Source organism: Ostrea edulis, chromosome 7, assembly GCF_947568905.1.
Source record: "Ostrea edulis chromosome 7, xbOstEdul1.1, whole genome shotgun sequence".
NCBI lineage: Eukaryota > Metazoa > Mollusca > Bivalvia > Ostreida > Ostreidae > Ostrea > Ostrea edulis.
The window spans coordinates 9,924,416-9,996,504 of NC_079170.1; the positions used below are offsets into that span (position 1 = coordinate 9,924,416).

Genomic DNA, 72,089 nt, shown 5'->3' on the forward strand with positions numbered 1-72,089 from the left:
TTTTTGCAATTTTATGCCAACTTCAAGCTCTCGTCATATGACACAAATTATTTTTGCTGATCAAACTGAGTGAATTTTGGGTTTGCTTAACTATTCCTTAATTGAATGCCAGGATTTGAGCTCCAAGTGAAATCATCAATATTTTGGGCCAGATGACTGTAGAAACTGTACCTACTTCTTTGTTCAAATTGTGGTCCCTGGGGGTAGGATGAGGCCTTGATAGGGGATCAAAGTTTTAGATATGAATATTTATAGGAAATATCTTTAAAAATCTTACAACAAGACTATGATTACTCAAATTAATATGCAAGCATCCACAGGTTGTGCAAATTGAAGTGTGTTTGAGTCATGGCCCTTTTGGGGTAGGATGGGGTTACAATAGGGGGTCAAAGTTTTAAAAGGGGATCTATTTTGTATTGCTTATAGGAGTTATGAGATTGATCACTGTTCATTATCTTCACCTTTCATAGGATTTTTTTCTCAAGAACAACAGGGTCATGGTTAGAATGTTAATGTGCAATCATTCCCAGGTAGTGAAAGTCAAATTTGTTTAAGTTGTGATCCCCGAGAGGCCATAATCACTAATTTTATTAACATTAATACTAAGAACTGGGTCTTGAATTTAAAATTCTTTTTTTTTGGTGGAAGTACAAATATCGTATGCAATCAGCAATCGTATGCAATGAATGTTGACAACATAATGAATTGAACAATCATCGTCTGTAATCGTGCTTTGTTTTGAACTAATTTTGAGTGTTGTAAGTGATATCAGTTGTACATGACTGTTGTATTCTCAGAATTTTCGGAGAAATCAACAAATTTTTAACTTTTTTTTTGCCTAAATCTACTGGAGGAGAGGAAGATCCGATTTTAATTTTACTTATGTATCTCCACCAATCTACAATAGGTAAAGCATTTAAATATTAAGTCTTTAACTTGCGTGAAGGAAATTGGACACAGAAGACCGCTGGTTACCTACAGTGAAAGATACTAAGAATGCAGAATACGCAATTTCCAAGTTGCCCAATATTTGTATCCCTTTGTTGAACTCTTACGAACAGTGAGACGCAAAACATGTTTTCTTCCACACGCGGTGGGTACAAATGCTTATCGCTGCCTTCATATATTGCCTAAAGGATGACTTATATCAGACATCATGCAACCACCCAAACTGCTGGGACATGCAACTTTAGTAAGTTTAAGAGTATTTGATAATTTTAGTAAGTTTATGAGTATTTGATAATGAAATAGCTCAAACAAAAACCAATAATAACCATCTTTCTTTAATTAAAGTATTACTTGCACAGAAGAGGAAATAAGTAATAATTGCATATTTAATTTAATTCAAACAAATATTTTTGATATGGTCATTTTAATGTAAATCAATGGCTGTTAAAAACAAAATTTAGGCTGTCATAACTTTTATCCTTATTTACATAGCCAGTCTGTAATATATGTATACGTCTTGTACTCACCCAAGCGTTTAACAGCTTACCAAACGTACCTCCATTGCTGAAGAAGTAGACTCCCATAGCGAGGTACTTCTTGGCTCGTCCTGCAGATTTACCTCTTCACTACTACCCTCATATGCAACTGAATTTACTTTGACTGGCATTGTATTGTTTTGTTAAATGAAATCATTGCCATGCACATAAAATTCTTGATAATGTCAATGGAACGCACACATTGTTTGTAAAAGAATGCGAACATATTGTAGAATTAGACATCGACAGCAGGTCTGCAACTGAATACAGTTGGGAGAAGTGGATATCGAAAGCAGAGACTGCATGTCTTTCACTGAGTTTAAGATTTGTTAATAATGTTATGTATGATGTAGAAAGCAGACACTGCATGTCTTTCACTGAGTTTAAGATTTGTTAATAACGTTATGTATGATGTAGAAAGCAGACACTGCATGTCTTTCACTGAGTTTAAGATTTGTTAATAACGTTATGTATGATGTAGAAAGCAGACACTGCATGTCTTTCACTGAGTTTAAGATTTGTTAATAACGTTATGTATGATGTAGAAAGCAGACACTGCATGTCTTTCACTGAGTTTAAGATTTGTTAATAACGTTATGTATGATGTAGAAAGCAGACACTGCATGTCTTTCACTGAGTTTAAGATTTGTTAATAACGTTATGTATGATATATTCAATTTTTAGCCTAACAATAATGGTGAAATACTTGTGAAGTCTATGAAGATAAGAATATTAATCACACATGGATATATGGATGGGGATTAGGAGAGTAAGGTATTGTGCACAAACAGGGGTATAAAAGAGCAGGACATTGCCTTTGAGCATAGCGATGGCATCAATTTCATGAACACTACTAAACTCCATTCTGATCGTTTGGTATACTAGGTTGGTTGGATGTTTATTGTTTAATGTCCCACTCAAGAATTTTAATTTATATACATGTATGTGTATCATATGGAAACATCACCATTCTCGGTGAAGGACTGCAAATTTTAGGCCTATGCTCAGCGCTATGACCTTTGAGCAGGGAAGGATCACACCTGGCACATCTGCTGTGACACAGAGCCCCAGTTTTTGCATTCTCATACGAAGGACTGCCCCATTTAGCTGCCTCTTACAACAAGCAAGGGGTACTGAGGACATTTTCTAATCTGGATACCTGAGGACCTTTTCTAACCCAGATCTCCATGGGATTAGGTACTGAGGACCTATTCTAACCTGGGTCCCTGAGAACTTATTCTAACCTGGATCTCCATGGGATTAGGTACTGAGGACCTATTCTAACCTTGATCACTGAGGACCTATTCTAATCTGGATCCCCACAAGATTCAGCACTGAGTACCTATTCTAACCTGGATCCCTGAGGACCTATTCTAACCTGGATCCCTGAGGACCTATTCTAATCCGGATCCCCACAAGATTCAGCACTGAGTACCTATTCTAACCTGGATCCCTGAGGACCTATTCTAACCTCGATCACTGAGGACCTATTCTAATCCGGATCCCCACAAGATTCAGTACTGAGTACCTATTCTTACCTGGATCCCTGAGAACCTATTCTAACCTCGATCACTGAAGACCTATTCTAATCAGGATCCCCACAAGATTCAGCACTGAGTACCTATTCTAACCTGGATCCCTGAGGACCTATTCTAACCTCGATCACTGAGGACCTATTCTAATCCGGATCCCCACAAGATTCAGTACTGAGTACCTATTCTAACCTGGATCCCTGAGGACCTATTCTAACCTCGATCACTGAGGACCTATTCTAATCCGGATCCCCACAAGATTCAGTACTGAGTACCTATTCTTACCTGGATCCCTGAGGACCTATTTTAATCCGGATCCCCACAAGATTCGGTAGTGAGAACCTATTCTAACCCGGATCTCCACGGGATTAGGTAAATCATCTTTGTCCAATATCTTTTCTGTGTGTTGCTGTTATTCCTTTAATTTGACAATCCCTGCTGTCGCATTATATGTGCTCCCTGTAACTTTTGCTTCTTTTCTTACATCAATCCATTTTTTTTGTTCTTTGACAAATGTATCTTAATATATCATCCATAGAACAGTTTTTGTTTAATCGGTGCATGTTTGTTTGCTTTGAGATGTCAATTTCATTTGACAAGGAAAATAAATCTTGATGTTCTTGTATGGTGGAACCAAATAATGCAAGATCACTTAGTATATGCACCCTTTCAGAAATCTGGCTTTTCATTTTGTTTCTGGAAACATAAATGAAACGTATTGCAGGATAGAATTTAGATGTTTCCCAATCAGGTTCCCCATCTGTTTTGAATTTTGCCTCGGCATTCTCCAATGACACAATTCTCTCACAAATCTTTGTTTTTTAGACTAAGGCAATGAATTGTTAAAGACAGAACATGAAACAACTCGCAGATATCCTGACTAGACATTTCATCTGTATCATATATATTCTATTTCTTTCAAGAGAATCAACTTTATTTTGTGCAGATTTAATGATATTGATGTTTTCTGCATGTTCTACATTCCTTTCCATCACAGTCGGTGCAGTTTCGAAACCCAAACCATGTTTTTACACTTTCATCTCCTATAATATCTTTTTCCCCATCAACAGACAACTTCAGAGGTTTTTGATTATAATAAGGAACCATCGCTTTGACTACATCTTCATGTGTTTTTGTTTGATATCTTTGGATCCCTGTGTTTTCGTCCGTTACATGTTGCCTATATTTTAAAGTTTCACCTTAGTGTAAGAATACACAATGTTCAGATATAGACTATAAAGAACTTTCCTTTGTTCTGAAATAATTAACTCTTGTACATTCTGAATTATACACGTGGAATGGCATGCCTGAAAATAGTTGAAATGGAAATACTAGAAGTAAAAATGTATTCTGTATTACAGCAACGTATAAAATGAGTTATTTTTCATTATTGTAGTCTCTCACGATAAAAATATATCATTTATTAACTACAAACGGCAATTTCATGGTTCATGTATACCTGTGTTCTGGAAATCACCGGACAGAAGGGAACCTGCGTTTCAGTGTATCATAACCCGCGGTCCTTTGTGCCCAATTTCCTTCACCTGGCAGTTGTTAAAAAAATATCAACCGTACACATGAGTTATAAATCGCAAGTCAAAGGCTAATACTTAGTCAATGTTTAATCTGTTACAGAGAGGTGGAGACACGAAGTAAAAATAAAATCGGAGCTTGCTCTCCTTCAGAAGATTAGGGCGAATAAAGTTAAGAACTTGTTGATTTCTCAGAAAATTCTGATAATAAAATGGTTGTGTATATCTAATATCCACTTACAACACTCAAAATTATAGTTAAGATAATTGTTCAATTCATTTCTTAGTTTCTGAATACCGGTGTGATAACAGGGTATCAGAGTTTTACATGGGAATATATTGGAAAATCTTTTCAATAACTGCAGGGCCATGAACACTCGCATTGAAGAATCCCCAGGTAGTTCAGATTTATGTTTGTTCAAATCACGACCGGGGAGGGGGTGGTGTGAGATAGGATCACTGGATGGGGCCATAATTGATCAAAGTTTTAAATCGGAATAATTAAAATAAATCTTTAAAGATTGTCCTCTCCAAAAACAACAGGGCTATCAATGATTACTCATATAAATATGCAAGCATTCTAAGGTAGTACAGATTCAAACTGTGTTCTCCTGGGAGGGGGGGGGGGGGGGGGGGCACAATGAGGTCACATTAGGGGCTCATAGTTTTACATGGAAATATGTTGTAAAAATCTTCTTAATAACAACAGGGTGATGAATAGGTTAGTAGTAATAGTAGTGCAGATTGCAGTATGTTCAAATGACAACCATCGCTTGGGGATGGGGTTTTGGGGTAGGATGGGGCTACAATAGGGGATCAAAGTTTTATAATATAGGGAAACATCATTGAAAATTTCATACCATGATTATCTTGTGACCTATGGGGCTAGGTTGGGGCCACAAAATGGGGTCAAAATGTCTCATGGGAATAAAGATTGCAAAAATCTCGTTAACATATTACTTTAGCTGAACAACAGTAGGGCCAAGGTGATTCATGATGAACAATGTGGCAAACGGGCCTTTTGTTTTTCAAATTTTGAAATGTGTTTAGGTCAGCATTGTATTTCATACCTTCCAAAAAATCTGTTTCACCCCATCCACCCCAAATTTTGAGTCTATAATCACACTAAAAAGTATCAGATATAAATATTCTCAAGGTGTTTTTCTCTGATCCCAATTCCTCAATCTTGAATCAGCAGAAGATTTTGATTTTATATCCAATAATTAATTCATTGATACTGAGTACCTGGTATGCGATCCTCGGTTTTGTTACAACATAGTCACTATTTGACTTGGTTTTGTTACAATGTAGAAATTGTTTGATTTAAGAAATGAATCTTGCAATTCTTTTCTTGATGGCGGTATCATATGGAAAATTGATACAATCATCAAGAAAAGAATTATAAGATTCATTTCCTACCATTTGATTATTATTTAGATATCTTAAAACATTGAGTTTAAATGATAACACATGATATATTTTTTCAAATTCATACGACATATCAATACACAACATGAAGTCAAAATCAGGTTCTCTTTGATGCAGAAATCAAATGAATTTTTTAACCAATCAAAATCACCGTATTTCATCAAGACAATAAATATTAAATGATTTGGTTTTGTTACAGGACACTTTTATGGAAGGAGAAATATTCAGCATAGGTCCTGGCCGCGGGGGTGTGGGAACTACTGCAAGTTTGTCCTGTACAAAGAAAACATGGACACAATAGAAGCTGTCTACAGATTGACAAAGTTTTTTCAGTAAGTTCAATGTGAATTACAACTCAATGTTTATCTGCAGGTATTTACCGGGTTAATTCCTAGTTGAGACTTAATTAGAATTATTTATTACCACTTTTTATGTGCGAGCAGATATTATGCTTTTCATGAAGTGAGCTTAGTTCTATTGTATTTGGGCCTAAAGAATATCATTGTGTGTTGACTTCAACGAATCAGCTTGTGTTGATTGCTTCTGATTTACCCGTCTGGTCGATCTGTGTGTTAGTATAGTATTTTCTGATCTGGATAGATGAATGATAATTACATATGATTTTTGTAGCATTAATAAGAATATGTTCCAGTTTGCTGGGACCAAGGATAAAAGAGCCATTACCTCTCAAGAATTCACAGTGTACAGGTAAATAAAGAAATGTACAATTATATAAACTCGCATGTGTACAGGAAAAAAAATAATGATGTACAATTATATAAACTCACATGTGTACAGGTAAATAAAGTAATGATGTACAATTATATAAACTCACATGTGTACAGGTAAATAAAGAAATGATATACAATTATATAAACTCACATGTGTACAGATAAATAAAGAAATGATGTACAATTATATAAACTCAGTGTACAGGTAAAAAAAGAAATGATATACAATTATATAAACTCACATGTGTACAGATAAATAAAGAAATACTGTACAATTATATAAACTCACATGTGTACAGATAAATAAAGAAATACTGTACAATTATATAAACTCACATGTGTACAGGTAAATAAAGAAATAATGTACAATTATATAAACTCACATGTGTACAGGTAAATAAAGTAATGATGTACAATTATATAAATAAACTCACAGTGTACAGGTAAATAAAGAAATAATGTACAATTATATAAACTCACATGTGTACAGGTAAATACTGTGCACAGGTAGATAGAATTTGCTGTATACACCTGTGTACAGGTGTGGGAAATTTAGTGTGTAAAGGCAAGAACCAGTAAATAAAGTTCACTGTATACAGGTAGATAAAGTTCACTGTATACAGGTAGGTAAAGGTCACTGTATACAGGTAGATAAAGTTCACTGTATACAGGTAGGTAAAGGTCACTGTATACAGGTAGATAAAGTTCACTATATACAGGTAGGTAAAGGTCACTATACAGGTAGGTAAATGTAACTGTATACAGGTAGATAAAGTTCACTGTGTACAGATAAAGTTCACTGTGTACAGATAAAGTTCACTGTGTACAATTGCCTTCATTTAACAAAATTCATAAAGAAAGAACTCTGTCAACTTGCCTCTTTGCCAAATGGTCTCATACAAACTGACCCCCATAATTTACTAACAGACTTCAGCTGTTTTGTCATCTCTTCCCTTCAGAAGAATGATTTCGGCTTAAGTTAGTGACATAAACCAACTTTTTTCGAGATTAGCCAACTTGACACAAGAAAATCTGGTTCATGGACTAAATATACGATGGTTCTATTATAGTGATTAGATTTCATGAAATACAAATACTCGTACATTCATGAGTGTTTTGCACAAACTGCAATATCTACAAACGTTTGACACTAACGATTACACACATTACTGTATACTGGGAAATATTTGCCCCCGTTTTAATTTCGCTCCTTTCACCCTCGTTAGTGAGTGAATTTAAGACTTGGCGAAATCGTTCTCTCCATTATCTCTCTTTTAATGCAACTGTGTCTGGACAAATTTTAAAACGGTGTAGAACAAGTGTAGAAAGGCGAATATAACACGGGGCGATAATAGCCCTGTATACAGTATTTTGAATTACATTTAGAAACTTGTAAAATAAAAAATATCTTGCCATTTTGTTGCAATCTAGGTTGCACACCATTTATATAAATTTATTGAAAAAGAAAATAAAGATGGAGAAAAGAAAAAAGAACTCGATTCAATGATTCTCCAACAGAGACAGTTTGTAGGAATGTGTGATGTAACATCAGTCCAACCAAAACCCAGTAGTCTTAAAAGTCCTGCATAATCTCACTCATTTTAAATATCTGTAAATTGTCATAATAAACTGATTCCCCTCAGGTATCTGGAAAGTTTTGAAGACATACTAAGTGTATGTGATATTTGGAAGTTCATGTAGGTGATAGTGTAAAGGAATTCTATGCATAACATGTGTATGCATTTTATTGCAGGGTCAAGGCTGAAAGGCTAGTGAGTGTATACATTGTATTGCAGGGTCAAGGCTGAGAGGCTAGTGAGTGCAAATAGGTACTTCTATAAGATGGCACTCGGCAACTTCAGATATGTCGACCAACCTCTGAAACTAGGACAGCTAAGTGGCAACAGATTCACCATTATTTTGAGGCAAGATCCATTTATTGTACACATTAGTTCTCAGATCACAGGTTAACTACCCCCCCCCCCCCCCCCCCCACACACACACACACACACACACACACACACACACACACACACACACACACACACACACAATGTTGTTAGAGTGCGAGACATTAATTTGGATCAGTATTTGTCTGTGTGTCTTTAACACCTTGGTTTCTAGATGATAAATCAAATCCATTTGAGCTTATCAATGACACTTAACAGGAGGAGTGTGAATGACTTATTGGAAAGATCAAAGTCACATGTGTTTAGAAATAGGTTCCAGATGAAGGCCTCCATGGCTGAGTGGTTAGAGCATCGCGCTCAAAATCACACGACCTCTTACCTCTGTCGGCACGGGTTCGAATCCCGCTCGCACCGGTAAGTGAGAAAATTTCCCAGCTTACTTCCGGAAGGTCGGTGGTCTCTTCCCAGGTACATTGTATTTGGGTTCTCTCTTCCACCAATAAAACTGGGCGCCACCAGATAACTGAAAAATTGTTGAGTGTGGCGGAAAACATCAATCAATCAGCCAGATGATATCTTGAAAACTGTTGGAGTTTCAACAATAAAACTTCATATAAAGAATCTCTATGACTTAAGGATTTCTAATGTCCAAAGGTCAGGGTCATTTGGGAATAAATGGTGTTATGGTGATAAGTGTATTTGAAATGCTGTTTAAAAGATTCAGCAAATGAAAGTTTACATGAAAAGTCCTTGTGACTTCAGGACGTCTGTTTGTATGTCTTGAGTCTTAGATGTCGCCCCATTAATGACTAGCGTAAAAAATGTAAGAATAATATTAGTTATAAATAAGCATGGATGTTTTAATCCTGATGGATCGCTCTATTCACTAGGGACGTGACAGGAAGTGATGAACTTATAAACACATCCCTGGAATCCCTGAAGACCAAAGGATTCATTAATTACTTTGGGATGCAGCGATTTGGCTCCACTGCTATACCTACCTACCAGGTGGGAAAGTAAGTATAAAGTATTCGTGAGGCCCATATATTGATGCAGCCAATATTTTGTTAATGACTGGTTTTTCATTTAATGAAAATTTGGTACAGAAAGCCCATGTATTGGCAGATACTGTTTTTAGCTCTTCTGAGCCAAAGGCTCAAAGAGCTAATGCTATGGCCATTTGTGCGGTGTGCGTAAACTTTTTAGAAAAAGGGCTATAACTCAAGAACCCCTTGGCCAATTTTTATTCAAATTTGTTACAGGGTATCATTGGCCCAAGGGCTTTCATACATACTAAATAGAGGGATGTGACCCTTTAACAAGGGGAGATAATCAGGAAAATACAAACAAAAGTAGTGGTTGCTAAAAAATCTTCTTTAAAGAACCACAGGGCAGATTATCACCAAACTTACACATAAGGATGAGGATATGTTGTAGATTAAAAATTGTTCAAGGCATTACCCTGGGGCAAAGGGCGTGGTCTCAAGGTCACTTCAAAGTTGACCTAAATTTATAAATTTTTTAAATTCCTTAAATCTTAGATATTTTAGTCATTATAAGGACTAGGATCATCAAATTTTGACAGTTGATGCATCTGAGGACCTTGTGTCAAGTTGTCTCAAAAGTAGGTCACAGTGACCTACTTTTTGAATTTTGCAGGTATTTATTTTAAAATTAATTTTGATGCATATCTTGGACACTTTGAAGCCTATGATCATCAAAACTTGTCAGTTGGTGGATCATGGGACCTTGAAATGCGTCAACTGAAAAATAGGTCACCGTGACCTACTTTCTGAATTTTATGGCTTATCATTTATAGATATATTTTAAGTTGTTATTTCAAATACCGAGAGGTTTAGAATCATCAAATCTTGTAAGTTGATGCATCTTGAGGCCTTGAAACATATTCATAAAAAAGTAGGTCACAGTGACCTACTTTTTGAATTTTGCAGATATTCAAATTTCACATTTTCAATTTTAGATGCATATTTTGGGCACTGTAAAACCTAGGATCATCAAACTTTGTCAGTTGATGCGTCTTCAGTCTTTGGTTTGTGTCGACCAAAAAGTAGGTCACCGTGACCTACTTTTGGTATTTGACAGCAAAATTACTATATTTCAGACACTATTTGACCTACAATCATCAAACTTTGTCAGTTGATGCATCTTGAGTCTTCGGAGTGTATCGACCAAAAAGTAGGTCACTGTGACCTACTTTTGGCATTTGACAGTTATATTTCAGTCACTAATTGACCTACAATCATCAAACTTTGACAGTTGATGCATCTTGAGTCTACGGAGTGTGTCGACCAAAAAGTACTTTTGGAATTTGACGGCTATATTTATATATTTCAGATACTATTTGACCTACAGTCATCAAACTTTGTCAGTTGATGCGTCTTGCATGTTCAAAGGGTGTTGACCAAAAAGTAGGTCACCTTGACCTACTTTTAGAATTGGACGGCTATATTTATATAATTCAGATACTATTTGACCTACAGTCATCAAACTTTGTCAGTTGATGGGTCTTGCATGTTCGGAGTTCACTGACCAAAAAGTAGGTCACCATGACCTACGATTGGAATTTGACAGCTATATTTCAATATTCAGATACTAATTGGCTTAAAATCATCAAACTTTGTCAGTTGATATTTCTTGGGTTCTCAAAATGTGTAAACCAAAAAGTAGGTCACATTGACTTACTTTTTTGAATTCTTAGGATTTAACTAAAGATTTAGAATACTAAGAGGCTAAGAATAGAAATGGTGGGGTTGTACAATTTATCAGAAGAGCGATTCTAGGCCCTTGGGCCTCTTGTTTAATAAACAAACAGACAGTCTGAATTAGAATGTATTAAACAAACAGACAGTCTGAATTAGAATGTATTAAACAAACAGACAGTCTGAATTAGAATGTATTAGACAAACAGACAGTCTGAATTAGAATGTATTAAACAAACAGACAGTCTGAATTAGAATGTATTAAACAAACAGACAGTCTGAATTAGAATGTATTCTGTCAATTATTTGATTGAATTCTGACTTCAGGGAGTTACTGAAGAGCAATTACAAAGAGGCAGCAGAACTTATACTACAACCGAGGCCAGGAGGTTTGTCACCAATTCATTATATACAGAACTTATATTACAACCGAGGCCAGGAGGTTTGTGACCAATTCATTATACACTGTATACAGAACTTATACTACAACCGAGGCCAGGATGTTTGTCACCAATTCATTATATACAGAACTGATATTACAACCAAGGCCAGGAGGTTTGTCACCAATGCATTATATACAAAACTTATATTACAACCGAGGCCCGGAGGTTTGTCACCAAATCATTATATTCAGAACTTATATTACAACCAAGGCCTGGAGGTTTGTCGCCAAATCATTATATACAAAACTTATACCAATTCATTATATACAGAACTTATATTACAACCGAGGCCCGGAGGTTTGTCACCAATTCATTATATAGGGACAAGCTACTGACTGACAAGTTGATGGTACAGAGGTTTCAACAGTCTCGATTGAAATCAGCATTTCGCAAATTCTATGGTCGTTATAACGATTTAGTTCGTCAATACAATCTATCATTGGGTCAAATACTGTCTGATGTGTTTCATACCGATTGTTAGGCCGTTCTTGGCATACTGATTTTAACTATGGATTACCTCATTTACCTGATCAGGATATAGAGCTCATGACGGGTGTGACCGGTCAACAGGGGATGCTTACTCCTCCTAGGCACCTAATCCCACCTCTGGTGTGTCCAGGGGTCTGTGTTTGCCCAACTATCTATTTTGTATTGCTTGTAGGAGTTATGAGATTGATCACTGTTCATTATCTTCACCTTTCGTACAGAACTTATACCAATTCATTATAATACAGAACTTATAAACTGGGGGGATTCGGGTTAGAATAAACAGGATGTAAATTTGAGTTGTGTGTTTTTGTCAGAGAAGGAGTCTATAGCTGAATGTAGGAAGTAAATGTGAGTCATGTGTTTTTGTCTGATAAGGATGTTGACTGTAGGAAGTAAATGTGAGTCCTGTGTTTTGTCAGAGAAGGAGTCTATAGCTGAATGTAGGAAGAGCTGGTGGAAAGATAAAAACTGCATGCAGATGTTGACGGCATTACCAAGGAAGTACAACATAGAGAGGACACTTCTGGAGGGTCTGATTAAGTTCGGAGAAAGTAACTACGCCAATGCGTTTCAGATGGTAGGAAAAGTCTATTTACTCCCAGGTTAAGGGGAGGCATGGAACATTATCCTCCACCAGAATGTTTGAACTTGCTAGGAACTGTAGATCAGCTAAAAATTCTGATTATTATTGAATTGAAAGCGACTTTCTTCATTGTCTAAGATTTTGGATTTGAGAAGGAAATTTTTAGTCTGTATTTTATTACATTCTATTTTTAATCTGTATTTTATTACATTCTATTTTTAGTCTGTAATTTATTACATTCTATTTTTAGTCTATTTTATTACATTCTATTTTTAGCCTGTATTTTATTACATTCAAGGTTGGATCCATTACTATCTTCGTGAGATGTCAAGAGTAAATTTATATTATCCCTATTTCAGATTCACAGAAATACGCGGATGTTATATCTCCATGGTTACCAAAGTTATATTTGGAACAGTGTAGCATCTCGTCGTCTCAGGGAGTTTGGCATGGTGCCAATTGTAGGTGACCTTGTATATAAAGGTAACATGAAAGACGTGGCCTTCAAAGAGGAATCATCAGCAAATGGAACGGCTCCAGGTGATTTTTAATTTCCTTCAACAATCGTGAATCTGGGGTATTTTATCTTTTGAAAGTGAATGTATCAATGTAATATGGGTGCTTCTTTCATGTTTGTTTCTGAATTTATTTCAATATTTGAAGCAGGATGTATTTACCGTATATACTCGCCTATAAGTCGGTTTTTTGGGAGTCAATTTTTGGTCCAAAACTCTATGCCCGACTTATAGGCGCGTCCTAAGAAGATTGGTATTTTTCTGGGCGGCGTAATTTAGTGTTTTTAAACAACTCCGATGATTATCATGGACTACCACACAAATGATTATTGTTCACAAATATTTAGACATATTAATGTATTGTTTATGTATTTTAAAATCATGTATAAAGTACAAGTATTTATATATTTTTATCTAGTTTAAAATTATTTACATACCGGTAACTAATACTTTCAATTCAACTAATCTATCGTTTATCGGTAAAATTGAATTACGAACCCGATTTAATATTGAAATATTCATATGTATACCGGCTGAAATATATTTCATAAAAGATCGAATATTGTTAACAGATAATTTAGATCATCATTCTTGACTCTTAAAAAGTCTATTGCTGATACAAGGAATTATACCGGAATCCCACAATAACAGTTTTCGCGAGGCGCGTGCCACTAAGTAAACACGGTGTCAGGTACTGGTCATTAGGAGACCATAATTGCTTATATAAACAAGGGATCATGGTCCATAATAGATCAAGGGATGCTTTTAAACCCCAAACGGATATGGCTTGGATATTGAACACCTCATAATTATTAATTTCTCAAAATATTTTTTGAAACATAGGTAAAAACACTAGAGCATTGATTTGAAATTGTCAACCTATTCTGACAAAAATTTGTACCGACTTATAAGCGGGTCAATGACAAATTCCTACAAAATAACCTTAAAAAATACAACCGACTTATAGGCGAGTATATACGGTATTTTGCTTGTAGATATTATAATTTCCTTCACACTCTAACTATATTTAGATACTCTGATATTAACACACTCTGACTATATTCAGATACTAACACACTCTGACTATATTCAGATTAGCTTGATATTAACACATTCTCTGACTATATTCAGATACTCTTATACTAACACACACTCTGACTATATTCAGATTATCTTGATATTAACACACATTCTGACTATATTCAGATACTCTGATATTAACACATTCTTACTATATTCAGATATTCTGATATTAACACACTCTTACTATATTCAGATACTCTTGATATTATCGCAATTCACCTTTGAATTTAAACGCTTTGGCCGATATAGTATTGTGTGACGACACAATTGAATCTGTTTGTAATACAATTGCGAAATGCAACAGACACTCTCATTGGTCCATATGTTTAAGTCCGCCCAAATATTCCCTTATACGAGAGTAGTCAGCATTTGAAAACATGACGGCCAGATGCTAGATGGAAAAAAAACTTCAAAGGAAGAAAGAGAAAAAGTTGTATTGTGTTGTTGTTTCATAACTTTAATATCAAAAAAATACCTAGCATATTTTCCTACTATACTTGTGTCCAAACATACCTTCAAATATTTATTAATTGATGATTTCGTTCGTAGACGTAGCCATGTTAGGTAGCCAGTCAATTCGAATCCCGGTTCATTTCCATACTGGCACAATAGCGTCTAGATGTGTACTAATACCCCATAAATATTTTAGCTAAATAGTTTAGATAATATACCACCCCAGTCCCATTAAATGATAATTATTCAAATAGCTAAACTCATGGCAATGCAGCTTTCATTAGTCATGAGCGGCCGCGCCGGCCGGTCTCTATCTAATGGGCTTATGTAGCATTTTCGTTAATCAAGAGCTTATTTTACCTTTACAAAAACTGGTGCAAAAAATGTTTTAATTTCTATTAATTATTTGTGTTGATAATAAATGAAGAGCGAATACATAACTTACAACCGATTTTATGAATAGATACCAATAGCAAGAGTTCGAATTGACCGGCTACCTAACATGGCTACGTCAACAAACGAAATCATTTGAAGCTGCGAGTTTTCGGGCCGTGTGTGGCTTTAATGAAAATTTGAAGGTATGTTTGGACACAAGTATATAGTAGGAAAATATGTTAAGATTTTTTTAATATTGAGTTTATGAGACAGCAACACAAGAATACACCGATTTCAGGCCTCAATCGTCCGCAGCTTTTTGTGACCCGTAAATCGAAAGTTTTTATGAGGGGTGGATCTTTTCAGAGAGCTATGTACATTTCTCCAGCTACACTGACTCCGCTCGAGAAAGTGGGCGGGCTGTAATCGGCCAATGAAAACTCTTGTTGTATTACATCAAACATGTCATTCAAATTGTTCAATCGTCTCATTCAATTGTGTCGTCACACAACGCAATACTATATCGGGTAAAGCGTTCTAATTCAAAGGTGAATTGCGATAACACACACTCTGACTATATTCAGATACTCTGATATTAACACACTCTGACTATATTCAGATACTCTTGATATTAACACACTCTGACTATACTCTGATACTAACACACACTCTGACTATATTCTTGATATTAACATACTCTGACTATATTCAGATGGCCCCACAAGTTCCAGGATGACTCCCGCTGTTGTGACCACAGAGACCAAATCTCAGTACACAATACACGATGTCCTACTGCCCTTGCCAGGGTATGATGTCAAGTACCCCGACAATGAAGGTAGGAATGGCTTCTGGACTGTGGGAAATTAATATTCTCTGTTTTAGTATACTGAGTGGTAGTGATTGTATGTAGATATCGTGTGTGTGTATTTCAAGGAATCTTTGTCATTGTAATAGATAGAGGGGGAGGACTCTTCTCTTAAAGAGGTGCATGGACATGATTTGAGCTTAAAAAATTCAAGTTTTATTTTTCCATTTCTATTGTCTACAGTGCTTAACAATATAGTATTTCTAATGGTCAACCAAAATTTGAATATCAGTTGTTGAGTCACAAGTGAGATACAGCACTCGCCATTCTTTGTTATGTAACCAACGCTCGTGTCATGTTTTTGTTTACATATAGATTGCTTAATAGAAAATATCATGTTTAAAACAATGAGATGTGTCAAACACTAAAAACTGTTTGTGTTCAGAATGAACTTGTAAATTGAAATTGAAAAATCTGCTTTAACGAAACTTTTAATAGTATATTTAACCTATGTAAACAAAAACATGGTACAGACCTTGTTAACATGACAAAGAAATGTGAGCTCTTTATCTCCCATGTACCTCGACAACTAACATTTAAATTTTTGCTGACCATTAGAAATACTTTAGTTTGGCATTCTAAACATTAAAAATGGAAAAATAGAATTCGACTCTTAGGATGAACACATTTTCAGTTTCTTTGTTTTACAGTTGGTAAGTGGTACACAGATCTGTTAGCAGCTGATGGACTAACAATGGAGGGACTGAAGCACTCCAACAAGTAAGTAAACAGTCACTCCAAGCTGTGACAAACACCACAAAATTAATTCTAATGCTTTTACATGGAATCACAAATACAGTAAAACACACTTATAATGACCATGCTTATGACAAATTCACTCTTTATGAGAGGAAAATAAGGAACATTTTATTGGATATAACATTGGTTATAATCTACTGTTTTTTGCTGGTCCTGGGGGTTCGCTATAACCGTGTTTTGCTGTATAATGAAGTTTGGTTATAATGAACTGTTTTTTGCTGCCCTGGGAGGTTCGCTACAACCGTGTTTTACTGTAGAATGATAGTAATTCAAAGCAACATTAGGTGTTGTTTACCTACATTTACATTAAATTAAAATGTAATGAATTATGTATATTAGAAGGTGTTCAGTTTATCGTGTATACCATTTACCACAATATTTTATTTGTAAAGAGTGCAGCCACTTGCATGTAAATATGTTTGTTTCTCATCTGATAGTGAATATGTACATGACATTCAAGTTGTCTGGGTAACCATTTACTGAAAATGACTTTAATAATGAAACAGCCTTGATATTTTAAGCATGGTTCTATATTTCAGTAACAGAGGTCCCGTTTAAAAGATCAAAGATACATTTTGTCTTCAGTGAATGGCTTTCATTCCTGATGCAGAATAAGTTTAATGAAAATAATCCTACAGGGATTTCTCTTCTTCCAGGCAGTACGCATTACCAGGGGCGTATCGACGATTAATAATTTTGCCGACTGGTTTGGAGTGGAAGACGTACCAATACACAGATGTTACTAAGGAGCTAACCATAAGTGACCTCGATCTCATTCAGCAAAAACCAGAGCCAGTCTCAGAACCAGGTAAGTATCTCAATCTCATTCAGTAAAAACCAGGTAAGTATCTCAATCTCATTCAGTAAAAACCAGGTAAATATCTCAATCTCATTCAGTAAAAACCAGGTAAGTATCTCAATCTCATTCAGTAAAAACCAGGTAAGTATCTCAATCTCATTCAGTAAAAACCAGAGCCAGTCTCGTAATCAGGTAAATATCTCAATCTCATTCAGTAAAAACCAGAGCCAGTCTCGTAAGGGCTGTTCCAGAAATGATCAAATGGGGGGGTCGGGCGTCAAATGATATTTTTTTGTGTGGGTGGTCGTATTTTTTCATATTTTAATTGGTCCGTGGTGGGATTGTTAATAAAATATTTATTATGGGTAGTGGGTAGTTTCTATTGTTTTATTTTGTGCTACGTGGGTGTTTAGTTTTCAGAATATTTTTATTGTCGCTCTTGTCGTGTTGGTTACAAAACGTCGGAGGGAAAATTGAAAACGTGCTTTCGAAATGCTGCTTTCGAAATCGAAAGTAACATTGAACTATTCGAGTTGTCGCTCTTTGCAGTGCATAACTTTCCATTACGGCACTCTTCAAATTAGAGGCGCGTTTAATAGGGTCCCTTTGGACGTGATGGCGGCGAACCCTGCTCTGTAGATTATTACAGTTTACAGTGCATCGATTTTGGGAATATTTTGAAACCAATAGGTATTCCGTTTTCTAATAAAAATAGGCAAACCTTAGTTGATTTATACGAGGGTACCGATGCGTTATATTTATCAGTCGGTGTGATGGTGATATAGAGGCCTCCGGGCGCGTGCTCCATTAGAAGACGAACGATTCGTGGAAAAACATATCCATACCCATTTCATGATAATAGCATCGTTTGGACTCCCAATCTTTCCAACATTCCCGCCATAGATGCCTTTGATTGTTGATGTGACATCGTTTCTTCAGAACTACTGTGATACAATGTCGCACAGGCATTACCGCGTCATTGACTAGAATGTTTGTCCCGAAAACCTCACGAGATTTGTACCGTTTTCATTTTTAAAAATATTTTTGTGGTGGGTCTGGTTAGTTTTTTTTTTTTATTAGATGGGTCATTGTAAAATGAGTTTATTAATTTGATGGGTCATGGGGTAATTTTTTATTTTTTTTTAATGGGTGCTTGGTATATACAAAAGGTGCCTCCCGACCCCCCCATGTATTTATTTCTGGAATAGCCCTAACCAGGTAAGTATCTCAATCTCATTCAGTAAAAACCAGGTAAGTATCTTGATATCATTCAGCAAAAACCAGAGCCAGTCTGGGAATCAGGTAAACATACCCAGCAACACCTGTTGTCATGTGTGTTCTTTCAGTGATTTTGTCAGAATTTGAATAATTCTTTGAATTTAGATACAAATGCATGCACTTAGCATGTGATATTTAAAGTAATATTAAAAATGAAATACAACTTAATAAAACCCAGTCTTCAGCACATAGTTAAGACTGGGACAAATAAAATCAAATAGACATTTTGTTGTATACAAATATATCATGAAAATGCACCTGTAAATGCCACTTTGAAATTCAAGTTTCTGCATACATGTTTTCCTCAAATTGATTTGGTGCTTCTTGTTATAAAGTGTACCGATTTCAAAATTTTCATCAGACTTTTTTCATTTCACAGATGGCACAACAAAAGCATTGAAATTAGAAATGTGTCTGCAACAGTCCTGTTATGCTACCATGGCGCTTCGTGAAATTCTTAAAATAGACACTTCTGCGGCTTACCAGTCAACGCTTAACCACGGTGTTATGCCCGACCGAACACCAACTGCTATAGTTGTCAAGGAGATGCAGAGTAAACAACAGACAAATCAGACTGGCTGATTTTGATGATCTGTGAATGTGCAATAGCTGTGACTGTGTGATAAAGCAAGAAATCTTTAAATCTGATCATAAATTGTTGTGAATGTAGGACATAAATGAGAAAATAGGATATAATTGTGGAAGTAGGATATACACGTAAATGTGAAAGTAGGATATACATGTAAATGTGAAAGTAGGATATACATGTAAATGTGAAAGTAGGATATACATGTAAATGTGAAAGTAAGATGTAATTATGACAGCAGGTGAATCACTATTCATGTCTGTCTAGGTTTTCAAACTGCAGCAACAATCTTACTTTCTGGAGAACTTTTAGAAAGGTTTCACTTTCTGAAAATCCCATTTTCTGAAGAACTTTTACAAAATCCCACTTTTTGGAGAACGTTTTCAAAGATCCCTCTTCTTGGAGAATTCTTATAAAGATCCCACTTCCTGAAGAACGTTTACAAAGATCCCACTTTCAGGAGACCTTATTACCAAGATCTCACAATCGGTGGAGCTTATTGCACAGAAGCTACTGTAACTAATGAACTTTAACAATATCACTTTGTTGTTTAATAAAGTTCATGAAGAACGGCTACAATGTGTGATGTGTTGTTTTGTAGGGAGCTGGAGAGCATGGTTGATATAATGTGTTGTCCAATCATCAGCTAGATCAAAATCTTAAACACAAATTTTAAAAGGGTAATAATAGCTGTGAAAGTGATGGCAACCATTTTTGAGTCGACTGGTGTAGTGAGCTACTCCTTGGTATCAGGCCCATTCAGTGGATTTACCGCATCACTACCACCCTCATACGCAACTGAATATAGTTTCACTGGCAGTGTATGTTGGTTCATTTGTTAGATGAAATCGTTGCCGTACACATAAAATTCTGTGTAACGTCTATGGAACGCACACATTGTATGTGAAAGAATGTGAAAATATTTTAGAATCGGGTATCGATAGCAAGTTTGCAACTGAATACATTTGGGAAATGGTAAAACTCTGAAGATTTGTTAACATGGTTAATAAAATTATGTATGATATATTCAAATTTTAGCCAAACAATAATGATGAAAGACTTGCGAAGTCTATCGAAATGATGATATTTTAATCGTGCATGAATATAAGGAGGGGAGGGTTAGATGAATAAGGACTTCGTATTACTTGATATTTTGCATTTTTAAAACTTTCCGTGAAAATAAGTATGGCGATTCTTGAACTAATATTCTTACAGAATTCTGACAAAAATATATCTGAAATGAATTAACGCATTCCATATTTGCTTTGTGTAAATAAATAAACAATGAAAGAGTTATTAACATCATTTACATTTTTGCGGGAATACTTTATGTAAACAGAATGAAGAAAGAGGCGATCAAATAAACTCCCAAGTCCTGTTTCTCGAGTCCGAGCCTTGTATTTAAAATGATTTAATAGTGTACATAAGTATGAACCCTGAAATACATAATAAGTGATGGCTAAATTTCTTAATAAATCAATGACAGTCCTATAGACAATCAATAGTGTAAAATATGCAATTTATACACATATAGAAACGAATAATACCTCTGTAAGAGTTATCTCCCTTACATGAATGAACTGGTACATGTAGCATTATTTGATATCGTATGGAATTTACAGTATACATGTAATAAGTAACAGTATGATAAACATACGTGTCCAACAGCAAACCTACAGAATATAAAAGTTCCATCTTTTTGAGTTTTTCAAAATTTTATTTTGCTACCAAATTTCCTTTTTAGCTCACCTGAGCTAAAACACTGGACCAATTTCAACCAAAGTTGGCACAAAGCATCCTTAGGTAAAGGGAATTCTAAATTGTTAAAATAAAGGGCCAGGCCACCTTACAAAGGGAGATGATCAAGAAAAGGTAAAAATAGAGTAGGGTCATTAAAAAATCTAATCAAGAACCACTTGGCCAGAAAAGATGAAATTTATAGATAAGTTTTATTAGGTAGTGCAGATTCTAAATTGTTAAAATCATGGCCCCCGGGGGTTGGATGGGGCCACAATAGGGGATCAAAGTTTTACATACAAATATATAGGAAAAATCTTTTAAAATCTTCTCAAGAACCACTGAGCCAGAAAAGCTGAGATTTATATAAAAGCTTCCTGATATAGTACAGATTCTAAATTGTTAAAATGATGGCCCCCGGGGGTCGGATGGGGCCACAATAGTGGATCAAAGTTTTACATACAAATACATAGGAAAAATCTTCTCAAGAACCACTGAGCCAGAAAAGCTGAGATTTATATGAAAGCTTCCTGATATAGTGCAGATTCTAAATTGTTAAAATCCTGGCCCCCGGGGTCGGATGGGGCCACAAGGGGGGATGAAAGTTTTACATACAAATATATAGGAAAAATCTTTAAAAATCATCTTCTCAAGAACCACTGAGCCAGAAAAGCTGATATTTACACGACAGCTTTCTGACATAGTGTAGATACAAGTTTGTTAAAATCATGGTCCCCGGGGGTCGGATGGGGCCACAAGGGGGATCAAAGTTTTACATACAAATATATAGGAAAAATCTTCTCAAGAACCAAAGAAGTTCACATTTACATGAAAGCTTTCTGATATAGTGTAGATTCAAGTTTGCAAAAACCATGGCCTCCAGGGGTAGGTTGGGGCCATAATAGGGACTACGGTTTTACATGCAAATATATATGGAAAATCTGATGATATGGACCAAGGTGACTCAGGTGAGCGATGTGGCCCATGGGCCTCTTGTTATTATTTCAAGCAAATTTTCTCGTGTTCAATCTTACTACTGTTGTAAAAAGCACCTTTTCATCTCCCTTTCAATGCCACCAAAAACCCAGACAATGTCAACTTTCTGTCCCTTGTGATTTTTTTTTTTTTTTTTTTTATTACCAAATTCACTTTCGTCAATTTCTACTTTCCACACTCCTATTTGTTTTCTGAATTCTTCTCTAAAATAAGATACACACGTCTCTGGAATTGCAAATATTTGTCAGTTGTTTCCCCTATTTCAAACATACGTGGCGCAAGACTCGTTTACGTCCTTGTTGACTTCCGGTGTACATAAGATTTATAAGAGAGTGTAAGGTTTTTGTTGTGCAAACAGGGAGCGGGGGTAGAATTCCCGAGATATGAAGCTTTTAAAAAATTCAATTGGTTCATTGTCATCAAATGTGACAGCGACAACGATCGTTTTATGTTCCACTTTGCGTCGTGCGCTATAAACTTCGGTCTTCAGTTCAGTCCGACAGATATCAGATGACGACTTTGTTGCAGATACTATTTACGGGGGATTAAACATTTGCTCTGTAGATCGTAATATTCTGCATGAATGTTTTATGCTGAAATTTTATTTATCCTTAGTGATACAGTCATCAATGATCTTATAATTCTATGACCCCCCCCCCCCCCCCCCCCCTCTTTCTAGACTAGATCTATAATCGAACGGGAAATTTGAGTCCTCAATATATAAACCAAGTATGGTACAAAAATACATTTCAGATGTCATTTAAAAATTAATTTTAGAGTTAACCAAGGTCGTCAAAATATGAATGAACGCGATTGCTAATAGCACCCCCCCTCCGCCGTCACTCGGTACGACGACACGACTGTAATGGAGGGGTGGCTATAATCAGACTGTAACTGTAAGGCAGTGAATATTCTTAGGTCTTGTTTTCGTTTTTGATGACTGGATTGTAAATTAATCTCAACACTTTACTTTCATTGTTAATTTTGTTATAATTCAAAAAGTGTTGTAAAATATTGTTTGAATTTCAGGGAAAACGAGTCTGGATTCTTCAATAGTCAATACGTATGAAATTAATCAAAATATGAGATGAAATTGTCAAACTTTCATAACTTATCAAAGTTTGCATTATCATAGTTATGTTGTTATGTCATGTTTATCAACTGACCCACGGAAGTACAGTCCAATACGTCAAAGAAACGAATACCAGTCCTAGCCTATTTTAACTGTTGACGCAAACCAGAAGAAAAATGCATCTCAAGAGATTAAGATATTTCTGAAGTTTTTAGAAATAAAATTTGAATCATATCTACTTTTATCAAAATTACAAATTTCACTATCATATATACAATGTTGTGTTTATAATAAAAGCCACACATAGGCCTATTGTTCATTGTGGGTTTTATTTTTTAAAAATCATTGCATTACGTTTTTCAATATTCACTTGTAACTTCGATTTCAATCTGAAGTATGAACATTCAAATTGACCTTCAAATTGAAAAGTGTACTACATTTGTTAAGTGATGTATTTTAGTATTAAATCATTCATATCACTGTCATGGTACATATAAACATGATAAATCTTATACATGAAAGTAAACACGGGTCAAGTTATGTAGGCCTACATCAGTTTCCTGCAACACCATGGATAAACGTCATTTGGATACAACCATTCAGTGTATAACTAGTCGTGCTTTTCACGCAGAGTACAACCAACTCATAGTATATCAATCATAGTATATGGATGGAGACGTGAATTTAGAAGTTGAAAGAAAGCTTGAACTTTCGTCTTAAACTTGAAATCCAAATTGTAATATTCAATTAAAATGTAGAAACTCGAAATTTTGAATCATTATTGTACAGTTAGCATATGGGGTAGTAAAATTTATTTGACCTGCCAATTATGCTCTCGCTTGCCCTATGGACTAATAAAAAAGTTAATCGCAAACTGTTTACCTATCGTGACGTCATCACGTAAGTGATATAATTTAAGTTAAAACACACAAATAAACTGTTTAATGTGGTATGATATATCATGTACTCTGTATACATGTGCCTAATTCTCTATCGTGAATTTTATTTCATAAAGAGAAGTTATATATATATACATTCACTATTACTACACATTTTAACAGCTTAATAATAGAATTTCAGATATATATGGATATATATATTTATAATTGATATTCTTAATCCTCGAGAGAGAGAGAGAGAGAGAGGGGGGGGGGGGGGGGGCGCATCTTATTGTTTTAAACATATGCAATTCAACAACTTATAAAGAATTATGATGTATTGTATATTCAACCTAAACTACTGTTTAAGTATGTAAACTTCACCACGAAGTAGTTTATAATGAAAAACGTTCAATGTGTATTGAATGTCTTTATTTAATCGATGTGACAGAGAAAATTCGGTTACAGCTGAAACTCTCAACGTGCTTTCCTTCCCGCCCAGAGAGTCTTGCAATGCGTTTTCTAAGTTCGTCTCTAAGCGCAGTGAGGTCCTACGAACCGTAATCCGCCATCGTTACTAAATATTCAACAACTTTCTAATATAAACATGTCCTCCCGACGCTCTCTTAACTTGAGGTTAGAAACGCCTTGGACGTTAACGGATCGTGCGCCACCTGTAATCAAGGGCGAGTAATTTGAAGTTTTATTTGCCATTATCACACCAATTAACCACAGTCTGACGTACATTTTCAAGTTCGTGTCTCACGAAACTTTCACTAGCTTTGTATACCCAGGAATATGTAATTAGTTGAACTTTTCCAGCGTTAATTTGTGCTTTTCGAACCAGCTACCAGTCCTGATGGAAATCTTTTTGTTGCACGTTTTTTTTTTTTTAGAACATCTCCATACAAATCCGTCGCTTGAATATGACGAATCCTTTCTTAATCCAAATTTCCCGTTGTCACAGCTGCCATAGGTTTTGCCAATCTAATTAAAATCAGACTTCTTGGATCCGTGCCGTATACTTTGCGTAAGTAGCGATTGTGAACGTATCCTGGGATCTGATTTTAATTAGATTGAGGATTTGCCGTCCAAATTTATCAAAACAGATAATCCTATTAACCAGCACAAATAAAAAATATTCTTTCAGTTTTAGGGGCACATCAGCTGTTCAGTTTGTTTACATCACCACCAGTGACGTCACATCATATTGATATTCATGAGAAATACGGAAAATAAAGTGCACGGGACAATTTTGCACAAAGGATTCCATTTATTTTGGAACATAAAATGTATGTCTTCTTGCATTAATTTTCATTTCGGATTTAAAAAACTAATTAAAAACAGATTTGTAACCTTCAAGGAATTCAAATTTACGCTTATTTTTGTGATTTTGTCCTTAGCGAATTTAAAGATCACTAGCGTGATCGTATACATGTAGGCTATATACATTATGTAGGCCTATACTAAACCGGTCTTGGCGACACATTTTAGGGACCGGTAATAGAATTGTTCCATGCTGTGTTACTACGGATTACTCCGTTTACCTGATCAAGATATTGGGCTCATGCACAGGGTGTGTGACCGGTCGACAGGGGATGCTTACCCCTCGTAGGCAACTGATCCCACCTCTGGTGTATCCAGGGTTCGTGTTTACTCAACTCTTAATTTTGTATTCCTTATGGGAGTGATGAGATTGATCAATGTTCGTTATCTTCACTTTTTCATCGATGTATGAAAAATGTATTACTTTTCATAATACCCTTCTATTTTGCATACGTATGCTACTTCCCCCCTAAGCCTCTAGTCTGTTGTGTGTTCAGGACGTGTCGTCTGTCATGCAAGTAAAATGGTATGGAACACGGCAACGGCCATATTGAATTTGGAAAAAAAAGTATTCAGGTGGCCATACCTTGAAAACACCCCAACATTTTGTCAAACAACTTTCATTTACCTTTAATTTTTACACACTTTCAAAAATCACTGTGTAGAAAAATCCCTAGGAGGTAACGTGTGACTAACCTATGGTCTTTTATTCTGATGTCTTTGTTTCTGATTTACTGTTAGTGTTTTAAAATTTGTTTCATTTCCTTTTGATGTATATTAGTATTTTTCATATATAATGTAAGTGTATTATTATGATAAAATCACTTCAGATTGTGTACTCTTCCTAAATACCACATTCAAAACAAGTGTTTCTATTTATAGATTGAAGAAGTACGATTTCCGTCCTTGTTTCATAGTTGAATTCTACATGTTTGGACCTAAACGTATTTTTCAATCGACGACGTTTCTAATTTTCATAATGCAGTCAAGCGTGATAGAGAACACCATACGTGATGGTATATCTAAACAGCTGAAGTAATGATGGACTGCCATAATGACGTCAGAAAGTGTAACTCAGATGATAGAAAAGAAAGTACTGAAGAATGTTCTTTACGGCACATGGACTGGAGATTTAAGGGCAGAATGCGAAACGGAAACAGTCTTTGTGAATCCATTTACTGAAATAAAGAATGATGGATTTACAACGGAAAATAGAAATGTATCAAGACATCAGGAGACAACTTTCCACAACTCGCCAAGTTCAAATGAAAAACGATCATCGTCAAACACTGATGAAACTTCTTCTTCTAGTGTAGAATACCCATCATCTGTAGATGAAGACAATAAAGGCGACGAAGAGAAACCAGTTGATGATTCCTTCGACAAAAACATCGATGAAGTTGACTACTTTGATAGTGAAGAAGAATATATGGAATCTCACGGTCACAGATTTGACGAAAAAGATACGGATTTACACCAGGAGGATACTATTAAATCTGTGAACGGCAGATATAGTTAGTTTACATTTTCACGTCTTCAAACTCTGTAAATAGTTAATGTAAGGAAGTAATAGGTAGCCTAATGGTTAGGGCGTTCTCTTTGCAGCTGGGAGACCCAGCGCCTTGTCTTGAACCTAAGGTGTTTAACGTAGGTAGTGACGATTCTTCCTCCGAGCGCCCGATGTTAGAAGTGAAAGTCGCATGTTTTTCGGATATGATTTTTAAACAAGGTTTTTTATTCATGGCAGGCGTTGAGATAATAAAGGGCACTAATTGCTAATGTAATTAGCGCCATCCATGGGTCAAAAGTGGCACTTAAACTAATCCTAGAATTGGACGTACAACAATGTACAAAACAAAACCATAAAAATCTTGTTTGAAATGTTAGTTCTAGAATTTCAATCTTCACTCAGCAAATTAAAGTCTTCAAGTTTCAACTGGAATTAAAATTGCATCGTTGTGAATATTGAAAGAATGTTAAGCGTTCATCTGATGTCTCTAATTCAAGTCGTTTTATTTGTATAAGGCGAGGGAATGGAGCAGTACCACAACCTGTCTATCTACAAGAGATCTATACAGAAGTTTGCAACTGACAACCACTTCGAAATCCATGACGTCATTCACGATGGGAATTGTATGTTTCGAGCTCTAGCTGATCAGTTCATGATTAACGGACGAACCGGATACACCGCGGAAAAACTCCGAGGCGTTGCAATAAAGTAAGTATTCTTTCTGATTAAAAGGGGTTCAAAAGCGATTTGAGTAATCTTATATGTATAATTGATTTGGTTTGTTTGTTAACGATGTGATTATCAGAATACCGTATGTCGGATAATTTTGTTTATTAACGATGTGATTATTAGAATATCGTATATATCGGGTGATTTTGTTTTTTAAAGCAATACGAGCTGTAACTGACGGCATTTTTCAACTATCCAATTATGCATCAATTAACTTCTATCGGCATAACTGATATAATCACAAGATCTGAAGAAAAATTCAGCAAAATAAAGAAGGGAATATTGTTTGAGAGCATACTTACAATGAGCATATCGCATAAACCGCCATTGCGTCGTATACGCGGACATGGGAACGATGATTGCCGAACATAATTGAGTTGCTGAGACCGACGTCATATACAAAGATCGAAACTGACGTGAATAATTACACATTTCGTTTGTTTAACATATTCCATCGTTTCATGAATGACAAGAAGTACTATACGTGTAAGAAAGTATTAATTATGCAAATGTGCAACTCAAATGAAATTTTGGTAATGATTTTCTATACAATTGGCATGTTAAATTGTTTACAAATCTTAAACACGTGCTCAATGCCTCCCTTTCGCTTTTTTCCGAACTGGTGACCTCCGAGGTCAATGCACATCGGAGATTACGAACAGGAATTACTGACAGGATGGCAATGATTCATGAATCGACATTTTCTGCTGATTTAACGGGCTTATTGCTCCAGATTCACTCTGATTCCATTAAGTTGTATGTATTTAATCACAAATATGTTAGATATTTGTTCTTTTATTTTTCAATTTATTTACCGTCAGTTACAACGAATAGAACGATGTGATTATTAGAATATCGTATATCGGGTGATTTTGAGGTGCTGAAAATATTGGCTTCTTTGGTGGAAAAAATTTGCCATAAATGGAAGTTTTAAACTTTCTATTCCTATAAATGATATATTTGTTGAATGCAAATTCACCAAAAATGAAGCACTAAGATTTCCAACTCTATATACATGTACATTTTTAAAGACAAATTCGCTAAATATTGCAGTCTCCAAAATTACCCGATAAATGGTAAACTATTCAGAGTATACATAACAAGTAATGTTGTGTTTGATAGTTTCGCTTTATAAAGGGGGTTTTATTTTTCAAAAAAGCTATTTAAGAGATCATCCTTTGTTTTGTTAAGGATGTTATCATTAACATACTGAATATAGGGTACTTTTCGCGAGCTGGAAATGTTTATTTTAATTTTTTTTAGTAGATGAGAAAATTCACCAAAAATGAAAGTGCCAAATGATGCATTTGTGAAAGCAAAATACGCCAAAAAAGAAACCTATATTGTAATCCTCTTAATGTTGCCAACGGCAAAATGAACCGATGTACGGTAAAGTTGACATGTTATGTTGCAGTTAATTTTTACACGTAAACTTTTTTTTTTCTCGAAAAAGCTATTTGAAAGAACATCCATACAACGAAGAAGGCCATCACATGCAGTCGTTTTTGTGTATGGAGTCTTGGGAAGACTATCTCTCTAGAATGTCCAGAACCAGTGAGTGGGGTGATCACATAATTCTCCAGGCTGTTACTGATGCCTTCAACCTAGACATCGTTGTGTTTAACGTGTTTCAGGATGACATAAGGCGAACCGAGGTTAACCCAGGAAAAGACATCCGAGTACAAAGGATTCAAATGTTTCTGGGTCACATTGGAGAATTTCATTATTTGAGTTTGCGCCTAGACCACTGGACATCATTCTGGCCGTACAGTAAGATATGAGATAACATATTCTTCCTTCAGCCTGATTGGAAGAAACTGACATCTTTCATCACTTAAACAAATCTAATTTATAAGCTTCTTATTTGTATTCTCTATTTAGAGTTACGAGTTATGAGATTGATCACTGTTCGTTATCTTCATACACATGTACAATACACATTTGTTCATTCCCAATCACTAGATTTATGGTATATGTGAAGTTCTGCACATTCAATCCCCTCTATCACTATCAGTACTTTAATTGTCGTCTGTCATCGTTACTTTCAGAAGCTGTGGTGACTATGGGACAAATTAACATGCGATGTGATTTCTTTCCTAATTCCTCTTCATTTAAAAGAGTCTCTTATTTTGTAGAGTCCATTTTGTACAGACTTATCACTTGTTCTAAACATCTGCCTCCACCAACGAGACGACAGCTCATCCAGAACAAAATCAAAGATATTGGAGCTAGTGCAATAGTTACTGAAGATGAGTATCTAGACTTGCTTCAACTTCATGTGGGAGATGAAAGTAAAACCAGCACTGATCAGGAGAAACCGTCAAAAGGAAACCAGGTCGATTGTTCTACAATTCATGAAGATTATTTGTTGCACTTTGACAAGTACTGTTTAGATGATTTGCAACTTGAAGAAACAGAAGGTGAGAAGTAAGATAATTTGAGTATAGCATCCAATATAACATGCTTTCTTTAGGTATATTGGATGTACATACAATATTTGATTCTTAAGATTTTGAAAAACTTCATTTAAAAGATCAGTTCTCATATAGACTGTTGATCTATAATCATAAGATAAATCTTGTTGTAGATTCTTTGAACAGCATCTTCTTTGATCCCTTGCATATCGACGTCATGACTGGTGTTCCACTTCCTCATCTGTCCAACATTCTTAAACAGCTATTCCCACTTTATATGATAAATCCATATGTTGCGGCACGTGGTCCAATTTTATTTCCAACCTTTTCTATCCACTGCATCGGATCTTTTGCAGATGGAAACAATGTCGTTTTAAAAGACATTAGCAAAAATCAAACAAAACGTGCATTTTATAATACGCAGATACAAAAGCAAACTGGAGAAGCCGTCATTATTCCAATGGACAAAATAGTATGTCATTCTGATTATACAGAGAGCTCATGTGTGAATATTTACGCTGATTCAACGAACACACATCCTGGATACTGTCAGTTAAAAGTGCCTGTAGCTGCTACTGGAATGAGTGTAAATAATGTTTTACAGAAGGGTTCTCAAAAATTTCTAAAAGGAATAGAAGTCGAGGTCGATGTTTCTCTTTGTAAGGATGTGGATTTCAAGTATAAAGGCCTAATTTGTGATGCATTTCCTCCATCAACACAGGAGTGGAAAGTTCGAGAAAGGAAGTTTACGTTTCCCTCTCGTCATCTTATGCGTAAGATTTTGAAAATGAACTGTACATTGATTAAAAAAGCACATCCCAGGAGTAAAGAACCCGACATAGAATGGAAGTACAATTTTTCTATGGCTGAACACGTCATCTTTACGGGAGGTGTTACGGAATCCCAACTTCATGGATTCTTTGTCTTTAAAGTTTTAGTTGACAACGCTACTTTTCATCTGACGAAACAGTTGAAGAATAAGCATTTGAAAGCTGCGTATTTATATGCCCTTGAAGAAATCCCTTGTGAGGCCTGGGAAACCAATTTCAGTGGATGCATCTTATTTGTTCTAAGCACTTTGATAAAGTATTTAAAGGCCAAATTTCTTCCACATTACTTCATTTCAACTAACAATCTAATCGACTGCTTTCATGTTGAAGAAATTGAAGCTCTTTGCGTTAATGTGGAATGTATCCGTGCGTTTCCAGTGACGGTAATCCAAAACATAGCCGAAAACCATGGATATAGTTATGCGCCAAAATTGATCAAAATGGTCTTTGAAAACTGCAAGACTTTTGTTCACAACAAAGATTTGTTGTCAGTATGTATGGATGCGTTCATACCTGGAACATTGTGCTCAGTTAAAACCTTAACAAGACTTGGATTTTATGGATCTGCATTTAAGCTACTTCAATACACCCACGAGCAGATGCTTCTATTGCCCATGTCAGATGGCGGATTTGCTATACCGAGTTTGATAGAATTTTTTCAAATGTTTCTGAGAAACATACGCCAGAGATCGTCCCGAGTTATTTTGGCAAATCTGTTTGACATACATTATCAGACCAACATCTTGAATGAATACGTAGACAATGATAAAATATTTGCAAAAGATATCCTGCCCTGGAAGGTGAATTTCCAAATTGGATATACGGAAATCCCAGTAGATAAGAAAACAGATTTTTCTTTTCTCGCTGACATTTTCTACAGAGAAAGTTTAAGAGAATACGATAAACGCAATTCAACACTGGCAACTTTGACTCTTGAGACAGCAGTGCTGTGCGTTCAAAAGGCCATCGAGATGGACACAATAAGTACGGATGAAATACAGGACAAGACTCTTAAAGAAGAAATACTTAGGCAACGGGACGTGGTAGTGATGGACCTGAAAAGGAAACTGAAGTTATACTACCTTTTTATGTATGATGTATCGGTGCAGTATTGCGCATTTGTGCCAATGCAAAACCATATGGATGACATCGAAAATCTTTGCAAGGAGCTTCCAGAATTGGCATGCTTTGCCGCTCTAATGTTTAGATACTTGCGCCGAAACGACAAAGCTTTAGAGTATGAGGGATTAGGTAACGCTTATCTAAAACAAAGAAAGCCTGTGTTACGGGAGCTATAGGCCAATCCGAAAACATGAGTTACCTTTCCTTGATCCGGAACGTAGTGCACTTACATAATTTAGTTTAAGACTTCCGGGTAGTATATTCGGGAAGTGTCATTATCAACAGTGCATAAGGCCGCAAAGATATTGCTGTATAATTTTACAGCAATCACGCCAACAAATATGTTAACGTTAAGAAAAAATCACAATGCATAGGTTTCCTTCATACATGTGGAAAAAACCCATCTTTGCATATAAAAATGATTGAAAATTAATGTAATTAAAGGAGAACCCCCTATTCAGGATTTTACGTGTTTTGTGACTGAAAGATATTGCATAAATTTCCTCAGGTACTTTACTCTGGGCATTTTAGAACCCCGTATTTTAACACGGTCAGATTTATGATAAAATGTCAGAGGTCGCTTGTTCAATATCAATGTAGTACTCATGAAACATTAAGCCATATTTAAAAGTTGTGACACTATATACATGTACGTCTAGAGGAAAGATAAATTTCCAGCGGATCACTGAGGAACATCCCATTTATACTTATACACCATGCTACCACGTCCTGATCATATCAAGCTAGCTGCTACTGATCATCATCTAACCATCGGTTAATTTCAAGAACTTGCTTGTTTTTTATTTTCTGCACCAAAAATCTCATGAACATGTCTGTCCCTGAAACTCAGCCGAATATATTACTTCCCAACTCACGTCTATTTTTAATGATTTTTACATATAACTCAGTGGCGGATCCAATATTTCCGGAAAGTGGAGGACATATGTGAATGTCAAGTATTAGTGAAAATACTCAGCCACTGTGGGTGCACAGTTTGGAGTTATACTAACATTATTTTCTAAATTTGTGTCGAAAAGGTGGTAGTGGTTCCCTCTAAATTCGTCATTTCAATTTCTGCTAGGCAAATAAAAAAGTTGGTTTCCATTTTACCTATCTATCCTAACAATTTCTGCCGACCCTAACACATTTTTTCCATTCTCACAGATTTTGCAAATGTCATCACTACAACAAGAGTATATTTATTGACTTATTTATCAAGTCATTTATTATGCACTAATACTAGACAGATTCCAAAACACAGAAACAGTTTTTGTTTACAGTAAAGTGAAGAAATGTATTGATTCATTATATAAATTTTAATTGATCACTAAATAATCACTTTATTTTATGCATAGTAGAATACTAAATCATTAGAAAAGTATTCAACCTATAAAATCAGAAGAAAAAAAATAACCTACCTACTTACCCTTGAAAAGTTTGAGGTGAAAGTGGAAACAAACATATAATTTTCTTTTTTGGCCTTATGATACGATACGTACATGTACCTACATAATCACACTTCTCAAGGGGGTAAAACGAATAAAAGAGGGATATTAAAGAGACGTCAAAAGCAAGAAGAGGACACAAACTTACTTATCCCCAAAGAGTACACCTGAGAGTGGCACACGCCCCAGGACCACACCTATGAAAAATAATTAACAAATGTAAAATGATATTGATTTAATTACCTATTTTACTGTAGTTTAAACATATCAGTTGAGGTAAACAATCCCAGTTGCATTTGTAGATGGACTTGAAGAGAGTTACCCAAACATTGTAATGTTGTTTATTTTCTGAAAGGTCGGTTGGTAGTGATGAAATAACTTTAGTCCTGATAGAATAGTGAGAGCATTCCTAATTTATACAGCTTTTTTCTGGGGGGGGGGGGGATTTACCATGATATGCAAGATCCATACACGTGTCGATCCTCCTAAAAACCGGAGCTTTGAGTTAATGAGTTGCCATCATCTTTTGAGTATCAGTAGTTCTGTTCTGACTTAGTACAAAATATTTATACAAGTTGTTATTGGTGATATTTCAAAAGAAGTAAATATCCGATTCCCAATTCGATTTTTAAAATAATCTTTTTTTATTGATATTTTTTCTTTAGAAGACTCGATGAAGAAGTTCTTCTTTGTTTCCATTACCCTCTCGTAGAAAAGATTTCAACTGTTTCATTGACCAGTTTTCGATTTCAGCATCCATACTCTACATATGACTTAAACATTGTGCAGTTAGATTGTGTTACTACTAGGACGTTGTATGCACACTAATGCTATAATACAAAGAAGGATAACTCACGTTTTCAAACAGACCTATAGCCTGTGGTCATACATGGAAATTATATGTATAGAATTTGTAAAGAATTACATGTATCTCAGACTTCTTAATAAATGGTATTATTAAACTGATTTTGAATACGGATTACTCCCGTTTACCTTATCAGGATATAGGACTCACGGCGGATGTGACCGGTCAACAGGATATGCTTACTCCTCCTAGGCACCTGATCCCATCTCCAGTATGTCCAAGGTCCGTGTTTGCCCAACTCCTTATTTTGTATTCCTTGTAGGAGTTATAAGATTAATTACTGTTCGTTATCGTCACTTTTTATTATTGAAACTTTTCATTTAATGACATAACTGATCGCAATTATGTATTATCAGATTACTTCGTTTACTTGATCAAGATATAAAGCTCACGACGGGTGTGATCAGTCAACATGGGATGCTTACTCCTCATAGACGCCTGACCTCACCTCTGCTGTGTCCAGGGGTCTGTTTTTGTCTTAATTTTATATTCCTATTAGAGATTATGTGGTTGATTGCAGTTCATTATCCTCACTTTTTATCGACATTTTAAGATTTTTATTCCTTCCTGTCCATTCTTCTCTTTATGACCCCCCGAAAAAAAACCCCACCTTGTCATCTCAAATGCTTTGGACTTTGTCATTCTGGCATATTATTATACACCCTTTGAAAAGAGGGAGCTTGTTGTTTTGCACCGAACGGTCTGTCTCTGTAGACCATGTCTTGTCCACTAAATATCTTTAGAATCCTTTGCTTAACAACCATCAAACTTGGTTCACTAGTATATTTTAAGTAATAGATGACCCCTCTTGATTTTGGGGTCACATGGTCAAAAGGCAAATGTCAATCTACTCTGGACATAGAAAGATATTGTCTGCTCAATATATTTAATTGGTTTGGCACTACAATCAATTAAATGAAACACATCTCTAAGCCTTTTTCAATTTTGCACTAAAGGGGGCATACATGTTTCTGAAACACATTTATTGTTTCTTCGAAATTCTGCCGTAAAAAGTATCAAGAAATTTGGCTGCAAAAACGATGTCATCTCACTCAAAGTCAATAAAAGCGTGCAATCGATGTCACCGGCTCTTTATTAGAAAATAAGCTATATCAAATCATATATTTTGTGTGCTATACATTCATGGACCCATAGCCTCCCTAGGCATGGTATACTTTTCATAAACTTGGTAGGAAGCGTAGATACCCTAATTTTGTAACATACGTGACTGTCGCCGACTTAATTTTTAAAATTGAACAAGCAAATATAAAAATCTGAGAGCGTGTTTTGTAATTTTCTTTGGGTTAATATCATTTGTATTTCCTAAATTTTCATTCAATAAAAGTTTAACAGCATTTGCGTATGATTTTAAGCAGAGGTGTATATATTACTCCATGTCGCCAGATTATATTATGTGATCATAGGGTTAATTAAACACCCAATGTATGGACAAAGATTTCGTATTATCTTTATGTTTTTGATCTATTTTGGCGCTAAAATATTCAAAAACTTTGGGAAAATATTCATCAAGCGATATTTGGATGTGGCATTGAGAAGAAGTTATCATTATTTTCAAATGAAACCTCCTCCAATTAATGTACTGCATGGTATGGAGGAGAAAGCATGGACAGGAACATAGACATTATGAACTCCAATAAGCCATACAGGAGGAGAAGCGTTACCAAACTATTTTACACCACACTCCTCTTAGATCCGCTATAACTTTAAGGATAACGATTGGATCCTCCTGTCCCTATAATGTGCACATTTGCAAATGACATTAAAGTACATGTATTGTACAAAGTCCAGATTCTATCGGATAAGCCATAATGGAGAAGTGTTCACAAGCTATTTTAAAATCCTCAACCCCTCTTAGATGTATTATAACTTTTAGGAAAATATTGGATCTCCTGTCCCACAAATATGCACATCTGCACACATATGCACACATTAATGACAATTAAGCATTGTACAAAGTTTCAAGTCTATCAGATAGGCCACACAGGAAGAGAAGAGTTCACAAGGTATTTTACATCCTCCATCACTCTTAGATCCACTATGACATCTTCAAAAATAATTGAATCTTCCTGTTCTGATAATATGGACATCTACAAATTGCAATGAAGCATTGTGCAAAGTTTTAAGTCTATCTGATAAGCCATGTAGGAGGAAGTGTTCACAAGCTATTTCACATCCTCCACCCCTCTTAGATCCACTATAACTTTTATGAAAATAATTGGATCCTTCTGTCCCGACAGTATGCACATCTACAAATGGCAATGAAGCATTGTACAAAGTTGCAAGTCTATCTGATAAGCTATTTAGGAGGAGAAGCGTTCAAAAGATTTTGTGAAACAGATAGACGGACGGACTATAAGTACACAAAAACAATGTCTCCCCTTGCAAGAGGGGAGACATAAATAGCTATAATTTATTCAATATGAAAAAAATAGCTACGTGGTCTTAGTTTTGCAGATGAGAAAAGTTGAAAATAAAGAACATTGATCAATTTCATAACCCCTAAAAGGAATAAAAGATTAAGAGTTGGGCAAACACGGATTCCTGTACTGTAACATGCAAGGTGAAGATAACGAACAGTGAACATATCAGAGGTTGGATCAGGCGCCTAGAAGGAGTAAGCATCCCCTGTCAATCAGTCACTTTATATCTTGATCAATTAATCGCATTGGTGATACTGTACAGGACTCCAGGTTCCATTCCCCCTCCTTGTATTTTTGAATGGTATTTGGGGTGTATTTTTGATAAATATTAAACTTTATCTACATAGAATAATTTTGAAAAAAGCTGCACTTCGCTGAGAAATCCGAACGAAAAAGCAACTAGCACCTGAACAGAACGGTCATTCTTAATCTACTGATGATTCTTGGATTAAATGTATCGCTAAATTGATGCGCAATAATTTCTTCACGCCGTTCAGTTGCATTGTTATAACCTCACCACCTACAAATCAGACCGTAAAGACCGAGGTCCCGTGTCAAAGCAGGTATGGCACGATAAAGATCTCTCCCTGCTCAATGACCACAAGCGCCGAGCATAGGCCTTAATATTACATCCCCTCACCGGCAATGGTGACGTATCCATATGAGTGGAATATTCTCGAGAGGGACTTTAAGCTATATTCAATCGATCACCACCTACAACGAACGGAAGGTGTGGTGATATATATTTCTGTTGCGGCCCACTATTTTTAGAGCAAAAAAACCGAGACAAAGTTTCCGAATACCATTTGCTGTTCGAAAAGTTATACTTAGAGAATACCATTGATAGTAAAAAGACGTTAGTTCATTGTGTACAAACCACCAGATCAGTTTAGGCTAATAGCATGGAAACTAAAGGGGGATTTTTCTTTGGTGTCCTGAGTGCCAGAAAATAAAAGTTAAAATGGACAATTAAAGTTGTATATAACCGAAAAATTTAATTTCCCAACGTCACTTTCAGTAATTGATGCATATAGCTATAATGCTTTTTCATATCATTTAGCATGATGAACAAATATCAAGAAATTCATTTTTAAAAAACAATATTGACCAATTTTAGACTGTGAGTGTAAATAATTTTACACAAAACTAAATTGGCATTTTATTCATTACATGTACCGATTTTCTAATCTCTATTATTACACACGAGGTACACGTGTTCTGTCAATCAGCGGACGCTTGCTGCTTAGGAAGCTGTCGCGGCCCATGGGAAAATGTGTTTTAAAATGCGTATAAAAAACCCGAAATTCTCTGGCGTGTGGTTTGATTTTCAAACTTATAACAAAGTTTCTTGAAAACAACAAAAATATTTGGGATTTCCATCGATATTTGATTAAATTTACAACTGAAAGTTTGAAAAAGTTTAAACTGCATGACTGGTTGTTTCCATACTAAACTGATTAAAATGAATTTACTGTCGATCTCAAAAGTTTGATCATTAAAGTGAACAATGAATGCAGCCACTCTGACATTGAATGTGGCGATTCACGATATCATCGGTTCGCTTCAATTTGACGCTAATACAAATCAGTTGACACTACTATCATTGCCGATCGTTTTATTTCCCGATTGTGGACACGTATGTACATGTATGTGTATCTTATGAATTTAAAAGGTCCACGCGACCACTATAGAATACCCAAAAACCACAATTTCAAAGACACCGCCTTTTTTCTAGGCCAGACGTTCAGTCCACATGGCCCGTGTTTTTGACCTGTACTGTATATTTTGATCGATAATATTCTGTCTGCGTGTAGGAATTTTTGAATGGTGTGAAATATCGCTGTTGAAATCAAATTGTATTTCTAGTGATATCTTAGTCGTTTTCAATATTAACATACTCAACTGACCGAAGGTAGAAAAGTCAAATGTACAGAATTTGTTTTAAACTATTTACGAACTATTTGCTGCTACCGCTGAAAATTACATCTGTTTGAAAAGAAGTGCTAAGGTCCACACCACTTCGAGCCGAGTGACTGCATAGAGGAGTTGATAAAATCAACTCCCCAAAACTCTTTCAGGTTTAGGGGTATTTTATCACAAATCAGCTGTTCAGTTTGTTCACATCAACACCAGTGACGTCGTATCGTATGAATATTCAAATGAGGTTCAAAGGTCGTGCTTGTTGAGTGAGGAGGTGTGTACAGGGCTCTCATTTTATCTTGCCAATTAAGTTATTTACAGTGTTCTTTATAAATTGAAGATTGTGTCAGGTGTTAATAGCCTGTTTTTCTTTGATGGGAGCTGTTTTTCCATGTAAAACAAAATTGTGGAATTTGGATTTATTTAACTCTTTCCAAAACTTGTGTGTATCGTGAGTAGTGTTCTACCAAGTTCACTCCAGTCTACCTGTGGACCAGGCACCTGCTGTACAGTGTTTCAATATTACAATGGCCACAAAGGATACAAGAACTGGTAAGCACAATGCCAAACAACATACAATGGATAAGGGAAGGTTTTCATTGTCATCTGTTCCAGCAGAGGTCAAAGCAGAGGTAGTATCTACCAAGCCAGCTACCAAGCAGAGAAGGATTTCTTCTGCAGGAGACAACGAAAATTCAGAGACTGACAATATTAAAGTTACTCTTAGCTCTATCCAAGAGACCCTTAAGAAACTTGTGACCAAAGAGGATATCAAAGATATTGTAAAGAGCGTAATTGTGGAGGTAAAAGAGGCACTAAAGAATGAGATGAAAACTTCTACGTGAGAAGAAAAAATCTCTCGCTGTGACCTTCAATTCGACTTTTAGATATATCGATGACGTTTTGTCTATTGACAATGATAGCTTTCATTCATATGTCGATTTGAGATACCCCTGTGAGCTCGAAATAAAGGACACCACAGAGTCGTCCACTTCTGCTTCATACTTAGATATTTTATTGAAAGTAGACATTAACGGCAAACTAACAACTCAACTGTATGACAAACGGGATGATTTCAGCTTCTCCATCGTCAACTCCCCACATTTATGTAGCAATATTCCATTATCACCTGCATATGGTGTTTATATATCTCAACTGATTCGATATGCAAGAGCTTGTTCTGGGTATAGTCAATCGAGGTAAGCTACTGACAAACAAGCTGATGGTACAGGGATTTCAACAGTCTCGATTGAAGTCAGCATTTCGCAAATTCTATGGTCGTTATAACGATCTAGTTCGTCAATACAACCTCGCATTGGACAACTTAATGATGGACAATGACACTAACAAGGAAAATGTGTCGCAGCTGAAAAAAAGGATCACGAGTCTAGAAAAGCAACTAAAGGATACCGATGGTCTTACAAATGCAGCAATTAGTATGGCAAACTTTAACCAACAGTGTTCTAAAAAAAAACAATATCAAGATTCTAAGATGGCCGGAACATCAGGGTCAGAATCTGAAAGAGGAACTCTGTACATTGGTGGCTGGGAAAACAGGGGTAAATTTAGACGAGCGAGACATTTCGGCAATTCACCGCATCCCCTCCAGCAACAAGAATCAACCAAGGCCAGTAATTGTGAAATTCGTAAGAATGTAAAACTTAGACGGTACCAATTCTGATGCACCAGATGCGCATTTCGATAAACAATGTCTCTTCAGTGATGCTCAACCGAATTGTTTGAAATCCGAAATAACTATGTTTTAGAGCTAAATATAGCAACAACAAAAAAAAAACAAAAAAAAAAAAAAAAAACAGTGTGCCAAAAAAGTGGAGCCAAATTCGTCTAAGGATAAGAGCTATGCATGAGGGAGATAATCCTTAATTTTGAAATGAATTTCTAAATTTTATAACAGCAATTAGACATACATCCGTATTTGAAGTGATGTGAGAAGAGCGGTCATTACAAAAAGAGAAAAGTTAAAGCACAATTTCATTATGGTAGATCACATTACCAACATGAATGCAAAACTATTGCAAAAGCTGAGATCGGAAGAGAGAGAACACATGGTGGACAGTACGTGGTTTTTCAACGGTCATGTCTTTGCGTTAGATAAGACCGAAAAAAGACACAAGATGGATGTGTTAGATGATATTGACAGAAAACTTAGAGTATGAACACTGATCGCTTTATATAGGAACATAACAGGAGGAGCCTTGTGATGGACAAGTGTGACATTTGGCTAAAGGCAAGGTATGCCTAAAAAAATTAAAATTTCATTATTATTATCTGTATTTGTGTTTCAAAGTCTAAGTATGAGTGTGTGCATGAGGCTGAGTGAATGTATGTGTCAACTCTCAATCCTTATTTATAACACTGACAGCTCGATCAAAAGAACTATTTTTACATGTCAAAGGCTGAAAGCTTAAATATCTTAAGTATGAATGTTAGAGGTTTTTCATCAAGTAGTCAAAAACGTAGAGATGTTTTTAATTGGGTAAGAAACAAAAATGTATCTATTATTTGTTTTCAAGAAACCCATAGTATTCAAGATGTTGAGAAGTTATGGGAGTCTGAATGGGGTAATAAATCCTTTTTCAGTAGTTATACTAGTAGCTCTGCTGGAGTTGCAATACTGTATAAAAATAACTTTGAATTTCAAATTCACTCTATACAAAAGGATCCTATGGGTAGATATATCATACTAGATATTACTGCAAATAATGAAAGGTTTACTTTAGTCAATCTGTATGGTCCAAATACTGATAGTCCAGAATTTTTTCAGAACATATACACTGAAATTGTTAAGTTAGAAAATATGTCGATTGTCATGTGTGGTGACTGGAATGTCGTTCAGGATAAGGAAAAGGACATTAAAAATCTCACCAATCCACAAGCACATAGAAAAATATCAAACATTAAAGTACAGTTGGAGGTTGTTGATCCCTGAAGAATTTGGAATGAAGAAGGGAGACAGTATACATGGAGAAGGTCAAATCCTATAATTCAAAGTAGAATAGATTACTTCCTTGTTTCAGGATGTATATTTAGTAAAGTATCTGACACTAAAATAATTCCTGGGTATAGAACTGACCATTCAGCAATTATACTTCAATTCAAAACCAATGAAAGTACTAGAGGTAGAGGATATTGGAAGTTTAATTCTCAGCTATTGCATGAAAAATGAATTTACAGACAAAATAAGACAGTGCATTAATGAAACAATAAATGAATACATGGTGACAGGTGAAATAGAACATAAGGACAGCATTACATTCACTATTAGCGATCAATTATTTTGGGAAATCTTGAAAATGAAAATAAGATCAGTGTCTATAGAGTATTCATCAGATAGAGCAAAAAAATTAAAGTCTGAAAGTAAGTTGCTGGAAAAAGAAATTTTGGATTTAGAAAATAAGGTAAATGCTTCAGGAAAAAAAAGGACATTGAACCCCTAGAGGAAAAAAACCAATCCTTTCAAAATTCAAGAGAAAAATACATTGAGGGTTTAATGTTAAGGTCAAAAGCAATATGGTATGAAAAAGGAGAAAGAAACACAGACTATTTTTGTAAATTAGAAAGAAAGAATTTTGTAAATAAAACAATATCAGAACTAATTGATGATGATGGAAACCATATTATGAATCAGGAGGATGTATTAAAAGAACAAAGGTCATTCTTTTCAAATTTATACAAAAGCAAAAAACAGTATAGGAATGAAACATTACTTAGTGAAAATGTGTTTCTAAACCACTAAAAATTATGAAAAACAATAAATCGCCTGGCTCGGAAGGTTTTACAGTAGAGTTCTATAATTTTTTTGGAGGGACTTGGGGGTATTTATTTGTCGTTCTTTGAATGAAGCATATCTTACAGAACAGATCTCTTCATTTCAATCCCAAGGAATAATAACTTGCATTCCAAAAGAGGAAAAAGATAGGCGTTATATGAAGAACTGGCGACCTATCACTTTACTTAATGTGGACTATAAGATAGGTTCCAGTGTTATAGCCAACCGCATTAAAAAGGTACTGAATGACATAATAAGTGACACTCAAAAGGGATTTATAAAGGGGAGATTCATTGGTGAAAATACTCGTTTTCTATATGACCTTATTAACTATCTCAGAAATAAGAAACAGTTTGGACTACTCCTTCTATTAGATTTTGAAAAGGCTTTTGACTCGTTGGAATGGGATTTTATTGTCAAGGTTCTTAAGTCATTTAATTTTGGTGATTCTCTTATCAAATGGTTTCTTACATTTTATTCATCCAGCACTAGCTGTGTAATAAATAATGGCCATTTATAAGAATTTTTTAGCCTTGAGAGGAGTTGCAGACAGGGTGATCCTTTGGCTCCATATCTTTTTATCATAACAGTAGAGTTACTAGCAATTTCACGCAAAGAAAATGTAAATATTAAGGATATAACTATTGGTGGGGAAGAAAATAAATTAGGGCAATATGCAGATGATTCATTTTTACTGTTAGATGGAAGTGAATATTCTCTAAGAGAATCAATAAGTGTTATTGACAAGTTTGGTAATATCTCAGGTCTGAAACTTAATATTACAAAATCACAAGCAGTATGGATTGGCAGTAGAACTTGTTCAGCTGAGACTTTGTGTCCTGATTTGCAAATATGCTGGGGTAAAGACAGTTTTAAACTACTTGGAATAAATTTTACCAAAAACCTTGAAGATATGATAACATGTAATTATCAATCCAAAATTACTTCAATTAAAAGGTTATTAGGATCATGGGCAAAAAGAGACTTAACACCTATTGGGAGAATAACAATCATTAAAACATTAGCACTGCCTAAGTTGATCCACTTATTTTCTGCCTTGCCAGACCCTCCAAAGAATATTTTGGATGAAATAAATAAAATATTTTTCAAATTTATTTGGGGATATAAGACACAAAAGGTAAAAAGAAATACACTCATTGGTAGTTATGATGATGGAGGGTTAAACATGGTTCACCTACCCTCTTTCATTTCATATATCAAATTAAAATGGGTTAAAAGGTACCTGACAAAATATGAAGGTGCTTGGCAGCATTTGTTACGTTGCATTTTTAACCTTAAGAATATAGATTTCATTTTTTATTTAACAAAAGAAAAACTCCAAGAGTTTGTGTTTTCTATTGATAATGAATTTTGGAGAGATGTTATTAAAGCATTAGTAAAGGTTAAGAAAAGTCCTGAACATGTATCAACCTACTTGTGCTTAGATATTAGAAACTTTTGCTGTGTAAAATGTACAACAGTGGGCACTCTATACAAAATGGGTTGATAATGGTATTAAAAACCTAGAGGACTTGGTGTCTGAGCATGGAAACATTAGATGTTTTAATGAAATAAAAAGAGTGCTTTGTACTAATACCTTTTTAGACTATTTTCATGTAATATCAAAAATACCATCAAAAGTCAAAAGAGATATCATTGCATTGAAAGAAGGTAGAATTCATGAAGATAATGAACATATTGAAATATGTATTGTACAAAATATTTTGTCAACATGCAATGTTAAATCTTTATATCAAATATTGAAAGGAAAGAAGTTTATAGCCCCAATCTCTAAACAGGATAAGCGGGAAACTTTATCAGATGAACCCATTTCAGGAAAAGACTGGAAATTTTATTTTGTAAATGCATCTTTATGTACAAAAGAGACAAAAATAATTTACTTTCAATACCGAATACTAATGAATTACATTGCTACCAACTCCTTTCTTTACAAAATTAAAATTTCAGACAATAATTTGTGTACATTTTGTAATTGTGAAGCAGAAACAATAGTTCACATATTCTATGATTGTGTATATGTCAACTTATTTTGGAATGATTTTGAGCAATGGTTCGATGCAATTGAAAATGGTTATAAAATTTCAAGAAGAATAGTCTTACTTGATAATACAGAAGGAAGCTGTTTAGAAAATTTTCTTTTATTAGTATCAAAAAAGTTATATATTATTCCAGATCACAAGGAATCAGGCCAAACTTTTCTGAGGCAGTGAATTTATTTAAGTACTACAGATAAATGGAAAAATACTGTGAAAATGTGTTTGGATGCAAATTCAAAATATTTACTAAATGGTCAATATATGATATTGTTTATAACAAGTGATGAAAAACCAAAGTTTTATAGGTTATATTTGTTATCATTACTTTTAGTATCATTTTGTTGATATGTATATTTTCAATACCTTTAAATTATGCCTAGCTGTCAAATACTTGTTCATGTAGAAAGTTTTTGTAAGGAAGATATTGTATGCATGTGTGTAAGATCATCTATGTAGATGTAATTGTAAATGTCTAAAAATAAAGCATAAAAAAAATCAACTCCCCAAAACTCTTTCAGGTTTAGGGGCATTTCATCGCAAATCAGCTGTTCAGTTTGTTCACATCAACACCAGTGACATCGTATCGTATGAATATTCATGAGAATTACGGAAAACAAAACGCACGCGACAATTTTGCACAACGGATTCCATTTATTTTGGAACATAAAATGTACGTCTTCTTGCATTATTTTTCATTTCAGATTTAAAATATGGATTAAAAAACAGGTTTTTAAATCCTTTTGTTTTCAGGGAATTGAAATTTGGGCTTATTTTTGTGATTTTGTCCATTTTAGCGACTTTACCGATCGCTAACGCGAGAGTATATATACAATATGTATTTTAAACCGGCTTAGGCGGCACATTTTAGGGACCGGTATACTAGAATTGTTCGGGTGTGTGACCTCTTTCATACCATATTGCTAGGTCGTTCTGGACACACTGATTTTTGACTACGGGTTACTCCATTTACCTGATCAAGATATAGGGCTCACGATGGGTGTGACCGGTCGACAGGGGGGTTACTCCTCCTAGACATTTGATCCCACCTCTGGTATATCCAGTGTCCGTGTTTACTCAACCCTTAATTTAGTATTCCTTATAGGAGTGATGAGATTATCTATCTATGTTGTATTGCTTATAGGAGTGATGAGATTATCTATCTATGTTGTATTGCTTATAGGAGTGATGAGATTATCTATCTATGTTGTATTGCTTATAGGAGTGATGAGATTATCTATCTATGTTGTATTGCTTATAGGAGTGATGAGATTATCTATCTATGTTGTATTGCTTATAGGAGTGATGAGATTATCTATCTATGTTGTATTGCTTATAGGAGTGATGAGATTATCTATCTATGTTGTATTGCTTATAGGAGTGATGAGATTATCTATCTATGTTGTATTGCTTATAGGAGTGATGAGATTATCTATCTATGTTGTATTGCTTATAGGAGTGATGAGATTATCTATCTATGTTGTATTGCTTATAGGAGTGATGAGATTATCTATCTATGTTGTATTGCTTATAGGAGTGATGAGATTATCTATCTATGTTGTATTGCTTATAGGAGTGATGAGATTATCTATCTATGTTGTATTGCTTATAGGAGTGATGAGATTATCTATCTATGTTGTATTGCTTATAGGAGTGATGAGATTGATCAATGTCCTCTTCACTTTTACATTGATCTATGAAAAATGTATTTTGCTGTCATTTTCAAAATGTGTATTATTTTTCATAATACCCTGCCTTCTATTTTGTATACGTATAATACTTCTCCCCGATGCCCTCAATGGATATCCATTGCTTCCATTGTTTAGAGTGTGTCGTCTGCCATGCAAGTAAAATGGTATGGAACACGGCAACGACTCTATATTGAATTTGCAAAAAAAAAAAAAGATTCAAATGGTCATATCTTGAAAATGCCCCATCATTTTCCTTGATTTTTACACACTTTCAAACATCACAGTCTATGGTCTATTTTCCTGATGTCTTTGTTTCTGATTTACTGTTAGTGTTTTAATATTTGTTTCGTTTCCTGTTGATATATATTTTTATAACTAGTATTTTTCATAAATAATGTAAGTGTTATTTCACTTCAAAATGTTGTACATTCAAAACATCCGTGATTGAGGAATTATGATTTCCGTCCTTGTTTCACATTTGAATTCTACACGTTTGGACTTAAACGCATTTTTCAATCGACGACGTTTCTAATTTTCAAAATACAGTCAAGCGTGATAGAGGACACCATACGTGATGGTATATCTAAACAACTGAAGTAATGACGTCAGAAAGTGTAACTCAGATGATGGAAAAGAAAGTATTGAAGAATGTTCTTTACGGCACATGGACTGAAGATTTAAGGGTAGAATGTGAAAAGGAAACAGTCTTTGTGAATCCATTTACTGAAATAAAGAATGATGGACTTACAACGGAAAATAGGAATGTATCAAGCCATCAGGAGACAACTTTCCACAACTCACAAAGTTCGAGTGAAAAACGATCATCGTCAAACACTGATGAAACTTCTTTTTCTAGTGTAGACTACCCATCATCTGTAGATGAAAACATTAAAGGCGACGAAGGGAAACCAGTCGATGACTCATTTGACAAAAACATCGATGAAGTTGACTACTTTGATAGTGATGAAGAATATATGGAATCTCATGGTCACAGATTTGACGAAAAAGATACGGTTGTATACCAGGAGGATACTATTAAATCTATGAACGGCAGATATAGTTAGTTTACATTTTCACGGGTTCAATCTATGGAATTAGTCCATATCAGGAATTAATGGCTAGGCTAATGATTAGGGCGTTCTCTTTACAGCTGGGAGACCCAGCGCATTGTCTTCAACCTAAGATGTTTAACGTAGGTAGTGACGGTTCTTCCTTCGAGCGCCCGATCTTAAAAGTGAAAATCGCAGGTCTTTCAAATATGAGGGTCTCTTCTCAGTTAACACGATAAAGAAGTCTAAATACTAATGTAATTAACGTTGTTTCTAGGGTCAAAATTTGTGGCACTTAACCTAGTGTTGGTTATGTCTCAACACGAGTGGAAACAATTACTGAATTGGACATAAAACAATATACCAAAAATACATATAAGGAAAATCTTGTTTGAAATGTAGTTTTATAATTCCAATCTTCACCCAGTAAATTATTGTCTTCAAGTTTAATTTGCATTGCTGTGTATATTGAAAGAATGTTAAGCGTTCATCTGATGTCTCTAATTGAAGTGGTCGTTTTATTTGTATAAGGCGAGGGAATGGAGCAGTACCATAACCTGTCTATCTACAAGAGATCTATACAGACGTTTGCAACTGACAACCACTTCGAAATCCATGACGTCATTCCCGATGGGAATTGTATGTTTCGAGCTCTAGCTGATCAGTTCATGATTAACGGACGAACCGGATATACCGCAGAAAAGCTCCGAGGCGTTGCAATAAAGTAAGTATTCTTTCTGATTAAAAGGTGTTCAAGTAATCTTATATATAAAATTTATTCGGCTTGTTTGTTAACGATGTTATTATCAGAATATCGTATATATCGGGTGATTTTGTTTCTTAACGAAGTGATTATTAGAATATCGTATATATCGGGTGATTTTGTTTCTTAACGAATGTAACGATGTGATTATTAGAATATCGTATATCGAGTGATTATGAGGCGCTGAAAATGCTGGCTTCTTTGGTGAGAAAAATTTGTCATAAATGGAAGTGTCAAACTTTCTATTCTTATAAATGATATATTTGTTGAATGCAAATTCACCAAAAATGAAGCACTAAAATTTCGAACTCTATATACATGTACATTTTTAAAGACAAATCCGCTAAATATTGCCGTCTCCAAAATTACCCGATAAGCGGTAAACTATTTAGAGTATACATAGCAAGTAATGTTGTGTTTGATAGTTTCACTTTATAAAGGAGGTTTTTGTTTTTCAAAAGAGCTATTTAAGAGATCATCCTTTGTTTTGTTAAGGATGATATTATTAAAATACTGAATATAGGGTACTTTTCGCGAGCTGGAAATGTTTATTTTATTTGTTTGTTAGATGAGAAAATTCATCAAAAATGAATGTGTCAAATACACTAAAAAAGAAACCTATATTGTATTCCTCTTAATGTTGTCGACGGCAAAATGACCCGATATACGGTAAACATATCATGTTATGTTGCAGTTAAATTTTATACGTAACCTTTTTTTTCTTTCGAAAAAGCTATTTGAAAGAACATCCCTACAACGAAGAAGGCCATCACATTCAGTCGTTTTTGTGTATGGAGTCTTGGGAAGACTATCTCTCTAGAATGTCCAGAACCTGTGAGTGGAGTGATCACATCATTCTCCAGGCTGTTACTGATGCCTTCAACCTAGAGATCGTTGTGTTTAATGTGTTTCAGGATGACATAAGACGAACTGAGGTTAACCCAGGAAAACACACCCGAGTACAAGGAATTCAAATGTTTCTTGGTCACATTGGAGAATTTCATTATTTAAGTTTGCGCCCAGATCATTGGAAATCATCATGGCCGTATAGTAAGATATGATATCAAATATTTTACTATATGGAGCATCGCTTAAAAAAATTCTTATTTGTATAAGATACATACATAATCTTTATGTTGTATTGCTTATGGTAGTTATGAGATTGATCACTGTTCGTTATCTTCACCTTTCCCTCCCATTTACCAGATTTATGGTACATGCGAAGCTCTGCTCATTAAATCAATGCTTTCGTTGTCTTCCGCCAGCGTTATTTTCAGACGCTTTGGTAACTATGGGACTAATCAACATGGATTACGATTTCTTTCCTAATTCCTCTTCATTTCTAAAAATCTCTTATTTTGCAGAGTCCATCTTGTTCAGACTTATCGCTTGTTCTAAACATCTGCCTCCAAGAACGAGACGACAACTCATCCAGAACAAAATCAAAGATATTGGGGCTAGTGCAATAGTTACTGAAGATGAGTATCTAGACTTGCTTCAACTTCAAGTGGGAGATGAAAGCAAAACCAGCACTGATCAGGAGAAACCGTCAAAAGGAAACCAGGTCCATTGTTCTACAATACATGGAGATCATTTATTACACTTTGACAAGTACTGTTTAGATGATTTGCAACTTGAAGAAACAGAAGGTGAGAAATAAGCTAAATTGAGTATAGCATCCAATATGATATTCTTTACTAAGGTGATTGAACATACAATATTTGATTCTTAAGATTTTGAAAAACTTAATTTAAAAGATTAATTTTCGTATAGACTGATCTTTAATCATAAGATAAATCTTGTTGTAGATTCTTTGAACAGCATCTTCTTTGATCCTTTGCATATCGACGCCATGACTGGTGTTCCACTTCCTCATCTGTCCAACATTCTTAAACAGCTATTCCCACTTTATATGATAAATCCATATGTAGGGGCACGTGGTCCGCTTTCATTTCCAGACTTTTCAATTCACTACATCGGATCTTTTGCAGATGGAAACAATGTCGTTTTAAAAGACATTAGCAAAAGTCAAACAAAACGTGTTTTTTATAATTGGGATATACAAAAGGAAACTGGAGAAGCCGTCATTATTCCCAGGGACAAAATAGTACGACATTCTGATTATACAGAGAGCTCATGTGTGAATATTTACGCTGATTCAACGAACACGCATCCTGGATACTGTCAGTTAAAGGTGCCTGTAGCTGCTGCTGGAATGAGTGTAATTAATGTTTTACAAAAGGGATCTCAAAAATTTCTAAAAGAAATAGAAGTAGAGATCGATGTTTCTCTTCCTAAGGATGTAGATATCAAGCATAAAGGCTTATTTTGTGATGCATTTCCTCCATCAACACAGGAGTGGAAAGTTCGAGAAAGGAAGTTTACGTTTCCCTCTCGTCATCTTATGCGTAAGATTTTGAAAATGAACTGTACATTGATTAAAAAAGCACATCCCAGGAGTAAAGAACCCGACATAGAATGGAAGTACAATTTTTCTATGGCTGAACACGTCATCTTTACGGGAGGTGTTACTGAATCCCAACTTCATGGATTCTTTGTCTTTAAAGTTTTAGTTGACAACGCTACTTTTCATCTGACGAAACAGTTGAAGAATAAGCATTTGAAAGCTGCGTATTTGTATGCACTTGAAGAAATTCCTTGTGAGGCCTGGGAAACCAATTTCAGTGGATGCATCTTATTTGTTCTAAGCACTTTAATCAAGTGTTTAAAGGCCAAATTTCTACCACATTACTTCATTTCTACCAGCAATCTTGTCGACTGCTTTCACGCTGAAGAAATTGAAGCTCTTTGCATTAATGTGGAATGTATCCGTGCGTTTCCAGTAACGATAATCGAGAACATAGCCGAAAACCATGGATATAGTTATGCGCCAAAATTGATCAAAATGACCTTTGAAAACTGCAAGACTTTTGTGTACAACAAAGATTTGGCGTCAGTGTGTATGGATGCGTTCATACCTGGAACAATTGGCTCAGTTAAAACCTTAACAAGACTTGGATTTTATAGATCTGCATTTCAGCTACTTCAATACATCCACGAGCAGATGCTGCTAATGCCCATGCCAGATGGCGGCTTTTCTATACCCAGTTTTATAGAATTTTTTCAAATGGCTCTAAACAACATACGCCAGAGATCGTCCCGAGTTATTTTGGCAAATCTGTTTGACATACGTTATCAGACCAACATCTTGAATGAATACATCGACAATGGTAAAACATTTGCAAAAGATATCCTGCCCTGGAAGGTGAATTTCCAAATTGGATGGACGGAAATCCCAATAGAAAAGAAAACAGATTTCTCTTCTCTCGCTGACATTTTCTACAGAGAAAGTTTAAGAGAATACGAGAAACGCAATTCAACACTGGCAACTTTGACTCTTGAGACAGCAATACTGTGCATTCAAAAGGCCATCGAGATGGACACAATAAGTACGGATGAAATACAGGACAAGACTCTTAAAGAAGAAATACTTACTCAACAGGACCTGGTAGTGATGGACCTGAAAAGAAAGCTGAAGTTATACTATATTCATATGTATCATGTATCGGGGCTATATTGCGCATTTGCGCCATTGCAAAACCATATGGATGACATCGAAAATCTTTGCAAGGAGCTTCCAGAAATGACTTGTTTTGTCGCTTTAATGTTTAGATATTTGTACCGACGCGACAAAGCTTTAGAGTATGAGGCATTAGGTAACAGTTATCTTAAACAAAGAAAGCCTGTGTTGCGTGAGCTATAGGCCAATCTGAAAACATGAGTTACCGTTCCTTGATCCTGAACGTAGTGCACTCACGTAGTTTAGTTTTAGAGTTCCGGGAAGAATACTCGGGAAGCGTCATTATCAACGGTGCAGAAGGCCGCAAAGATATTGTTGTATAATTTTACAACAATCACGTCATCAAATATGTTAACGTTAATAAAAATTCAAAATGCATATGTTTCCTTCATACATGTGAAAATAACCAACTTTGCATGTAAAAATAATGGAAAATTAATGTAATGAAAGGAGAACTCCCACTCAAGATTCACGTATTTTGTGACTGAAAGATATTGCATAAATTTCCTGAGGATCTTTACTCTGGATATTTTATAACCCCCTAGTTTTAACACAGTCAGATTTATGATAAAATGTCAGAGGTCGCTTGTTCAATATCAATGTAGTACTCATGAAACATTAAGCCATATTTAAAAGTTGTGACACTATATACATGTACGTCTAGAGGAAAGATAAATTTCCAGTGGATCACTGAGGAACATCCCATTTATACTTATACACCATGCTACCACGTCCTGATCATATCAAGCAAGCTGCTACTGATCATCATGTAACCATCGGTTAATTTCAAGAACTTGCTTGGTTGCTTGTTTTCTATTTTCTTCACCAAAAATCTCATGAACATGTCTGTCCCTGAAACTCAGCCGAATATATTACTTCCCAACTCGCATATATTTTTAATATTTTTTACATATAACTCAGTGGCGGATCCAAGATTTCCGAAAATGGGAGGACATATGTGAATGTCAAGTATCAGTGAAAATACTCAGCCACTTTGGGTGCAAAATCTGGAGTTATACTCAAATTATTTTGTAAATCTGTGTCGAAAAGGGGGTAGTGGTTCCCCTCTAATTCCGTCATTCCAATTTCTGTTAGGCAAAAAAAAAAAAAATGTTGGTTTCCACTTTCCCTACCTACTCTAACAATTTCTGCCGATTCTAACACATTTTTTTCCATTCTCACAGATTTTGCAAATGTCATCACTACAACAAGAGTATATTTATTAACTTATTTATCAAGTTATTTATTATGCACTAATACTAGACAGATTCCAAAACACAGAAGCAGCTTTTGTTGACAGTAAAGTGAAGAAATGTATTGATTCATTATATAAAGTTTATTTAATTACTAAATAATCGCTTTATTTTATGCACAGTAGAATACTAAATCATTAGAAATTTATACAACCTATGAAATCAAAAAAGAAAAAATATAACCCACCTACGTACTCTTAAAAATTTTGAGATGAAAGTGGAAACCAACATATATTTTTGGGGGGCCTTATGATACGTACATGTACCTATATAATCACTCAAACTTACTTATCCGTCAGAGTACATCTGAGAGTGGCACGTGCCCCAGGACCACACCTATTAAAACTATGATACAAATGTAAAACGATATTGAATCAATTACCTATTTTACTGTATTTTAAACATACCAGTTGAGATAAACAATTCCAGCTGCATTTGTACATGAACATGAAGAGAGTTGCCCAAACATTGTAATGTTTATTTTCTGAATGGTTGGTTGGTAGTGATGGAATAACATTAGTCCTGATAGAATAGTGAGAGCATTCCGAATTTATACAGCTTTTTTCTGGGGAAAGGGTTTACTATGATATGCAAGATTCATACAGGTGTCGATCCTCCTAAAAACCCGAGCTTTGAGTTGATGAGTTGCCATCATCTTTTGGGTATTAGTAGTTCTGTTCTGACTTAGTACAAAATATTTATACAAGTCGTTATTGGTGATATTTCGAAACAAGTGATATCCGATTCCCAATTCGAATTTTAAAATAATCTTTATTCATTTATATTTTTCTTCAGAAGACTCGATGAAGAAGTTTTTCTTTGTTTCCATCACCATTTACCTACCCTCTCGTAGAATAGAAAAGATTTCAACTGTTTCATTGACCAGTTTTCGATTTCAGCATCCATACTCTACATATGACTTAAACATTGCGCAATTTGATTGTGTTACTACTAGGAAGTTGTAGACACGCTAATGCTGTAATACAAAGAAGGATAACTCACATTTTCAAACAGGCCTATAGCCTGTGGTCATATATGGAAATTGTATGTATATAATTTGCAAACAATTACGTGTATCTCAGACTTCTTAATAAATGGTATTATTACACTGAATTTGAATACGGATTACTCCGTATACCTGATTAAGACATCGGGCTTAAGGCTGTTGTGACTGGTCAACGAGGGATTCTTACTCCTCCTAGGCACCTGATCCCATCTCCAGTATGTCCAAGGATCCGTGTTTGCCCAACTCCTTATTTTGTATTCCTTGTAGGAGTTTTGAGATTAATTACTGTTCGTTTACTTGATCAAGATATAAAGCTCACGACGAGTGTGATCAGTCAACATGGGATGCTTACTCCTCCTAGACACCTGACCTCACCTCTGCTGTGTCCAGGGGTCTGTTTTTGTCTTAATTTTATATTCCTATTAGAGATTATGAGGTTGATCACAATTCATTATCCTCACTTTTTATCGGCGATTGTATCGACATTTTAGGATTTTTATTCCTTCCTGCCCATTCTTGTCTTGATGACCCCCCCCCCCCAAAAAAAAACCAACCCCAAACCAACAACAACATTGTCATCTCAAATGCTTTGGACTTTGTCATTCTGGCATATTATTATACCCACTTTGAATTTGAAAAGAGGGAGCTTGTTGTTTTGCATCTACCGATCTGTCTGTAGACCATGTGTTGTCCACGAAATATCTTTAGAATCATTTGTTTGACAAGCATCAAATTTGGTTCACTAGTATATTTTAAGTAGTAGATGACCCCTCTTGATTTTGGGGTCACATGGTCAAAAGGCAAAGGTCAATATACTCTGGACATAGAAAGATATTGTCTGCTCAACACAAGGTGAAGATAACGAACAGTGATCAATCTCATAAATCCCACAAGCAATACAAAATAGATGGTTGGGCAAACACGGACTTCTGGACACACCAGAGGTGGGATCAGGTGCCTAGGAGGAGTAAGCATCCCCTGTTGACCGGTCACACCCGCCGTGAGCCCCATATCCTGATCAGGTAAACGGAGTTATCCGCAGTCAAAATCAGTGTGCCAAGAACGGCTTAACAATCGGTATGAAACACGTCAGACAGCATTTGACCCAATGCGAAGTTGTACGGACGAAGTAGATCGTTATAACGACCATAGAATTTGCGAAATGCTGACTTCAATCGAGACTGTTGAAATCCCTGTACCATAAACTTGTTTGTCAGTAGCTTACCTCAATTTAAAAATTGACTATACCCAGAACAAGCTCTTGCATATCGAATCAGTTGAGATATATAAATACCATATGCTGGTGATAATGAAATATTGCTACATAAATATGGGAAGTTGACGATGGAGAAGCTGAAATCATCCCGTTTGTCAGACAGTTGAGTTGTCAGTTTGCCGTTAATATCTACTTTCAATAAGATATCTAAGTATGAAGCAGAAGTGGACGACTCTGTGGTGTCTTTTATTTCGAGCTCACAGGGATATATCAAATCGACATACGAATGAAAGTTATCATTGTCAATAGACAAAACGTCATCGATATATCTAAAAGTCGAATTGAAGGTCACAGCGAGAGATTTTTTTCTTCTCACGTAGAAGTTTTTGAATAAATTCTGCTTCATATGAATATAAAAACAGGTCAGCTAACAAAGGAGCACAATTCGTGCCCAAGAGAATTCCAACAGACTGTTGGAAGACCTGATCACCAAAGACCACGAAGATATTGTCAATGAGGAACTCTAGCATATTTTTTATTTCAACTTCAGAGTACTTGTGCGTGGAATCAGAGTGGTGTTTAACAAAGTAAGTTTTTGAATGACTGATCACTAGATATGAGTATTTCCATTTTCCGTTTTTGTTGAAGAAGCAACTGTTTATGATGTCAAAAAGTCTAGTCTTTAATTTCTCGTGAGGAATGGTCGTGTATAGTGAAAAGTCATAGGTTTTAATGCTATTGATTCGGGAAAAATTCTGTAATTTCAAGTTTACTAAAAGTTCTATAGAATTTTTTAGAATCCACATTTGATTAACACCACTTCTGGCAGATATAGTCGCACTGGTTAGGCACTACAATTAAATGATAAATATCTCTAAGCCTTTTTCAATTTTGCACTAAAGGGAGCATACATGTTTCTGAAACACATTTATTATTTCTTCGAAATTCTTCCGTAAAAAGTATCAAGAAATTTGGCTGCAAAAAACATATCTTCATCTGCGTTATCATCAGGTTTCTGCTTGTGATTAATTCTTAGACTGACAAATAACTGATTCAGAATTTCGAAAATTGTATAATCGTTAGTTATCTTATTACTTATACTATTAGATCGCCGCGGTTGTCAAGAGCTTAGAGCGTTCGTTCCGCATGTGGTAGGCCGGGTTTCGAATCCCGGCCGCGACAGACTTTAGTCGTTAAAACAGGTAGTGAAAGTTCCATCGCCAAACGCTCGGCATCAGGTGTGAATGTCACGGGTCCTCGGGGATGACCTTAAAAACGGAAGTTCCGTGTCACAGTAGATGTGGCACGCAAAAGAACCGTCACTGCTCAACGGCCGTAAGCGCCGAGCAAAGGCCTAAATTTGAAGCTCTTCACCGGTCTTGGTGAGTTCTCAATATGAGTAAAAAATTCTCGAGAGAGACGGTCAACAAGAAACAATCAATGAATTGAATGATATTTGATGTGTTTCATAAAAATTGTTAGGTCTTTCTTTGCAGGCGATTTTTAATATGATCATGATATAGGTCTCACGGCGGATGTGACAAGAACACAGAGGATGCTTACTCCTCCTAGGCCACCTCTTGTATTTCCAGGGGTTCATGTTTGCCCCACTTTCGATTTTAAATTATTAAGATGGTTTATTAGATCGATCACTGAACGTTATCTTTCCCTTTTTTATATGTAACTTTGACAAGAATCTGTCCTTCCGATTTTCTTTTTTTTTCCAATACGAAATCATAATTCTCATAAAGTATATTTTGCAACCTTATTAATTCGATTGCTGTGCTTGTATTTTCATGTAGAATATGTAAACAAACAAATGCTAGGTCAAGTGTAACTAATATCGATATTTCTATCATCTCTAATTGCTATTTGTAAACATCCGATAGAACATACACATCAAATAGGGGGTTAACAGTAATGTCAGTATTAAAAATTGGTCACACGTTGCAATGTTTTGCCTCTCAGTTTAAAATGAATGGGGATGCTTACTCCTCCTAGACACCTGATCCCACCTCTGGTATATCCAGGGGTCCTTGTTTGCCCAACAATCTATTTTGTATTGCTGATAGGAGTTATGAGATTGATCACTGCTCGTTATATTTACCTTGTATGAAACCTACAAAAGATAAACATATTGAATTATTGGCAAATAAATGAAATTTTCAATCATAATGTCGTATTAATTGACAGATGATTTTCCAGATTCTGCGTTCTAATGAGAGAAATTGATCAACCAAATTTATGAATTTACAATGTTTTGAATTTGTTGCATGTCACTTCTATTTGTATCGTAAATTAAAAAAAACCCTGAAATATTTGTCTAAGGACATAAATATTGACACAATTAGAAAAGTGCTAAATAGTATCATCGTGCTGATTTTAATTTAATCATCCATTTGCCACAAAATATAGTTCATTCCAAACTCTTTGTAAATTTTTTGCATGACATATCTTATAATGTAAAACTTATATGGTACCAATTTTGATGCACCAGATGCGCATTTCGACAAATAATGTCTCTTCAGTGATGCTCAACCGAAATCCGAAATAACTATGAAGTTTTAGAGCTAAATATAGCCAAAAACAGCGTGCCAAAAAAAGTGGAGCCAAATTCGTCCAAGGATAAGAGCTATGCATGAGGGAGATAATCCTTAATTTTGAAATGAATTTCTAAATTTTATAACAGCAATTAAATATACATCCGTATTTTCAAGCTAGTAACGAAGTACTTAATTACTGGGCTGTAGAGACCCTCGGGGACTAACAGTCCACCAGCAGAGGCCTCGACCCAGGGGTCATAATGTAAAACTTATACGGTACCAATTTTGATGCACCAGATGCGCATTTCGACAAATAATGTCTCTTCAGTGATGCTCAACCGAAACCTATCAACTAGGTTGGGTTACCCAACGAATATTGAATATATTTGGGTTAATAAGAAGAATCGTGCACAGTTTTGCTCAAAAGCTCAGTTCACTTCCTCGACGTGGAAGAATTTAGGGAAAGTATCTATAGCTACCGTCCGTATTTAATTTCTTAATAAAGAACTACTTGTTTGGACTGTATTTAGACATTTGTGGCAACACACTTTGAAAAAGAAAAAATTTATTGACAAAATCAACGCACTTTGAAATTCTTTTAAAAGTGGGTTAAATTTTGGACCAAGTCAACGCAATTTGAAAAAAAAATTCAAAGTGCGTTGTGAGTGTACACCAGCATTTTTTCTTGGAGACGCCTAACACACTTTGAAAGTATTTATGACGACACATCAACTCCAAGACTGATTTGGCAGTTTTTGTCATGGCTTTATATATAGAGAGAAAATTCTTGACAATAACAACGGTGTCACGGGTTAAGACAAATGAGTATACAAGGTGAATCAATGACAAATATAAACACCAATAATGTACAACGACAATGAGCTACACCGACTTTGTCAACAGTGTATGGCATAGCAATATCAATGAAAATGAGAAAATGACAGAAGCCCAATTATTGGCCCCAGACCCTGGAAAACAATAGAAATCTAGGGCAGGGTTCAAAGTTCAAAATTCGGCCAAGTCAGTGTAAAAACCAACGGTTCCACCAGAATACACATCTGTATAAAGCCACGGCGTCTATTATGTATCGGTATGTTTCCAAGGATCACCCAATACCTGAAATGGAAATTGAAACAAAAACAGAAATATCCGAAATATATCAGAAACGGGTTGGGTGGGATGGGTCTTAATCGCAGCAGCTACAAGTTGGAAAAGGAAGCTTCCTCATTACGCATGCTCTTATAAGCATGTACTGAAAACGTGCGTGTCACTCTCATTACATGAGAGTTATGTTTCTTTGTATATGTTGATGATGAGTTGCTGGTCGGCATAAAAGGAGTGAACTCTAAAAAGTTAACTCTGAATATATAAAAAGCGAACATTATGGAACTTTGATTTTAATGAGTAGAGGGGATGATTAAGTGTTGTATTTCTTTCTCAAAATGAGAGGAATTGATCTACCGTTGTCGGAAACGGGGAAGGCAAAACCAAAGATACGTGCCAATCTTTATTATTTTTTCTGTTAAATCATTGAAATTGATTGCATGTAGAGCGCCCACCCCCCAATTTGATTAAAATTTGACTTTATATCCGCTTGCATATTAGCTACACTAGAATTTAGAGAATCCCATCAGAGGCAAATTAGAAATGGTAATCATCTCAAAGGATCCCATTTTTAGCAGAATACATGCAAGGTAGTCCTAAAATATTGTTTTCGGAGAGGACCATTCTACTCAGCAAAGGCTCATGGGTAAAGCTTGAGTCTAGTAAAGCCAAGGGGGGAGAAATATGCTCCAGAAAAGGATTTTACATAGAGAACTTAGTTCTCCTCTGATCCTTGACCTAGATAATTGGTTCATGGTCACTGGACATCCTCCATCCATTGACACTCTATGGGTGAAGTTTGAGCCCGACTGGGCCAAGGATAGAGAATATATGTTCTAGACAAAGATCTTATTCAGATAGGTTTATCTATAGTAGCGTTTGATCTAGGAAATTGGATAAAGGTCACTGCACACCCTCTACCCATGGGTAAAGCTTCGACAAGATTTCGCTGAATGTAAAACTTATACGGTACCAATTTTGATGCACCAGATGCGCATTTCGACAAATAATGTCTCTTCAGTGATGCTCAACCGAAATGTTTGAAATCCGAAATAACAATGAAGTTTTAGAGCTATTTTAGGGGAAAACTGTGTGCCAAAAAAGTGGAGTCAAATTCGTTTAAGGATAAGAGCTATGCATGAGGGAGATAATCCTTAATTTTGAAATGAATTTCTAAATGGAAAGGAATACAGTAAAACTCGAATATAGCGAACACGGATATAGCGAAATTACTGCTATAGCGAAGTGAAATCGATTTCCCCGGCAAATCATTTATAGATTCTATATAAAAATCTGCGTTTATAACGAACACGGATATAGCGAATTTACGGATATAACGAAGGAAATTTCTATTCCCCTTGAATTAAAAATGAACACAAAAATCACCTTTTATAACGAATCTTTTTTTCATTTTAAACTCCTTGTAATTTGTAACAATCGCTTTCTATTGCCATAAAGGGCCCACAATTATTACGTAATTTCTGTTTGTATTTTTCAAAAGAGGTTGTTAACTTAAAACAATAATTACACATACGTTTAGCTAATTTTATTGTCGGTATTGTTTACTATTCTCGTTAATTAAATTTGAGGTTTGATTGCATTTATTTTATGGTACACTCCTTTATTTGTGTAGAGCAACAACTAAATAACAACTGCGATAAACTGTATGCATTGCACATCATTTTGTTGACATTTTTCTTTCGACATGTTCTTGCGTGACTTGATTATCCATCAAGAAAATTTATCATATATACATCAGTGTGTATAGTTCTTGTATGAAATATTTCTTCTCGAAAATATATAGGCTTAATTTCTCTTAGAGACAATACAAACGCAAGTACATCGATTGCTGCTTTCTTATACAAATGATATACATGTAGAAGAAATAAGTTTTTTAACGAATTCGTTATATTTAAATTAAGAATTCGCTATAAGTGTATAGCGAATTACGTTTATAGCGAATTTTTATAGACTCTCCGCAGAAATTCGCTATATCAGAGTTTTACTGTATTGTTCAAGACAAATGAAATAGGAAGGACGGTCAGAGGGACGGACAGTCTAATGATTGTAGGGTTTGCTCTCGCAGACCCAGGCCCTTATGATTACCTAAATCCACAAAACGTCTAAATCTCAAATCTTGAAGCGACATCATCATCTAATAATTTTTTTTGAAAGCTTCAAGAAAATCAAATGAGCCGTGCAAAATTTGTTGTTTGCAAAGTGCGTTTAATAATATGGTCGATATCAACACACTTTGAAAAATAATATTGTATTTTCGAAGTGCGTTGACTAGATCCCAATTTTTTTTAAAGTGTGTAATTTTTTAATACAGACGTATTATTAAATTAGGTAATGATTAATAGGGAGACCGTATTTGTTGATGTATGTAAATAGGTAAAATAGTATCTGACCGAGTGTCATAATGACACCAGAACGCGTTGCTCAGGTGATAGAAAATGAAGTATTTACAGATGTTCTTTACGACACATGGACTGATGATTTAAGAGTAGAACGTGAAGAGGAAGCAGTCTTTGAAAATTCATTTACTGATTAGAAGAATGATGGATTGACAACGGGGAATATTAATTAATCAATCAGAAATCAGCTTTCGGCAACTCGGGAAGTTTCGGTAGAAACCGAAGTTTTTCAAAAATTGATGATAAGCCTAATTGCACGGTTGAAAATCCACGATTTAGTAATCAAAACGGTCATTCTGAAGACGGTGAAGAGTAAAGACTCGATGACAACTCCGACAAAAACGTCGATGAAGTTGACACTTTGATAGTAATAAAAACACTGTGGAATCATTGTTCGTGAGGGATTGATGTTCGTGGATTTCGTGGTCACTCTTACCCACGAATTTATGTGTCCTTGAACATCTTTTTAAACCAAGGAGTGTTATCTCTCCTCGTGACATCGTATCGCTTACTCACGAAATTATGTCCCCACGAACCAGCAAAATTTTGTTTACCTATGAACATTGGCCCCCACGAATTATAATTATAAAACTCGGTAAAAACCGACATTTGCCAAAAATTGATGATGAGCCAAACTGTAGGGTTAAAATCCACCATCTTTTGATCAAAACAGTCATTATGAAGACGATGAAGGGAAAAAGGGTCAATGACAACTCCGACATAAACATCGATGAAGTTGACTACTTTGATAGTAATGAAAGATATATGGAATTGCATGGTTGCACATTCGACGAAAATGATACGGATTTATACCAGGATTAAACTATCGATTATGTGAACGGCAGATATAGTTAGTCTACATTTTTATATGTTTATGTTCTAACAAAGTCTATATAAGGTAAAATCTTGATTGAAATGCAAGTTCTATAGAAACATCAAAAACATCAAAAATCAATCAATCCTATCTGCTTAAGGTGAAGGGACGGAACAGTGCAAGAACATGCCTATTTATAGATCTATCCAACAATTTGCTACTGTTAATCACTTTGAAATTCATGACGCCATTCATGATGGGAATTGCATGTTTCGAGCTCTTGCTGATCAATTCATGACTAACGGACGATATCCCGCGAACAGACACGAAGCACAGCAATAAGAGATGTATTCTTCGGGTGATAAATCTTGAGAAGAGATTTAGTGAGTACATCAACAGTTTGGTTTATGAGTTAATGATCTGATTGCCATAACAAGAAAATTGTTTTTATTTTAAGCATTATTTTTTTTAAAAATAGAAGCTATTTAAGAAAACATCCCTACAACGAAGAACGCCATCATATTCTTTGGTGATCAGGTCTTCCAACAGTCTGTTGGAATTCCCATGGGCACAAATTGTGCTCCTTTGTTAGCTGACCGTTTTGTATATTCCTATGAAGCAGAATTTATTCAAAAACTTCTACGTGAGACGAAAAAATATCTTAATGTGGGCTTAAATTCGACATTTAAATATATCGACGAAGTTTTATCTATTAACAATAATGATATTCATTGATATGTCGATTCGATATATCTTAGTGAACTCGAAATAAAAGACACCACAGTGTCGTCCACTTCTGCATCATACTTACATACTTCATTAAAAGTAGATATCAACAGCAAACTAACAACTCAACTTTATGACAAACGGGATTATTTCAGCTTCTCTATCGACAACTTCCCATATTTATGTAGCAATACAAGTGTATTCCATTTATCACCTGCATATGGTGTTTATATCTCAACTGATTCGATACGCAAGAACTTGTTCTGCGTATGACCAGTTTTTAAATCGAGGCAGGCTACTGACAAACAAGTTGATGGTACAGGGGTTTCAACAGTCTGGATTGAAGTCAGCATTTTGCAAATTCTATGGTCGCACCGCTCTAGTTCGTCAATACAACCTAGCGTTAGGTAAAAAGCTGTCTGACGTGTTTCATACCGATTGTTAGTCCGCGTTCTTGGCATGCTGATTTTGACTACGGATACCTCCTTTTATCTGATCAAGATATAGGGCTCATGGCGGGTGTGACCGGTCAACAGTGGATGCTTACTCCTCCTAGGCACCTGATCTCACCTCTGGTGTGTCCAGGTTTCTGTATTGTTTATAGGAGTTATGAGATTAACCACTGTTATCTTCACCTTTCACTCAGTAATTTTTATGTATGGAGTCTTGGGAAGACTATCTCGCTAGAATGTCCAGAACCTTTGAGTGGAGTGCTCACATCATTCTTCAGGCTGTTACTGATGCCTTCAACCTAGAGATCGTTGTGTTTAACGTATTTCAGGATGACATAAGGCGAAGCATGGTTAATCCAGGAAACGACATACGAGTAAGATTTTTCTTGGTCACATTGGAGAATTTCACTATTTGAGTTTGCGTCAAGACCACTGAACATCATTATGGCCGTATAGTAAGGATATACACTGTATTATCAACTGTGTAAGGAATTAATTTAATTCTTGGACATATCATCAAATGAAACCCGGTTTGCGTCAGTTTAAACTTTTTTTTATAATGTCCTCAACAATAAAATTGAATCTTTATAATTTAATGCAAACTTTCGCCGCGCAAGAATTTGCATAGAAACTACAAACGAATCGTGGAGCTGTAAAGGCAGTTATCATAGTTCTACATATAACCATATATTTATCTATCAAATTCGAAAACGTAGTTATTGAAGGTGAAGTTTGCAAAGAATCTTCATAACAGAAAATAAGTGAGGGCTGCACATATGTTCACTACGCAGTCCTTCAAAGATCGACTTTGAAGTAGCTCCAACCCCCATAAATAATACCAAAATACGGGACATTACTCAAGTCAACTCTTCAAACACCAGAAAATTAATGACTTGAAGATTTTGGTTATGAAAGAAAATTTTAAACTACACCAAAACTTACTATTACATGCAACATTGTGGCCAATATTAAATCCGAAACAGTAAATGATAAGCAAGTGACTAGGTCGATGTGATGTTATTTGATTAAATGAAAGTTGAATATAATGAACAGTGATCAATCTCATAACTCCTTTAAGGAATACAAAATAAAAGAGTTGGGCAAACACGGACCCCTGGACATACCAGAGGTGGGATCAGATGCCTAAGAGGAATAAACATCCCCTGTCGACCGGTCACTAGAGGACTTATTAGATTGATCACTATTCGTTACCTTCGACTTTTCATTAGACATACGAAAATACCTATATTGGTACAGAAAACATAATAGTGTTCTGTTCCATTCTATATGCTTTAATTATATTACAATACAAACTGCATGCACATTATAGGTAAGCTTTAAATACACAATATCGGTAGTAATACAGAATTTTCACATCTTCATAGTGATGAAACAAGAAAATGTTCTACAAACTGTTACTCTGTGAACAGTATAAACAAAGGTATTTATAGACAAACATTTTCCCAAACTAAAACACATGTTGGACAAATTTTTTTTTTCGCCAAATAGATGAACATTTAACGTTAAAAAACCCACTTGTCGCCATCCTCCACGTCGTCACAAAAGAAGAAACGTCTGAGAAAACATCTGATGAGAATGAAATTATTGAGCAAGAGATAAACCATGGGACTGGTAACATAGATGATTCCATGGCGGAAACTATTGGAAAACATGAACTTGGCCACAACAGAGACTTAGATGGTCTAGTTAAACTTATCAACCAGAATACTGAGAACTGCGTTAAGAAAGTTACTCAGGTAATCAAGAGTTGTACTCAAAGAAAGGACAAGAGACTGGTAAATGTTGGAGAAACAAAACTCGAGAGAATCGAAAAGAAATTATTGAAATTAGAAGAAACTTCTGAGACTTACTTGCAAAGGATCGGCAAGAGACTGTAGAGTTTAGAAGAAATAACAAAGACCTATTTTCAAAAAAAAAAAAATAGAACAGGTACAGAAAACGCGTAAGTATGCCCAACACCTCCGACGAAAAAATCCCGAAACAGATGACTTATCATGACCACACCCAGAGCAGACGACTTACTTCATTAAACTAACGGCTAGATTGCAAGTACTTTAATCAAACAGAAATTCTTGGTTGACCATACCACTGTGTGCTGTGATCATACCAGCCCTGATGAATGCTAATCCAAATCCCGAATACCTTACAAATGACGAATTATCATCTTTCTACAAAAGGAATCTCATATTGGCAGGAAATATCAAGAAGTCATTGTCTGACATTTTGTATATTCCCCTTCCTGACCGAGGATGATCGAGATTGAGATTCGGATTACGTTTTAACAAAAGTAGGCGCGGTCGTAACCGCGGCTTCTCTGATGAACTTTAAAGTTTGCCATATCCCGTTACAACAAAAGGAAACAATGATCAATCATCAATCCCGCGACGGATGACGTCGTTGGGGAGGCAAGAGGAATGAAGCAGCAGAGACCCTTCTCCCCTCGGTTCTGTCTTGGGCCGTTGTGATGAGTACTGGCATGGGTAGTGTGGTATAGTTGGGAATTTACTGATAAGCCTTAAAGTATGTCATTTAAAATTTCATACATCATCTAAAAAATTTACTTGAGTATATGTCATTTTTACATATTTTAAATATTTAGTTATGACCATATACCTATTTGCTTTCACTGGTAAGGTAGCCAAAAATCATGCTGACTTCATTGTCATTTTCTCATGTATCATCAAGGTATAATTTTAAAACGTCACAGAAATGCTACAATCGATCACACTCAGGTGGTGCTAATTTGCAATACTGTGTTCTCTTTTGCTGTTTTTCAAAATAACAAATTGGAACTTTATATTAGGATTAAAAACCCTAAAAAAGAAAGATACATTGCTAGATCCAATAAATGTTCCACCAACTCCCTATCTTTGCCCCTCACGAAAATATTATCAGCTGTGAAGAAGAAACTTCATACGCACTGTGCTACAACATATGCCATAAGTGGTGTATATCAAATATGGATTCTAAAAAATATCAAGAACTTTTAGTAAATTTGAAATTGCCAAACTTCTCTCAAATCAACATCAAAACATATGACTTTTCCACACTTTATACGACCAATCCTCACGATGAATCAAAGACTATTCTTTTGACATCATAGACAGTTGCTTCTTCATAAAAAATGGAAAAGGAAATATTCATATCTAGTGATCCACTTTCAAAACTTACTTTCTTGAACGCCATTTTGATTTCAGGCACTCTGAAACTGAAATTTAAAAAATATGCTGTCCAGAGTTCCTCATTGACAATATCTTCGTGGTCGTTGGTGATCAGGGCCCTTATTCACAAAACATCTTACGGCTCAGCTGGAAAAAAATTGTCTGATAACCAAATACCGATCACAAGGTCATAAGTATGTATTCAAATTTTATAAACCATGAATGTACTTTACAGATTATTAAGAAAATCTACAAGAAACAAAAAAAAAAAAAACAACAACAAAAAACTAAGAAATTTACAGTGTTTGTAAATTTTGATCTTAGTCGTAAGATAATTTGTGAATAGAGCCATAAGTTTTCGTATGGGCATAAATTGTGCTCCTTTAATAGCTGAGCTGTTTTTATATTCTTATGAAGCAGAGTTTATTTCAAAGCTTCTACATGAGAACAAAATGGTCTCCTACTGTAGCCTTCAACCCGACATTTGAATATATATATATCGACTACGTTTTATCTATGAACAATAATCATTCTCATTCATATGTTCATTTGATATATCCCCGTGAATTCGAAATAAAAGACACCACAAAGACCTCCACATCTGTTTCGTACTTATAGTTCTATTGAAAATAGATATTAACGGCAAATAGATATTAACGGCAAATAAATATTAACGGCAAATACATATTAACGGCAAATAAATATTAACGGCTAAAATATATTAACGGCAAATAGATATTAACGACTAAAATATATTATTATACTTTCATGTAAAATACTCGAACCTGATTGGTCGAGAAGCATTTGAAAAAAACATATTGTTACCCTCTGAGAACAGATAACACGCGACCCAGGGTGATAGTATCTAGCAACGGGTAACAGTACTTGACAACGGGTGATATTATAAAAAATTATCACATGCGTCAAATTTATGCGCGTACGGTTCGCCGTAGATTGCTAGACGACGTCGTTTGAGCGTTTGTAATAAACGCGAGTACCCGCATCGAAATACGAAATATCGCACGACAGTGATTGATCAAATGTCAACAGACGTAAGTTTTTCTGCTTTCCAGTTTACATAGTATAATAAAACAAATATTGCATGTATTTGAGGGTAACATTGAAATTTTCACCCCACGAGAAACCATTGTCAACCTCGGCTACGCCTCGGTTGACAATGGTTTTCTCGGGGTGAAAATTTTCAATGTTACCCTCAAATACATGCAATATTTATATATTAACGGCAAATAGATATTAACGGCTAAAATATATTAACGGCAAATAAATATTAACGACTAAAATATATTAACGGCAAATAGATATTAACGGCTAAAATATATTAACGGCAAATAGATATTAACGGCAAATAAATATTAACGGCAAATACATATTAACGGCAAATAAATATTAACGGCAAATAGATATTAGCGGCTAAAATATATTAACGGCTAAAATATATTAACGGCAAATAGATATTAACGGCAAATAAATATTAACGGCTAAAATATATTAACGGCTAATATATATTAACGGCAAATAAAGATTAACGGCAAATAGATATTAACGGCTAAAATATATTAACGGCAAATAGATATTAATGGTAAATAAATATTAACGGCAAATATATATTAACGGCTAAAATATATTAACGGCTAATATATATTAACGGCAATTAAAGATTAACGGCAAATAGATATTAACGGCTAAAATATATTAACGGCAAATAGATATTAACGGCAAACTATCAACTCAACTTAATGACAAACGGGCTTCTCCATCGTCAAGTTTTCATATTTAAATAGCAATATTCCATTATCACCTGCATTTGGTGTTTATATCTCTCAACTGATTGGATACATACGAGCTTCGTATGATCAGTTTTCAAATCAAGGCAGATTATCGAGAAACAAGTTGATGTTACAAGGGTTTAAGTCTTGTTTAAGGTGAGCGTTTCGCCAATTCTATGGTAGTTATAACTTTATAGTTTGCCAATACAACCTATCATCGGGTCAAATGCTTTATAGCGTGTTTCAGTTTTTATACATTTCTTTACACAGATTTGACTACGGATAACTCCGTTTTCCTGATTAAGATATAGGGCTCACGGCGGGTATGATCAATCTACTGGGGATGGTTACTCCTCCTAGGCACCTGATCCCACCTCTGGTATATCCAGGGGTCCGAGTTTGCCCAAGTCTCTATTTTATATTCCTTTTAGGAATTATGGTATTCGTGACTGTTATCTTCCCCATTTGCTTATATCCGTAACGACTAAATTAACACTACAATACTAAAAGCTGCTCCCGGTCTCCCAATTTTCCCTCACTGGCCATTTTAATCTACCTTTTCATTAAAAGAGGGGCAATCAAATACATCTACTCAATGACATTCTGGTGTGTATATGAAGGATGAAGATAACGAACAGTAATCAATCTCATGTTTCTAATTATTGCGTGTTTTATTTTGATTATAAATTTCCTATTTAGGTCAAAATAGATCTCGGCATTTCCTCCAAAAACGTAAGGACGTAGAAGAGAAATAAGATATTTATTCCCGGTTCATATCCTGGTGTGTTTGTTTCTCAGTTACTGTTGGTGCTTAAACATTATTTCATTTTTCCCGCTAAGGTCAAACATCACACTGTTGGTATACAATTTTCAAAAATAAGTGTATTATTAGATCAAATAAAATCATCTCAAACTGTTGTACACTTACTACGCCGGTATAGTTGTATGCTATATTACATACATGTATATTTATGTTGCCATTTACCGATCGGGCTCGTTCTTCTGTTTATTCGCTCTGCTCTGTTTTGAGAGCCTTTTGTCATTGTGTTGTGGATTAATAAAACGTGTTTACAGTGTTGCGGCTTGTGTTTCCATACCATAGACATTCTTCTTAACTGACGCTAAGTAATTTATTCATAACATACATCCAATAAATTGGGGAAGTTCTGTTTCCGTCCGTCCTGCCAAAATTTTACAGCCCTTCACCGGGAATTACATCGTCTCCATATGAGTGAAAAAATCACGAACAGGACAAAAATCTATATACAACCAACCATTTTCCGTCCTTGTTTCTTTTTTATATTTCTACGTGTTTGGACTTAAACGCCTCATGAATCGCGAAGTTTCAAATTTTCAAAATACAGACTGATAGAGGACGCCATACGCGATGGTATATTTAAACAGCTGAAATAATAAAAGATAGGCTGTTATAATGACGTCAGAAAGCGTAACTCAGATGATGGAAAAGAAAGTATTGAAGAATGTTCTTCACGGCACATGGACTGAAGATTTAAGTGTAGAATATGAAGGAGAAACAGTCTTCAAAAATTCCTTTGCTGAAATAAAGAATGATGGATTTACAACGGAGAACAGTAATGTATCAAACAATCAGAAGACGATTTTCCACAAATCACAAAGTTCGAGTGAAAAACGATCATCGTCAAACACTGATGAAGCTCCTTGTTCTAGTGTAGAATACTCACAATCTGTCGATCAAGACATTAAAGGCGACGAAGGGAAACCAGTCGATGACTCATTTGACAAAAACATCGATGAAGTTGACTTCTTTGATAGCGATGAAGAATATATGGAATCTCATGGTCACAGATTTGACAAAAAAGATACGGATTTAAAACAGCAGGATACTATCAAATATGTGAACGACAGATATAGTTAGTTTACATTTTCACTTGTTCAAACTCTGTAAATAATTTATATAAGAAATTAATGGATAGCCTAATGGTTAGGGCGTTCGCTTTGCAACTGGGATGCCCGAATTCGATGACGGTACAAGTACCTGAAGTAAGGACAGCATGTAGAGATCCTATGTACATAACCACTACCTAATGAAAAAAGAAATATAGAATCAATAATTTCTCCATTCTGTAAGCTTTTGAGATGATCCCTTGTTAGGTACTCATATTAGTATATCACAAATGGTCTTCTCAAAAGCTTTCATAAAGTAGAAACTATACTGAAGGTTATTGACGGCTAAATCATATTTTGGATAAATTATTGGTTCTATATTTATATGTTCACTAGGTACGGGGGTTGGTTGTACATACGATCTATACACGCTATCCACAAATCAGGAACCTATGAACCCAGCGCCTCGTCAAACCTAAGATGTTTAACATAGGTAGTGACCGTTCTTTCTCCAAGCACCAAATGTTAGAAGTGAAAGTCGCAGGTCTTTCGAATATGATCTTAAAACGAGGGTTTCCTCTCATGGTAGGCGTTAACACGATAAAGAACTCTAACTGATCAGATACTTAGCGTCGTTCATGGATCAAAATTTGTGGCCCATAACCTACTCCCGGTGACGTTTCTATACGAGGGAAAAAATCCCTAATTGGACGTAAAACAATGTACAAAAAAAACCACATATCAGGAAAATCTTGTTTGAAATATAGTTCTATGATTTAAATCTTCACTCTGCACATGATTATCTTTAAATTTTTACCGAAAGATGTATCGTATCGTTGTGAATATTGAAAGATATGTTAAGCGTTCTTTTGATGTCTCTAATTCAAGTTGTCGTTTTATTTGTTAAGGAGAGTACCATAACCTATCTATCTACAAAAGATCTATACAGAAGTTTGCAACTGACAACCACTTCGAAATCCATGACATCATTCCGGATGGGAATTGTATGTTTCGAGCTCTAGCTGATCAGTTCATGATTAACGGACGAACCGGATATACCGCAGAAAAGCTCCGAGGAGTTGCAATAAAGTAAATATTCTTTCTGATTAAAAGGTGTTCAAAAGCGATTTGAGTAATTTTATATATATAATTGATTTGGTTTGTTTGTTAACGATGTGATTATCAGAATACCGTATGTCGTATAATTTTGTTTATTAACGATGTGATTATTAGAATATCGTATATCGGGTGACTTTGAGGCACTGAAAATGCTGGCTTCTTTGGTGAGAAAATTTTTGCCATAAATAGAAATGTCAAACTTTCTATTCTATAAATGAAATATTATTGAATGCAAATTCACCCAAAACGAATCGCTAAGATTTCGAACTCTATATACATGTAGATTTTAAAAGACAAATCCGCTAAATATTGCCGTCTCCAAAATTACCCGATAAACGGTAAACTATTCAGAGTATACATGGTAATGCTGTGTTTGATAGTTTCACGTTATAAAAGGTTGTTGTTGTTTTTTCCTCAAAAAAAACAATTTAAGAGATCATCCTTTGTTTTGTTAAGGATGTTATCATCAAAATACTGAATATAAGGTACTTTTCGCGAGCTGGAAATGTTTATTTTATTTGTTTGGCAGATGAGAAAATTCACCAAAATGAAAGTGCCAAATGATGCATTTGTGAAAGGAAAATACGCTAAAAAAGAAACCTATATTGTGATTCTCTTAATGTTGCCGACGACAAAATGACCCGATGTACGGTAAAGATGAAATGTTATGTTGCAGTTAATTTTTACACTGTAAACTTTTTTTTTCGAAAAAGCTATTTGAAAGAACATCCCTACAACGAAGAAGGCCATCACATGCAGTCGTTTTTGTGTATGGAGTCTTGGGAAGACTATCTCTCTAGAATGTCCAGAACCTGTGAGTGGGGTGA

At 35.3% G+C, this 72,089-nt stretch overlaps 3 protein-coding genes across 6 annotated transcripts in view; all 3 read left to right on the forward strand.

The window, feature by feature from the left end:
- The window catches only part of LOC125654875 (pseudouridylate synthase 7 homolog), a 28,060-nt gene extending 7,919 nt beyond the window's left edge, over positions 1–20,141 (forward strand). For both annotated transcript variants that reach the window (XM_048884977.2, XM_048884978.2), the window contains exons 6-16: positions 6,176–6,308; positions 6,607–6,684; positions 8,504–8,632; positions 9,508–9,633; positions 11,665–11,726; positions 12,689–12,846; positions 13,212–13,392; positions 15,991–16,113; positions 16,794–16,863; positions 17,559–17,710; positions 19,359–20,141. In XM_048884977.2, the coding sequence (XP_048740934.1) occupies positions 6,176–6,308; positions 6,607–6,684; positions 8,504–8,632; positions 9,508–9,633; positions 11,665–11,726; positions 12,689–12,846; positions 13,212–13,392; positions 15,991–16,113; positions 16,794–16,863; positions 17,559–17,710; positions 19,359–19,561 (1,415 nt within the window). In that variant the 3' untranslated portion in view covers positions 19,562–20,141. The remainder of the gene's footprint in view (positions 1–6,175; positions 6,309–6,606; positions 6,685–8,503; positions 8,633–9,507; positions 9,634–11,664; positions 11,727–12,688; positions 12,847–13,211; positions 13,393–15,990; positions 16,114–16,793; positions 16,864–17,558; positions 17,711–19,358) is intronic.
- Positions 20,142–26,483: 6,342 nt separating this feature from the next.
- Positions 26,484–52,155, forward strand: LOC125654185 (uncharacterized). 3 transcript variants are annotated; one of them, XM_048883989.2, is made up of 8 exons: positions 26,488–27,088; positions 27,600–27,792; positions 29,267–29,583; positions 29,949–30,233; positions 47,966–48,158; positions 48,931–49,247; positions 49,562–49,846; positions 50,006–52,155. In XM_048883989.2, exons 1-8 carry the CDS (start codon positions 26,629–26,631, stop codon positions 51,958–51,960), a joined length of 4,005 nt encoding a protein of 1,334 aa, XP_048739946.2. In that variant the 5' UTR covers positions 26,488–26,628; the 3' UTR covers positions 51,961–52,155. The 3 variants fall into 3 exon arrangements, with proteins under 3 accessions (XP_048739947.2, XP_048739946.2, XP_048739950.2); XM_048883990.2 differs by lacking the exons at positions 47,966–48,158; positions 48,931–49,247; positions 49,562–49,846; positions 50,006–52,155 and adding an exon at positions 30,401–34,590 and having other exon boundaries at positions 26,484–27,088; XM_048883993.2 differs by lacking the exons at positions 26,488–27,088; positions 27,600–27,792; positions 29,267–29,583; positions 29,949–30,233 and adding an exon at positions 46,162–47,444.
- Positions 52,156–69,535: 17,380 nt separating this feature from the next.
- Positions 69,536–72,089, forward strand: part of LOC125656734 (uncharacterized) — a 5,860-nt gene continuing 3,306 nt past the window's right edge. The window contains exons 1-3 of the mRNA XM_056143250.1: positions 69,536–70,169; positions 71,052–71,232; positions 71,976–72,089. The exon at positions 71,976–72,089 is cut by the window's right edge and continues 203 nt beyond it. Of these exons, the coding sequence (XP_055999225.1) occupies positions 69,710–70,169; positions 71,052–71,232; positions 71,976–72,089 (755 nt within the window). The 5' untranslated portion in view covers positions 69,536–69,709. The remainder of the gene's footprint in view (positions 70,170–71,051; positions 71,233–71,975) is intronic.

Coding starts and splice junctions, on each gene's coding strand:
- LOC125654185 (XM_048883989.2), top strand. CDS start 26,629: ATGACGTCAGAAAGTGTAACTCAGATGATAGAAAAGAAAGTACTGAAG. Junction 30,234..47,965: donor GCAACTTGAAGAAACAGAAG/GTGAGAAGTAAG, acceptor TATTTGTATAAG/GCGAGGGAATGGAGCAGTAC. Junction 49,847..50,005: donor GCAACTTGAAGAAACAGAAG/GTGAGAAATAAG, acceptor ATCTTGTTGTAG/ATTCTTTGAACAGCATCTTC.